General features: G+C 48.6%; 2 protein-coding genes and 1 long non-coding RNA gene across 3 annotated transcripts; 2 read left to right on the top strand and 1 right to left on the bottom strand.

Moving 5' to 3' along the window:
- The first annotated feature begins 2,914 nt into the window (after window positions 1-2,914).
- On the top strand, window positions 2,915-6,481 carry LOC142839563 (diamine oxidase [copper-containing]-like). Its single transcript, XM_075955786.1, has 4 exons — window positions 2,915-4,448; window positions 5,255-5,534; window positions 5,969-6,101; window positions 6,359-6,481. Exons 1-4 carry the CDS (start codon window positions 2,915-2,917, stop codon window positions 6,479-6,481), a joined length of 2,070 nt encoding a protein of 689 aa, XP_075811901.1.
- A 28,517-nt stretch (window positions 6,482-34,998) lies between these two features.
- Window positions 34,999-39,085, top strand: LOC142839255 (diamine oxidase [copper-containing]-like). Its single transcript, XM_075955247.1, has 4 exons — window positions 34,999-36,568; window positions 37,295-37,568; window positions 37,852-37,984; window positions 38,891-39,085. The coding sequence occupies exons 1-4, from the start codon at window positions 35,011-35,013 to the stop codon at window positions 39,083-39,085; spliced, it is 2,160 nt and encodes a 719-aa protein (XP_075811362.1). The 5' UTR covers window positions 34,999-35,010.
- A 22,004-nt stretch (window positions 39,086-61,089) lies between these two features.
- Window positions 61,090-65,403, bottom strand: LOC142839540 (uncharacterized). Its single transcript, XR_012908779.1, has 3 exons — window positions 65,301-65,403; window positions 65,013-65,119; window positions 61,090-61,450 (listed from the first exon to the last, which is right to left on the bottom strand). It is a non-coding gene; the product is annotated as an uncharacterized LOC142839540 (long non-coding RNA).
- Between the last annotated feature and the right edge of the window lie 5,913 nt (window positions 65,404-71,316).

Genomic DNA, 71,316 nt, shown 5'->3' with positions numbered 1-71,316 from the left:
GCTATTGCACCAACAAGGGTACCAGGTCTAGGTTGCATCCTGTGGTGTAAGACTGCATCTCCTCCCCTCAAGGCTAAGAGATCATTGCAGAGCAGGGCGGGCAATAGGGTAAGAGCCCCAGAGGCAGTGAATGAGGGAAACAATGTCCTCCAGACACAATGAGTCAATGAGTCAGCTGCACCTAGGAACTCAACAGTGATCGTTACAGTGTACAAAGGGTCCAGGAAATCTCAAGCCAAACCAAATCCCAGCACTGGGGTGGCAGTGGCCTCAAGTCCTACCCCCTAACTGAGGAGCTATTGGCAACTGATCACATCTGGGAAAGAGAGAGTCCATTTCTTTTAAAGAGTATCTCCACTGGTAGGTCACCCCACACAGTAGTGGGCAGTCACCCATGAGTATATGGGCAGCGGAGATTGGACTTTATGGGGAAAGACAGACAGAGGACACAAATCTGGGTGGGTAGGAAAGAGGATATGGATCTGGGGGGTAGTGGGGAAGGGGTGAGCACAGTCAAAACTCACTGTAGACGTTCTCAACAAACTAACAAAAAGAAAAAGGGAGGTTAACAAGGTGTGTGTGGACTTTTCCTAAGCCAGGCCTGCAGACAGAGAAAAATAGAAAAGCAAACAGATGAGGAACCCATTCCTTGGGTTCCAACACTATGACTCCTAGGCCAAGCAGAGCTGTCGCTCTTGGCAACCCTTAAATCCAGGATGCCCAACAAAGAACCAGGAGCAGAAGAAGCGGTCACGAGAGCTGAGAGGCAGCCAAGTCCAGAGGTTCAACAAAACTAATCCAAGGATTCTTCCTCCACAAGGAAAGCTCTGATTGGTTTAGACAAGCATTCTAGGGGAGCTAAATGGGCTAGAAATGAGAGGACAAGTATTTTTGCAAGCATCTCCTGCAGAGGGGTGTGTGTGTGTGCCTGTGTGTGTGTGTGTGTGTGTGTGTGCGCGCGCGCGCCTGTGTGTGTGTGCGCGCCTGTGTGTGTGTGCGCGCCTGTGTGTGTGTGTGTGTGTGTGTGTGTGTGTGTGTGTGTGTGTGTGTGTGCGCGTGCGTGCGTGTGCCTGTGTGTGTGTGACTGATGGTAGCATTGGGACTAAAAGCCTCCCCTCACTTTCTTCTCTGCCACCAGGCTGTCTGATCCCACTGAGCATGCAGGTGGGGCTCAGTTCTACCATTTGACTAGGAGCAGAAGGTCTATATGTGTCTGGCATGGAAGCGGTGTGGCCAAAAAGACATGCCTTAGAGCAGGAGACCAGCAAGTGTGAAAACCCAGAGCAAGTGACAGAAGACTTCTCAAAGGCACACATATTGGTTTCGAGGTGGTAATGGGAGTATCCCTATTGCCCAGCAGTTGTCACCTATAAAGAGCGCAGCTGGAAAGTCAATGGGACACTTGAGTGCACTCCACAGTCACATGAAGCCTTCTGGCAACAGTGGCAGGTGCGAGGCAGAAACCTGGAAAGGGCTTCCTCCAGGGACCCGCAGCATTAGCGTCAGGTTAGGATCTGGAGAACTCAGAGCTTGTGACAGTGACAACTTCTAGCACATGTGCAAGGGAAGAGGTCTGCCTGTGACTCTATACAGAAAGGCCTGTCAGCTCCACCGCCAGGTACAGGCCAGGACAGAGCAACAGCCATCCAGTTCTTCCAGCGCTGCAAGCAAACCCAACTTCCGTGAGTACAGAGTGTTGTGCTGTAGTTTGGACAGAGAATTAGAAGGTGGAAAATCCAACTGTGCCTTCCACCAAATGGAAAGGGAGAGGGGCATCCTGATTCACTATCTGAGATGGGCTGACAGGGTGCTCCCAAAAACTTACGGAAAGGAGACCCTGACTTGAGTACCATGCAGGGATGCTGGAGGAGGTGGGCAGGACAGGACTCTTCCCCAGCCTTCTTTCGCACCCAGGCTTGGTCTAAACAGTAACTGCCCAGAAACTCCAGTTTCAAACTGTATCATTGGAGCTCACTTTAAAATTGTGTAATTGTTATTTTATGTCTGTGAGTATATTTGTCTACATGTGTGTTTGTGCACCACATGCATGCGTGGTGACCACAGAGGCCAGAAGAGGATTGGATCCCCTGGATCTGGGGTTACAGATAGTTGTGAGCTGACCATATAGGTTCTAGGAATCAAACATGGGTTTTCTGAATGAGCAGCCAGTGTTCTTAACCACAGAGCTGGCTCTCTAGTCCCCATCGGGGTTCACCTGAAAGAGAAGCAAAACCAGTAATCCCTGTATTCCTGGAAGCCTGGGATTGTCCTAAACATTTTTACATTGCTGTCAGCCTCAGCTTGCTTGGCTCCACAGCTTTAGGGACCTGCATGCTGCTGCTGTCATTTCTATTTCACAGTGAGACAATGGGGGCCCAGAGAGTCCACACATGCTCAAAGTCACACAGAGAGTCCTCAGTGTTGTGACTTCTCAGGACTTGAACCCAGACAGCTTGAGCCCAGGGCCTGAATTTGAACATCTACACTAAATTTCAAAATATCTCTCTCGAAAAGGTAGTTTATTACATCGGAAAGGTAATTTTGCTGTCAGTACAGCTCTCTGCCCCAGGAGACACAAGAGCCTTGTAGCCCATGAGGGCTAAACCCTGTGCTGCCGTGACTCACGGTCCTCACAGCTGATGAATGTTCCCCCACTGAGATAACACTGAGAATAGAAAACAGAGGAGTTTCTCAAGATAAGGAAGACTATAAGAGATTTTCAGAGGAGGGAGGAAGATGCACACACCTGGACCAACCAGCACAGCGCTGAGATCTGTGAGCCACAACCCAGAGACTTCAGCTGAGTGCAGCTGGGGAGAGGGAAGAAGTCGGGTTAGTAGGAAAGGACGAGACTGAAGGGCTAGGCACTGTGGGGAGCAAGCTTGGAGCGGGAAATATTTAAATCTGCCCTCCTATGCTGTCTTCCAGAGCCACGAAGATGGCACAAAGGAACCCGACACTAGCCTGGGTGACTGCCGTCTGGCTGCTACAGGTGGCCATGGCAGAGCACCCCAGGTGGAGCTTGAAGGGCAAGCCCCAGGTCTTCATGGACCTGACCCCTTTTGAGATAAAGATGGTGCACAAGTTTCTGATGGACAAGGAGAATCTGGAGCTGCAGCCATCTGAAACACCCACTTTGGCCAAGAACTCGGTGTACCTCATGGAGATGCTACTGCCCAAAAAGAAGGATGTGCTGGATTTTCTGGACAGAGGAAAAAGGAGTCCTGTGAGGGAAGCCCGTGTGGTCATCTTCTTCGGTGCCCAGGAGCACCCTAATGTCACTGAGTTTGCTGTTGGGCCCCTGCCATTGCCCATCTACATGCGAGAAATAGCTCCCTTATCCGAGCACCATCCATCCTGGGTATCCAGACCTATCTCCAAAGCAGAGTACCGCCTTATCCACCAGACCCTGAAGAAGGCCACTGAGCCCCTGGATAAATTCTTCATTGACATCACAAACTACTCGCTAAAGGATTGTGATCAGAATTGTCTGACTTTCACATATATGGCCCCCCAGGGCATAAAACCTGGCCGGCGCAGTAGCTGGTTTATCTTGCAACGCTATATGGCAGGCCACTTCCTGAAGCCCACAGGCCTGCAGATCCTTCTGGATCACGGGAGCACAGATGCCCAGGACTGGAGAGTGGAGCGGGTCTGGTATAACGGTAAGCTCTACAGCAGTCCAGAGGAACTGGCTCAGAAATATGAGAATGGAGAAGTGGCTACTGTGGTCATTGTGGAGCCACTGGGCAAGGACACAGAGCAGCCCCGACTCTCCCCCATCAACGTGGCTGAGCAACACCTTCCTCCCTATAACATAGAGGACAACACAGTGTACTACAGAGACTGGGTCTTCTCCTTCCGTCTACGACCCTCTTCTGGCATGCAGGTCCTGAATGTGCACTTCCGGGGTGTGCGCATTGCGTATGAAGTCAGTGTGCAAGAGGCTGTGGCACAGTTGGGGGGACATTTACCTGCTGGCATTCAGCCCAAGTATATGGATGTGGGCTGGGGCCCAGACAGAGTCACTCACCAGTTAGTCCAGGGCGTTGATTGTCCAGACACAGCGACCTTCCTGGAAGTCATCCACCACTATGACACTGACGAGCCGGTCTCCTATCCGCAAGCTCTCTGTCTCTTTGAGATACCAGCAGGAATACCAATTACACGTCACTTTGACTCCGACTTGAACTCCAAATCCAGTGCCAGGATGAAGGAACGCAGACTGGTGCTGCGGACAACCTCAACAGTCCACCACTATGATTATACTTGGGACTTCATTTTCTACCCTGATGGGGCAATGGAAACACAGATGGAAGCCTCTGGCTTGGTCCAATCTACCTTCTACCAGCCCGAGGAAATGAACTACTTCTCTCAACCACGCACCCACCGATTCAGCAACATCCACACTCACCTTGTACATTACCGCATTGACCTGGATGTAGCAGGTAGGACCTGGGACCACACCAACTCAAACATTCAAATACTACCCATATATAACTTCACTCTATAGGTTGGGCTAAGGCTTTTTGGCATAATATCAGGAGACTGCTTCAACCACCTTCCACTCAAAGAGAAATACACATTCCTGGACACTGGTAGCAGTGAATGGTACCCTAGGGTTACCCTGATTGCCGAGTGTGGATCTGTTCTTATCGGGGCTGAGTGGAATGGTGCATAGGGGAGGAAAGGAGGAGTTCCATGGAGGTTTAGTGAAGTCTCTGCCTAGCTCTTTGAGATGGGTTCTAGTACTGTCTGAGGGTGCTCAGTTTGTTTCTTATCAATGTCACCCTAGAAGAATGGCAGAGATGTGATGTTTGACTCATATTCCATAGCCATGGAACAAGGCTACAAGAACCAGATAGGTGACTTCCACACGCTCATTCCCACAGGGCCCTCTGGTCAGGAGTACACACAAGGTCCTCAAGCCTCAGAAACAGGCATGGGCCTCCTGTTCTACATAGCTAAAATCACAGCAGACCGGTTGGAGCAAGCTCTCCAGAGAAGGGTGGGCCCACTCTTCTGCCACCCAACTGCCACGGTTGCCAGGAATGACCACGAGCTGTCCTCTAGCTCCCCTGGTTTCTGTTTTGCTTGGTCTGGTAGCCCATACTGCTAGCCCGGGGCCTGCCCCTAGCATAGTTTTTTTCTGGCAGTTGTCTGTGGATATTGTCTTGGTGGAGACCCTAGAGTAGAGGGAGGCAGTGTCTCTTTCAACAACCTGTTCTCACCGTTTCTCCCCTCCGGCCTCCAGGCATCAAGAACAGCTTCCAGTCACTGCAGATCATTGGGAAAAACATCACGAAAGGCCTGAGACACCTTGTAACCCGAGACACCGTAAAGCAAACTAATTACTCCCGGGGGCATCAGGCAGCCTTCCTCTTCGGAAAACCACTTCCCAATTACCTGCTCTTCAGCAACCTCCACAGGAGCCATCACGGCCACAGGAACAGCTACGAGCTGCAGATCTACTCCAAAGTCCATCGAGTGGAGCTGCCAGGCTGGAAGAAGAAACCAGGTCTCTCTTGGGCCAGGTGAGAAAATCTAGTGAGTTTGGGGAACATGGCCATGGGCTGCCCACAATGATTGTATGTTCTGTCTGAGCCGTCTGTCCTGAAAGGCTCCTGTCTGTGTTTGCATCTGGATGTGCACGCTTGTACACTCAAGGAAAGCGTGCAAGTGCTTGCCAGCTGGTGGTGGCGCACGCCTTTAATCTCAGGACCTGGGAGGCAGAGGCAGGAGGATCTCTGTGAGTTCGAGGCCAGCCTGGTCTACAAGAGCTAGTTCCAGGAAGTGCTTGCAGAGATCCTGGCCCTGAGATGGCAATGGGCAATTTTCCAGCCCTCTCAGGTATAAGCACTCATTACGGAGAAGGACCACATTCTCCATCCCTGACACTGGGGATGCTCCCTGGGAAGAGACCAGATGCAACCCCAGTGCCCAGAGATACCTTCTTCTCAACCTGTAGGTACCCGTTGGCTGTGACCAAATACCGATATTCTGAGAGGTGCAGTAGCAGCATCTACAACCAATATAACCCCTGGAATCCCCCGGTAGCCTTCAAGAACTTCATCCGGAACAATACTAACATTGAAGATAAGGTAATGCCCCAGTACCCTCTGCCCACCTGAGGCCTGTCGCCAACCACTCCCTAGACCTGTCACTGGTCCCAGGAGGTGTACTTACTGGCTGGTACATGAGTTCAGGAGTGATGGAAGATGGGTGTGCTTTATTCAGTGGGACTGAGGACATCTCAGGGTGTGGGCAGGCACACGTAAACACAGCCCAAGCTGGAGAAACCTCGGGTGGCCAGCACTCCTCACTGCCCTGTTCACTAAAGCCTTTGTCTTTCCAATAGGACTTGGTGACCTGGGTTACAGTGGGCTTCCACAACATAGCAGATTCTAAGGTCAACTTGACCACATCTGAGAACTCTGCAGGCTTCGTGCTCCGACCCTTTGACTTCTTCCATGGCTCCTAGAGACACCCAGGTATAACAGCTACAGCTACATCAGACCCTGCATCCATGAGGAGAGAGCCTACATGGTGCCTTCTTCCTTCAACCTCAATGGGACCTACAACCCTGTGTGTAGGGTCCTGCCCCAACTCCAACTTCTCAGTCCCAGAGCAGCACAAGTGTAGACAATAAACCCTTCAGCTTCCACCCTTGAATGCTGCTTATTAGTGGCAAGGGGAGGACACAGGAGGGCCACATCCAGATGCGTAGCCATGGTTACATTCAAGCTTGTCTACTGCCCCCAGAAGGACCTTAATGACAAGGGCAGGGGAAGCCCATGGGATACTGGAACTGACTACCAGATAGGGATTTCAACATCTGAGATTTTCAGCTCTCTGTCAGGAAGGCTGTGGGGAAATATTCCACCTCGATGACAGCCATACAGAGTGAGGAAGGGGAATACTATGGAGATACCTAAAAAGATTATCAACTCTTTTATCCTGTGGCCATTGCCCCCTGACAGTCGGCATGGAACTGTCACTCATGAAAAGTCTTAGAGTCAGGACCCCAGCAAGAAGCCCAGAGTAGAAGAGACAGTCATGAAAGCTCAGAGGTTCAATAAAACTGATCCCATCTTTCTTCTCCTCCACAAGAAAGGAAGGCTCTGACTGACTGGCTCATAGGAGTTCATAAAGGGTACGTTAGAAACCAGAGGGCAGGTCCCTTCTGTGGACCTTTCTCTCTCTCTCTCTCTCTCTCTCTCTCTCTCTCTCTCTCTCTCTCTCTCTCTCTCTCCCTCTGTGTGTGTGTGAGAGAGACAGAGACAGAGAGACTGTTGCCACTCTTATGAAGCTAAGGTTAACTTGAGAACTAAAAAACTCCCTTCAACTTGGTTTCTGTCTTTCCCTAGCTGTCTGACCTTACTGGGTGTGCAGTGGGGGCCTGGTTGTTCCACCTGAGTGGGACCAGAGGCATCCATAGCAGAGCTCACGGTGTGCTCTGATTGGACACCAATGATGGTGGTCAGGAGAGCAAGGAGCCATGATGACTCTGAAGCTGGGAAGTGCAAAAGCTGAGCGAGAGGTAGAAGGGCCACTCTGGAATCCTCTGAGGTGATAGAGGAGGACTCTGAGAAGAGGTAGGCTTCAGGCATGCCTCCAGTCTGCAGCAGGGAACCATCACTGATTACCAAGTTCTCTCTTGAGCTGGGTGGCACACCACCATCATTCTGCAGCTCTCCGTAGGTTATGCAGGAAAAGAGGGCACCAAACCATGCTTCCACATCTCCTTCCTTGTAAACAAAGCTGAAAGACATTTGGAGATGAGAAATTGTAAAGTAGGAGGGCAGCCATGAAGGGCACGGAAGCACTGGACATGCACCCTGTCTTCTGGGAGTCCAGTACCACTTTCTAGAAAAAAACGGTGGTCGAGAAAGTGGGAGCTGCAGGGCAGGAGTAGAACAGGAATGAGGACATTAAGGGAAACAGGAACACTCCCCAGCAAGACAATGGCAGGTGCCTGTCCTTATACACTTGTCATGGGCCTCGGGATGCTCACTTACCAAACACAACCCCCGGGGCACACCATGGGCTATGGGTAGCAACAGAGTGTCTCTGTAGCTTAGCAGTGCCATGCTGATGAATGATGATATTGGAGGGCCGTCAGGGAGGGCCATCAGGGAAGTGAAGTATATGGCAGCATTCTCGTCCTCCTTCTCAGCTTTGCTATGAACCTAAAACTGCTCTCAAATACAAAATCCATGGCTCCATCAAACTTCCATTATGGAGTAGAGATCACCTCATAAGGCCCATCCTTCCATAAATAGCTTAGGTGGTTAAGAGTTGTTGGGAGTAGGGGAGTCGTACTCATCAATGGCCAAGAGTAAGTTACCTTTGTCAAACATGTTACCCCAAGAGTATTTCAGGGAAAGTGACCTGGTCAAATGTAGTTGGTTACAAAAATAAGGAAGGAAAAGAGAGACGAGAAGGAGAGGGAGGGAGGATTCCTGGCATGGACAGAGGAGGAGAGGACAAAGCCCCACCCCTAGCTGATGAGTTATTGGCTGCTGGGAGGAAGAGAGGCAGTTCTCTCAACCACACTCCAGAAGGCTACGTATCAAGAGCATATGGGGAAACAAATTGTGCTTGATTTAAAAAAGAAAGCCGGGATACAAAGCTGGGTAGGCAGGGAAGGAGAGTGGATCTGGATGGAGTTGGGGAGATGTGAAAATGATAAAAATGCATTGTATGAAATGCCCATAGAACTAACAAAAATAATAAATGTTATAACACTAAAAAAAATCCTGGATTCTCGATCTGTTCATTTCCTGTCATGGAAGGGGAGGGGCTCAGGCTGGTGTACCCCTCCCTGAGGCTTCATACCTTATTACTAGTTGATGAGGGATGGAAAAACATTTTCTTTCATGGTATAGCCTCTAGGAAGTTGCCCATGCTCATGAATGCAAATCCTCACTCGGGTTCCTCTAAGCAACTATAATGAAACTCACTGAGTCCCCAGCACACAGGAAAACAGAGGGAGCTTTCTGAAAGAGGAAGGGGTGGGCAGGACTCACTTTTTCATGAGAGGGGGAAAGAGGAGGGTATGATTTAAAAGCATTATGTTTATGGCTGAAAACATCACAAGGAAACATAGCATTACATATGTGCGCATTAAAACATCTATGAAAACCTGAAACCTAGGGGATGCACAGACAGTTCAGTCACTAAAGTGCTGGCCTTGGAAACACATTACATTAACTTGATCCCAGAATTTACAGGGGAAAAAGTTGCTTGTGATGGTTCACATTTGGAATCCCAGAGCTGGGGAGACAGAAGCAGACTACAAGGGGCACCCTGACTAGCCAGATTCCCTGCTGGGAGACCTCCAGGTCAATGAGACAACTAATCTCAAGGTGGAACAAAGGAAAATCCAGATGTGGTGATATGGGAAAGTGGGGGATGGATGGTCAGAAGCTCAGCACCATCCTCTGCTATGTAGACCAGCCACAAAAGGCCTAGGAGAAGTGGCTACAGAATGAGAAATTGTGGAGAGTAGCCATCAATAACACAAAGGTGTGGAAAAGCATGGAGTCTGCTGGGGCTTCCAGCCTCACCATCTGGGAAGATAGTAAAAGGTCTGTAATTGGCAGAGGTTGAAGTGTTGGTAGAGAGGATTAGGGCACAGCTGGAACACACCCTGGCACTGCAGGTGTTTGTGTCAGTCACCACACACTTACCATGTTCCCCAGGCTGCATGCCAAGCATGAACCCTGCCATGGACCACAGGCTCTAGGTGACAGTGGGTTTGTTCCTATGACTCAGAAGTTGCCACACATGGGCCATGCTGATAGACGCTAATCGTGAAGGTGGCAGAGGTACGGGGCTGCACTCCATAACCACTGTTTGGTTTCTTTATGAAGATAAAGCTCCTATAAAAGTCAAGCCATGGACCATCAACATTCCATCATGGATGAGAGAAGGGTTCATAAGGCCCACTTTCTTGAGGGCCATAGGCAGTTAATGTTTGCTTGCTGGGGCAAGTCATATTCTTCAGTGATGTGGCAAATTGTAAGTGGTCAAAAAATGTAAATAAATACCATGCACAGGTAAGAAGGTGGTGGGGAGAGAGAGATTGAGAAGAGAATGCTTGGCCAAAGTGGAAGGGAAATAAAAGTATATTTTATACATAAGTATAAAATTATAATAGTCAATACATTTTTAAGCTTTAAAAAATCGTGAAGTCTAGGTATACACAATATTAGGTTCATCAATACCCTGTTAAGGAAGGAGTAGAGACTCATATGGCCCAACCCTCCCAGAGGATTTAAACACAATTAAGGTTGATGGGCTACATCAGAGTGGGTTCATGGAGTATAGCACAAATTCTAATTGGTATTGATATTCAAAACCCAGAGTCAGATATAGCAGTTGATTCTGAAGATCAGAGAAGCAGAGCGGCCAGCCACTAGAGAGTTCTTACCTCTACTAATGCTCAGACCAAAGCGATGATCCTGTCTCTACAAATCCTCAGATGGCATCTCCTGATTACATCCTTCTGGAAAGGAGTTTCCTCTATGATGGCAGGAAACAACTGAACCTAATTTGGCATGGGGCCTGTGAGAGGCTTCCCAACCACAAAAGGTTGCCTTGTTGATCTACATTCATTAGTCCTATGCCTGCCTTTGCCACAGCTCCTGCATAATCCAGAAGGGAGGGGGATTATGTTTGAATTATACTTAGAAAAAGCATAATTCTAGGAACATCCTGTTTACAATCCCTTTTAAGGAGACCTTGTTTGCCACAACTGAAACACTTGACATTTTGATTTTTTTTCAAACCTCTAGAAATCACTTCTTCTATTCAAACATCATCATTGTCATGATACTCAATACTGATTGAATCTTGGATCCATTCCTCCAAGGGTGCTGATCTTGTCTTTAAAGGCCTAATTATCCTTTTGAATTGAGAATTAGCATTTTCAAAAGCCAGAGATTCAATTATTATTTGTCTAGCTTCTGAGTTTTGTATCATTCTATTTACTGCTGATGTCAATTTTTGTAAGAAATCTGTGGGGTTTTTTTGGGCCCTGTATGACTTTAGTAAATGACTCAATCTTCTTTCCTGCTTCTTCAATTTTGTCTCAAGTGTTCAAATCTGCTGCATGACATAAATCCAGCATGTGGCCAACATATATGGATTACCTTTATATAGTAGCATAATGTCCTTCTCCAAGAAGTTGATCTTGGGAGATTTCCACACCTCTATATCTACTCTGTTATTCAATGGTATTAATCTTTTTTATTTTTACCAAGTCTTCCATTGCAATTGTGGACCAGGCTCCAAGACTGCTGTAACCAAGTCTCTTTAGTCTTGAGGGATAATTCTGTTACAAGTTGACTACAAGTTTAATATCTGCTTCACAAATGGTAAATATATACCATATAGCTTCCTTGAATCTCCTTAAATCTAACATTTTCAGAGGAGTCCATTCAGCTCTTACACAGTTTTTGGGATATCTTTCATTTGGCAATTCCTGTAATGGTACTAGATATATTAAGTTTCTATATATGTTGTTTAAAAACCTGAGGCTGTTCCACTCTGACCTTATAATGCAATACTAAAATTAGTTCTTCTTTAAATTCCTCTGTCTGGATTTGAATAGCTCTATGATCTGCTTTGTTAAATTTTTCTAAGGCCTATATCTTGCACTCATACCAAACAACTTTTTAGAGATAAACCAAGAATTATCAAGATGATAATTAACATTATGTCAATCCCAGTTAAATTGATAATCCCGTTATTTAGTTGCTCCATTTTTAAATCATGTACTGTGTGATCATACAGCAACATAACTTTATCATAATTGTATTTCTCATTTTAAGGTGGGAGAAAAACTCCCTCTTTTAATTCCTACTTTAAAGAATTCCCAATTGTCTCACCAAATCTGCCATCAAATGACAATAAAGTATGAAGCTGACTGCTGCTGCATAGAACAGTAGAAGCCTGAGCGGTTTCCAAGGCAGCTACCTAATTTGGGAGCAGCCCCAGAAGGGGCTCCCAGGAAAGTCCACCAGGGAAGAACAAAGGAAAACCTAGTCAGCAGGGCAGTGACTCTGGCCACGTGTAGCTCTGGCCTATGCCTGTGGCTACAAAGTTACAGGCAAAGAGCTTTTTTGTGAATTCATACCCCAAAAGTTGGGCACCATATGTCACATGAATTCTAATTGGTTTTAATAATAAAAACCTGGAGTCAGCTTCAGGGACAAAAGCTGAAAGATCAGAGCAGCAGAGCAGCCAGCCACTAGTTCTGATCTCAATGAAATCCTCAGACCAAAGGGGTGATCCTGTCCCTACAAAACCTCGGACCTCATCTGAGCTCCTGTCTCCGTCTGCCTTATATTCCTCTTTCTGCCCAACCATATCACTCCTGTCTCCACCTCCCTAGTGCTGGGATTAAAGGTGTGTATGATCCAAGTGCTAGGATCACCTTTGTGTGAGCTCTAATTTTCTTGTAGACAGAGTCAGTCTCATGTAGCCCAGGGTGGCCTTGAACTCACAGAGATCCACCTGCCTCTGTCTCCTGAGTGCTGTGATTTAAAGGTATGTGCCACCACTATGGCTAACTAGTGACTTAGCTCTGCACTCTGATCTTCAGGCAAGCTTTATTTGTGATAGCATAAACAAAATATCACTACACTAGAATTATCTGAAAATGAAAATATAACAAAATCTATGGACCACAGTGAAGGCAATCCTAATGGAAAATTTGTAACAGTAAGTGCCTGCATCAAAATACTGACGAGATTGCATATTAATAACTTAATGATGCACAACCCTCACATGGCCTCCCTAAGGCACTTTTCTGCACACACAACTGCATGGCAGCATCCACACACACCTAGTGCGTTACTGCATTGACCTGGATGGGATGTGGCAAGTGATGCACCACATTAACTTTCCTATGCTTGGCTGCTTCTCATTAACTACCTCACTACACAGAGATGGGGGATAGGGCTCTCTATTCTTTCAACCTGCTGCCTAGCAACATGGAATAGCACTTTGCCCTAGGGTAACTGTGTATGTGGGATATGCATCTGTCCTAGTCTGTGGCTTGGCGTGTACATGATGGAGAAGCTGTCAGCACCTGTGAGGATAAGATCCTGCTACCTAACACACTTAGATAGCTTCCAATAACATCAATGTGTTGCTTGGGTAAATGATGTCGCCACAGAAGAATGGCATGACTCTGATTCTTGACATCAAACCCACTAACAGAACAAAGCCACCAAGACCATGTGGGTGGTTTCCAACTAGAATCCTTAGGACTGTGAAAACATGGCTGCTCCTTCTCCAAGTTTAAAAACAGCCAACAGACTAGAGTGCAGCTCTCTAGCAAATAACCAGGGTTTACCCTAAAACACCCAGTCTCCAGGACTGACCCATACGCTGTCTCCAGCTCTTGTTGGGGTTCTGTTGAGCCTTCTGGCCCACACTGCTAATGCAGCCCCAGCAGTGCGTCTTCCTGGCCACTGACTGCGCTATGGTCTATGTTGGAGATGCTGGGGAACAGAGAAAAGGCTTCTGCTCCACCACTTGACTCCCACCCTCCTTCTCCCATCGTGCCTCTACAGCTTCCAGACACTGAAGTTCAGGCAGATCACCACCAACCCCAGGAGCCCAAGTAACCTCACGTAACACACAGTAGAGCAGATCCAGTCCTCCTAGGAACACCAGGTGGTTTTCCACGTCAGACAGACTCTTACCGAGTATCTGATCTTTAGCAGCTCCAAAGGGAAGCCCTAGAGCCATAGGAGCAACTGCTGCCTAAAGAACAGAACCATAGCTAGGCAGGTGCTGCTCCAAGGCTGGAAGGAGGGAGCATCACCCAGACCAGGTGCGCAGGCCCAAAGGTTCTCCCGCTACTGTAGTGTCTGTGTGACCTCCATCCTCCAGGATCTACGTCTGTATGTCCATCTGAATGTGTGTCACCGTGTACTCAAGGATGGAGGGAAAGCACTCGTGACCCTTGGATGGCAGAGTGTGATGAGACACCTTCCAGACTCCTGGTAGTTCATCACTCATTCTGGGCTGGAGCACTAATAATAAAAACTGAGAGATGGAAATTGGGGTTCAACCTGAAAACCAGAAAAGCAAAACAGCCAAGTCACTAGAGAAGTCTTACCTCTATACCAAGGCTGGGTGGCCACAAACTAAGCAGCTTAAGCCTCTCTCTTCTCCCATTTTATATTCTCTCTAGTGCTGGGGTTAAAGGTGTAGGCCCTCACCACCTGCGTTTGTTTCTGCATTGATATGCATAGCCCAGGTTGGCCTTGAACTCACAGAGACCTGTCTGCCTCTGTCTTCCAAGTCCTGGGATTAAAGGACTGTGTCACCATTCCCTGACCTCTAATGGCTTTAGCTTTGCCTCTGGTCTTCAGGCAAGATTTATTTATTAAAATATAAATAATATACCACTATACTGGGCAGAGGCAACTTTCACATCCTTGATCCACAATATGTTTCCTGAAGATGCTAACTGGCAGTCTCATTACCAGAGCCACTCGGCTTCTTCTCTTCTAAGCAGATACTCACTGGCATTGGCAAATATTAGGAATTCAACAGCAATGGCACCTCCAATCAAGACAATCCCAGGGATGCCTCCATATCCATCCTTGACTGATCACCAGGGCCAGGAGACACACAAAAGAAGAGCTGAGGCTCCCAGCAGCCCACCAGCTCACCACATGAGCAGGCGTGATGCGCATCTTTCACTATTGTCAAGCTATGCTCCTTCCTCTACAGACTCAATAATAAAGTGCTGGGGGCAGACAGTGAATGGAAGTGAACAGAGTTAAATTCAGGTCCAAGACAGACAGGTTCTTGCATCTGTATCACACCCCTGCTCCCAAGGCTCGGGGCTCACTGTGAAGGAGAGGGCAGAAAAAGTGTAAGAACCTAAACAAGGAAACGGTGTCTTCTGAACACAGCAGGGCAGCCGCACAGGTGAACTCACAGTGACTGAGACAGTGTGCACAGCCCTGTGCAAGTTCCAGGCAGAGCAAATTCCAGCATGGAGGGGACAGGCAAGCGGGAAATTCTACTCCTAGCCGAGGAACTGTTTGTTGGTAACTGATAGCCTCTGGGAGGGAAGGGTTTTTTAATGCTAGTGTTGCCAGTCTCTTGCTGGTACCAACAGCTGTTTGATTGGACGCAAGGTTCACTATCAGGGAGAGGAATCATGCCTGGTACTAGATGCCTAACCAGCTTCTGGGTGCTAAGAGGACACGGTCCTTAGCAAAGAATTGTCTTCTTTTCTTCACTCTGCCAGACTGGCATAATCCCTGACTATAGTCTAAATCTTATCCTTATAATCTAAATCTTCTCCTATAATCTAAATCTTCTCCTATAATCTAAATCTTCTCCTGTAACCTAAATCTTCTCCTATAATTTAAATCTTCTCCTATAATCTCAATCGTCTCCTTATCCCCATCAGAGAAGCCTGTCTTTTTATTTATTTATTTATTTATTTATTGAAAAAATTTGCGCCTCCTCCCCGCCTCCCATTTCCCTCCCCCTCCCCCCACTCCATTCCCCCTCCCTCTCCAGTCTGAAGAGCAGTCCGGATTCCCTGCCCTGTGGGAAGTCCAAGGTCCTCCCCCCTCCATCCAGGTCCAGGAAGGTGAGCATCCAAACTGGCTAGGCTCCCACAAAGCTAGTTCATGCAGTAGGATCAAAACCCCGTGCCATTGTCCTTGGCTTCTCATCAGCCCTCATTGTCCGCCATGTTCAGAGAGTCCGGTTTTATCCCATGCTTTTTCAGTCCCAGTCTAGCTGGCCTTGGTGAGCTCCCAATAGATCAGCCCCACTGTCACAGTGGGTGGGTGCACCCCTCGTGGTCCTGACTTCCATGCTCATGTTCTCCCTCCTTCTGTTCCTCATTTGGACCTTGGGAGCTCAGTCCGGTGCCCCAATGTGGGTGTCTATCTCTATTTCCATCCATCACCAGATGAAGGTTCTATGGTGATATGCAAGATATTCATCAATATGGCTATAGGATAGGGTCATTTCAGGTTTCCTTTCCTCAGTTGCCCAAGGAACTAGCTGGGGACATCTCCCTGGACACCTGCGAGCCCCTCTAGAGTCAAATCTCTTGCCAACCCTAAGATGGCTCCCTTAATTAGGATATATACTTCCCTGCTCCCATATCCACCCTTCCTTTATCCCAACCATCCTATTCCCCCAAGCTCCCCCCATCCTCCCCTTCTCACTTTTCTCTTCCCCATTTCCCCTTACCCCCATCCCACCCCACCCCCAAGTTCCCAGTTTTTGCTCGGCAATTTTGTCTACTTCCCATATCTAGGCGGATGACTATATGTTTTTCTTTGGGTTCACCTCAGAGAAGCCTGTCTTTACAGTGAATGGAGACCATCACAGAAAACCCTAACTGACACCGTGCCGAGATCAACGGCTCATGAGAGCCCAACCCCAACAGATACAGCCACATCACAGCTCCTGCATGTACAGCTCAAGGAACAGCACAGAAGAGGGAACAGAAAGATTTTAAGACCCAAAATACTAGGAAGTCTGCTGTAAAGGAGTTTCTTCTAGAAGTGGGCGATAAACAAGACCAGAACAATAGTAACATCAGTGGATGTGCTAACTTGGAAGAGGGGAAATTTCCTGGGTCCACCCCTAGACAAAGAACTACAGGCAACTAAGGACTGCTGGGAGAGAGAATTAGCCTCTCCCAGGGACGAGCCCCTTATTGGTTGTCCAATTCACAGTGGTCAGCCTTGAGACTATATGTGTGTGTCAAAATATTTAAGAGTGTGTGTGTGTGTGATGTGTACATTTATAAAACAAAAACGGACCCAGAAAGTTGTATTTATATATATTTCTGCATACACACATATCTATGTAACAAATATAAGGAAAGGAAAAGGCTATCAACTCGAGAGTGGGGGCGACGTGGGAGGTGCTCTAGGAAGGGTGGCTGAAGGACTGAGGGAGGAAAAAGAGGGAGAAGTGATGTAACTCCATTTAAATGAAAAGCATTGTCTAAAAAAGTATTGTCACTGGCAAGTTGATCATGCTCCAGTGGAAGGCCATACATCCAATATCTAGGCAGCACAACGTGGATTTGATGGGTCAGGAGAAAGAAGGGACAAAGTTGGATGGATAGGGTAGGAGTGTGGATCTGGAAGTTGAGGGGAAGGATTGACATGACCAAAACTTATTGTCGAAAAAGAAATAAAGGCAAAAAAAAAAAGAAATAAAGGCCAAAACTTAAAAGGGAAGCCTTGTTGGGGCTGGTATTAGCTGATTTTGAACAAGGACATAAGATGTACACTTGGTAGAGAGAGCAAAGTGGGAAAGATTCTCGAGAGGGAGGAATCCAGACGGAAAACAGACTCTTCTGTGAGTAAGTACATGAGGGTGAGCTACGTTACACAAACCCCATCTACAAACAGAGCAGACACGAAGCATTCTGAGGCTCAGGCTCTGTGGTCTGGTTCCTCCCTCATCTACTTGATGAGCACCCACGCCTCCCTTGGCTTAATTCTTGCTCTGAAAGCTACTATAAGGTGACTTGCAAGCAAGCACACAGCTTTGTCCCCATCTGGGAGGTGAATGACACACAACAGGCAGACCTCTGAGCCCTCTCTTTATCCCTCTCAACAAGAGAAAGAGTGTTGTCCAGAATTCTCCTGAGGGTTCCATTAGGAGAGCCAAAGGTAATTAATTCCCTAAGACAGCAAGGACCCCACAGACTCCTTCCACCCTCTCACAGGTTTAGGACTTAAGTGAGACCTCTGGACCCCACCTATCCTTCAGCTGTGAAGAGTTGAGCTAGAGATACAAAGAGATACTTGAGTGAAATTCCAAAGTCCAATGGAACCTTCTAGTATCAGTCTTGGGAAAAAGACCTCTCCTTTGTCCAGGAATGACATACTGAGAGGCTTTCCTAGAGGGCCCAGAATCCTCCAGTTCAGGTTAAGATCTAGAGAAACCAGGACTTAAAGACAGTGGCAGCATCCAGCATGTGTGCTTGGGCTGAAATCACTTGGCAATTGTACACTGCAGGGTCCACCACACTGCGGTCCAACCACAGGGACAGAGATGAGTAGAGAAGCAACTACCAGGGTCTCTGAACATCACACTCAACTGCACCATGCATACATGCATGCACAATGCATATCTCTGAACATCACACTCAACTGCACCATGCGTGTATGCATGCACAATGTATATCTCTGAACATCACACTCAACTGCACCATGCATGTATGCATGCACAATGTATATCTCTGAACATCACACTCAACTGCACCATGCATGTATGCACACTATGAATACCTGGTAGCTTGAGGAAGGAGATAGATGGTGAAAACCCTGATTGCATTCCTTCAGTCTGGAAAGGAGGAAGGCCAGACCTATATGACACCTGAGCTCATGTAGCCTTGGTAAAAAAGTGACCCCAACCTGGGTGCACTGTTGGATGGCCAGAGAAGGCTGGCAGGGCAAGGACTCTCCACATCCTTGCTTCAAGCCTAGACATAGTTAAGCCAGTTTCCAGTCCTCAAAATATCTGGTGTGCTGTGGTCCAGACAGGATCATTGGGGTTCACTTTAAAAAGAAGTGAGGCCAACAGCATTGTCCTGAGCTATATTTACTGCCGCCTTATTTCTCTCCACACCACCACAGATATGTGTGCTGCTGCCGTTGTTTCTGTGTAACTGTTGAGATAATAGAGACCCTAGGAGTTTAAAACAGCCAGAATGACACGGGCTGCCCTTAGTGGTGTGAGTTCCCAGGATTTGAACCCGGGCAGTTGAACCCCAGAGCCTGAAATAGAGCTTATTCACTGACTTCCTAAACATGTCCCCTACAGGGTAATTTGTTGTATCAGAAAGGCAGTTGTATCAGAAAGTCCAGCCCCCTCTCTCACCAGGACAAGGTCACTTTGAAGCCCTAGATGACTAAGTGTTGGGCTGCTGTGACTGCCCCTGACTGAAGGATGTTCCCCCACTGAGCCACTGAGATGACATCAAAAGTGGGGAAATTGGGGAGTTTATCTAAATTGTAAAAACTGAGATTCATAGATGGGAGAAAATAAGTGGGCACTTACACAGGTAACTAGATAACACCGGGAGCCATGAGTGAGGACCCAGGGAATCGCGAGTGAGGACCCAGGGACTCCAGACCCAGCTGGGGCCAGGCGTGAAAGCTAAAACAGCAGAGAAAGCAGACAAAGCTTAGGGACAAGCTACTCTGATGGCCTGGAGAGGGAAATACTTGGGTCTTCTACTCTGTCCTACTGAGTTCTGCAGCCATGGGGCTGACCTGAGGAAACCAGGCACAGGGTTAAGTGGCTGACTTCTTGATGTCACAGGTTGCCATGGCAATGCCCCAGGTGGACTTCCTAATGACAATGCCTAAGTGTTGTGGAACAGAATATTCGTTTAACTATGTAGAGATGTGTTCCTGGTTTACCTTGCCTGCCTAAGGCACCTGATTGGTCTAATAAAAAGATGGATGACCTATAGCTAAGCAGAGTAGGAATAGGCAGGGCTGGCGGGTACAGAGCAAAGAGGAGCCAACCAACCAACCTGCCAGTGGGGTGGGGGGACCAGGCAGGCACCAAGGAAGCAGGAAATCAGGATGGACAGTAAGTAGATGAGGTAAACAAGCCTCTGGCCAGCACACAGATTAAAAGAAATGGGTTAATTTAGGTTAAAAGAAAAAGAGCTAGCTAGAAACAAGCCAAGCAAAAAATGTGCATCCATAATTCATAATAAGTCTCCATGTCATGATTTTGGGGCTGACAGTCCAAGAAAGCCTGCTACACCTGAGTGTTCTGGGTCCTGGGTGTCTGTGGGCTAAAGGTTGTAAAGCTTGCTGGAAAACATGAAGGAACTGGAGCCATCCATGACACCAACTTTGCCCACAAACTCCACGTTCTTCACTGAGATGCTGTTGCCCTAAACAAGGGATCGCTGAATGTTCAGGCTAAAGAAAAAGCTCATTCAACACAAGGAACTCGATGTCCTCATCTTTGGTGGCCGGGATCACTCGAATGTCCGTTTGCTATCAGGCCGCTGCCATAACCCCTTTACCTGAGAGCCCTGTCCTCTTACCAGGATCACACCAGTCCTGGGCTTCCAGACTCTTCAGGAAGAGTACCGTCTCTTCTATGACATGCTGGAGGAGGCCACCGAGGCCCTGAATGACTTTTAGCTTGAAACTACCAGATTCTCTCACTCCCCGACTGTGTCATCCGATGTCTGGCCTTCAAGCATGAGGCCCCTGTAGCAGAGCCAGGAAATACTCAACTGGTTTATCTTGCAGAACTACATAGAAGGCCACTTACTGCCCCCTACTGGGCTGAAGAACTCGGGAATCGAGGCAGCACAGATGCTCAGCACTAGAGAGTGGAGCTGCCCTTGTGCAAACGCAGTTTCTACAGCGACACAGAGGGATCGGCTTAGAAACGTGAGGCTGGAAAGTGAATAGTGCGACCCTCAAGGAGCCACTGCCCAAGAGCAAAGAACAGCCGCAACTCTTATCCCCAGGCAAGCCCTAGAGGAAATCCCCAGGCCAATCACCGCGGCTTCCCCCATGTCCAGTCCCATCTGACATCCTTGGTGGTCATGAGACACCAGCTTTGATACCCAACTGGAGTCCAGAAAAAGCTAAGTGGGACTAGAGTCTGACCATCCTGGAGTCATAGACTAGACAGTCCAGACAGTCTGTGTGGCTCGAATTCTCCAAAGCACCGGAGTCCAGACTGTATCCGCAGGTTCACTTTAAAGAGCTATGTGTCTGGAGTGTGCTCCTGGGAGGCTGGCATTGTCCCGCACACTATCTCCCATTTCCTCCCAGAACCTTAGAAAACGGCATGTTGCTCCTATCATTCCCATCCCACAGTTGAGATGAAGGAGGCCTAGAGACTTTAAATAGCATGTTCAAGCTCACACAAGTAGGCCTCAGTGTTGTGATATACCAGGAAATGAACTCGGGCAGCTGAACCCTAAAAACTATACCTTGAACATACACCCTAAATTTAAAAATGCATGCTCCTACAAAGTAATTTACACTGTAAAATGATGGTGCATTTCGGTACAGCCATCTGTCCCACCAGGACATAAACCCCTCGCTGCCCTGGTCGACCAAGCCTTGGGCTGCTGAATCATGGTAGGCCATACTAAGAAATCTCCCCAGTGAGATAACAGCAAGAGAAGGGGAGACATGAGAGTGATCTAGATAAGAAAGACTTTAAGAGGTTTTCACACGAGGAAGGAAATGGGTGGATGTACCCAAGGGCCTAGACAGCACTGTGAACTGTGGGTGAGGCCCCGAGGACTTCAGCGCTTTCTTCAGCTGGGTAAGGGAGAAAGCATGGTCAGGGGGAGAAAGACAGGAAGACAGGCCTTACAGACAATGTACTCTGAGTGCTGGCTTGGAGAGGGACCTACCTACATCCTCTTATCTTTGGCTAAGTTCCAGAGCCATGAGGCTGGCACAAAGGAGTTTGGCACTGGACTGGGTAACCACCGTCTTCATCCTTCAGATGGCCGTGGCAGAACACCCATCTGGACATTAAATGTTGGCAGGCCTGAGCGCCCAGGAGATAGAAGCCATGCGTGGCTTCCTGATGTGCAGGCCAGAGCTGGAGTGCAGACATCCTGCACAGACTTTAGGCAAGAACTCTGCGTTCCTCAGTGAAGCCCTGCTGCCCAAGAAGGATATGATGGAATTTCTGAATAAAGGAAAAATGCATCCTGTGTTCGGAGAAGCATGTGCTGTCTCGTGTGTGTGTGTGTGTGTGTGTGTGCGCGAGCACCCAAAAGGCATTGAGTTTGCGCTCATGAGCACCCAAAAGGCATTGAGTTTGCTGTGAGGCCCCTGTCAAGACCCATCTACATAAGAGAATTGTTACCCAGGCCAGAGAATCATTAATCCTGGGCATCTAGACCTATGTGCATAGCAGAGTATAGTCTCCTCTGCATCAATGAATCCACTGAAGCAAGGAAGCCACTGAGCCTGTGTGGGAGTTTTCCCTCGGCACTACTGGCATCTCTACAGGGCTGTAATGGCCAGTGTCCGACCTTCATGGACATGGTACACCAAGGTGTGGAGTCTAGATGTTGTCTGCTGCAGCACATTGTGGAAGGCACATTTTGCACCCTACTGGGCTGGAGATCCTCGTATATCACGGCAGCACAGATGCCCAACTCTGGAATGCGGAACATGCCTGGTATAATGGCAGGTTCTATAAGAGTCCAGAGAAACTGCCTCAGGAATATGAGGATGGATGTGTGAATGTAGTCGTCCCAGGGAACCCACTGCCTATGAGCAGGGAACAGCCACCAGCTTCTACAGCACCACGTGTCCTTCAGTGAGGTTGACCCCACGTTGGTCCATCCCGGTGGGGTCTATACACTCTATAAGGAAACACTGCGTTCTATGGAGACGGGAGCTCATTCTTCTAGTTGCGACCCTCGTCTAGGATGCAGATCTTTAATGTGTGATTTGAGGATGAGCCTATTGTCCATGAGGTCAGCAAGCAAACAGCCCTTGCACTGCATGGAAAACATACATACGGCATAACAGGCACAGAGACCAGATACATGGAGGTAAGCTGGGGACTAGCCATGTCAGACACAAAGTAACTCCTGCCATTGACTGTGCCAACACAGCCACCATCTTGGATGTCCCCCAATACTATGACAATGACAGACCTATACATTACCCAAGACCCCTCCTCCTCTTTGAGATGTCCACAGAGACGCCTGTTAGACCCAAGTTTAACAGCAACTTTACACGCAGCTTCAGCTCCTCTGAGAGCTAAATGGACCCAAGCTGGTGCTGCAGATGACCTCATCAGTCTAGGATTTTATCTTCTATCCTAAGGGAATGATGAAGACCAAGATACACTCCACCAGCTGCTTCCACAGAACCTTCTACACCCCTGAAGGACACGGTTCCATGGCACTCCCCAGCTCACCTGCCTACATGGCATTATTTCCACCCAGAGATGGCATTACCAAACTGACCCGGATGTGGCAGGTAAGGCTTGAGATCAACCCTCACTGTCACCAAAATACATTTATTCATTCCACAAGAAATGGGGCTGGAATAAAATCAGGAATAGTTACTTGTTCAGCCTTCTTTCCCACCAAATCCACACTATGCTCATCAGGAAAATGACAGTAGTGAATTTTATCCTAGGGTAACCCTGAATGTGAGGTGTGCACCTACCATTGTTGGGGTTCAGTAGAATGATGCATAGGGTGGGGGATGGGGAAGAGCCATGGAGGGCAAGAAATATCATTCCTAACACTCTGGCGTGGGTTACGGCGCCATTTGTGGATGTTCTGTGTGCTTCTTGGCTACATGACGTCACCACAGAGGAAGGGCATGGTTGACAACAAATCCAACAGCAGAACAAGGCCACCGGGACCAAATGGGTGACTTCTACCCAATCAGTCCCACTTCCTTCACTGGACCAGACTCCAATGGCCTGCAGGAACATGGTGAAAACCAAAGTAAGCTGACTGTTTCAAAGTTCTGTAGAAAACACCCTGAGGGTCACCCTGAAACTGCCACTGTTGCTGTGACTGACCCATGGGCTGTCCTCGGATTCTGGGGTCTCTTAGCCTTCTGCTGGTACCCAGGGCCTTTTCCCAGCACACCTCTTTTCCATCCAGCAACTGACTGTCAACTTGGTCAATGTTGAGGCTCCTGAGCAGAGCAAGGAAGCTCTGTTCGAAAGATGGATTAATGAATTGACCCTTTTCTCCCCATGCTTACGGGCACCAAGAACAGTTTCTAGAAGCCACAGACCAGACAGGAATGCATCACTAACCCTGGGAACACAAGACACCTTTGGGTCGAATCCACTGAGCAGACACAGTACTCTCGGGAGCGTCAAGCCACCTTCCACTTTGGACAGACTCAGCCTCAGAAGCTGCTCTTTACAGCCCAAAAAAGACCTCGAGGGTCACATCCACAGCTACTGCCCACAGACCTGCCCAGGCTCAGAAGATGTTACCACCAGAATGGGATGGCTGTGCTCTCACCTGGGCCAAGTAAGGTGTCCCAGGGAATCTAAGGAGAAAGATCCAGTGACCAGCTGTGTCTGTCCATGCTTCCTGCCTGGGTTCTCAACCTGTGGGCACCTAAGGAGGGAGTGGAGGGACTCACAGGGCTGCTGGACCTTGGGTGGTGATGGGCAGGCTTTCAGACTTGAGGAAACAACTTTCTTTCTGAGGAAGTAACATCTTATTCACTTCCTGTCTGGCTGTAGGCTCTGCCTGGCAGTGACCAAATATAGGGAGTCCAAGAAGTCCATCCCCGAACTATACAACCAGAACCACCCAGGGAGCCCCCTGGGAGTTTCCTTGAGAACAACATTGAAGATGAGGTACTAACCCAGGTCCCCTTGCCCACCCCTGACCTTGTCACCAGCCTCTACCTGGACCTGGTCCTGCTTCTCAGAGTGTGGTTTGCCTGATGGTGGGCAAGTTCAGAGGTTGTGAAATATGGGTCTACCCCTTTTTAATGGGGCTGGAAATGTCTCAGGAAGTTCGTAGACACATCTAAAAATTCCCCAGCCAGAGTATTCACAAGGGTTCAGCACTCAGTACTTACCTACCCACTGAAGCCTGTGCCTCTCCCACACAGGATCACAGTGGCCTTCCTGCACAGCCCTGGTTATGAAGATGTCCCCAACATGGCTACACCTGGAAACTCTGTAGGCTCCTCGCTCCACCCCTCAACTTTTCCTATAGCATTCCAAGAAACCTGTGAACAATGGCCACAACTGTCAGACAATGGACGCCCAAAAGCCTCCTTTCAGCTATGATGAGACCTGCAATCCGTGTGAAGAGCCCAGTCTCAGACCCTGGCTAATAGCCCCAGAGCCCCGCAGAGTCAAACAAAATCCCTTCTAGTTTCCATCCTCGTACACTGCTTCTTTTTATATATTTATTTATTATGTATACAATATTCTGTCTGTATGTCTGCACCAGACCTCATTACAGATGGTTGTGAGCCACCATGTGGTTGCCGGGAATTGAACTCAGGACCTTTGGAAGAGTAGGCAATGCTCTTAACCACTGAGCCATCTCTCCAGCCCCCTCGTACACTGCTTCTTAGATGCTGGTGGAGGACACGGGCCACACAGATGGGTGGCCTTGGGCTTCATTCTTGTTTGTGTACAGAGCCCCCTGCCCAGAGAACACATGACCAAGGCCAAGGAAGTCCACTGGGATAGTAGACATCAGTAGGGTTTTCTGTGTCTGAGGGTTTTGGCTCCTTCTCATGGAGGTTACAGAACTGTCTGACATGAATGGTGTGAAGGAAGAGACTATGGGGAAAATAGCAAAAGTACCAACACTGTTAGCCAAAGCACCTAACAGATGTCTCTAAGACCTCTCAAACCGTACGGAAGCTGTGTGTGTGATGCTGCATTGCCCTGTTGTCTGGAACCTTCTTTCCTTCTACGGGGATAAGCGATTCGCTGAGCTGGGACATGGCTTCTCTCGGTGCTGGGTGATGGGAAACTGAGTCAGGAAAGCCTGTAGATGATAAGGAAAGCCCAGAGCCGGATATTAAGTGGGAGGAGGAAAAATGACATGAATAGTAAGCTGACTTTTATGTAAGGATGAGGAAGGAATAAAAAGCCATCATTCCATGAAGAGGAGGTAGAAGGGCATTTAGGAACCCTGGAAAAGCAGAAGGAAACAGACTTTTCCATCATGGCTTCCTCTGAAACACAGCCCTGAAGAACCCCAGAGCTGGGCCTAAGACACTCAGTACCATGCTTGCCACACCATCAAGACCTGAGTTCAGATCCCAAACGTCCTTGTGGTGCTTATCCGTAACCCTTTCACTGGGTTACAGTGCGGTCAAAGGAGAGAAGCAGATGCCTTGTTCTCACTGGCCAGTCTAGAAGAGTCGGTGAGTCAAAACAATGAGGTAGATAGTCAGTGAGAACACACCCAGTGTCTGCTTCCGACCTCCACAGGATGCACATACATTTATGGATACCCACTCTTGCATGCGCGCGCTGTGTGTGCATGCATGCACGTGCGCACCCACGTGCACACACACACATCCACCACACCCACAAAACAAACAGAAATTCCAAACTGAAGAAGTGTTACCCCAAGGCATGTAGAGCAACCTAAAAAACTAAATGGGTGAATGCAGACATTCCTACCCTGGTGCTGTGGACAGAAGAAAACAGGCAAACAAATAAGGAAGCCTGCACTTCTCTCCAAAGCTATGCTTCTCAGATTATACGGAGATCTCACCATGACAACCCACAAATCCATCACTAAGGAAGGTTTCCCAGGACTTAACCCAGACACCTCCATCCAGGAGACTGACTTGGGAAGTCTACACTAAATTTCAAAACACATCCCCCAAAGGGTAATCACATCAAACTTTAGTTCTGAGAACCCTACGGGCTTCTTTCTCTCTGCATGTTGACCATGAGTCTCTGCCAGTTACCATCTTCTACAAGGAGAAGCTTCACTAATGAGAATTGAGATGTGTTCTGATCTACGGGTGTAATACTGTCATGGGGAGTATAGCTGAGTGATGTCTTGGGTTGTCCTCTAGGGCCTATGACCTATTTAGTCACACATTCTTGGCCCCTTTAACAGTCGCAGGTATGGCTTCCATCACACTGGAGAAGACCTTCAATCCAATGAGATAATGCTTGGTGACGCCCATAACATCTGTGTCACTAAGAGGGGTGAATGTGTTCAAAATGCACTTCATGAAATTCTCAGAGACCCAATTTGTAAAGTTTCAAGGTAGGTCTGCTTCCACCATTGCCCTCCGCCCTATTAAGACTGGAACATCTGTTAGCCCTTGACCATCAGGCGGTTGTGAGTCATGAACACCTGGAGCTGAAGAATGTTCCCCCACTTAGATAACTCAACAGGGGGGATGTGTAAGTTACCTAAATAGGAAGGATCTAAGAGATTTTCAAGAAAGGGAGGAAATGACACACACAGGGTCCCAGACAGCTCTGGAACCGGTGAATAAGAACCTGAGGCTACAGCTCTGGCTTCAGCTGGGGCTAGGAAGCTCAGTTGGAAAGATGATGGAAGAAGATAAGCCCTTGCTCTTCTCTGCTGTGTTCCAGAGCTATGTGGATGCTGAGCAGCAGCTTGACACTGAGATGGGTGATTGCCACCTTGGTGTTTAGGGGACCCCAGTGAACTCTGAATGGTAGGCACAGACTTGAGTTGTCACAGATTAGGATCTGTGAACACCTTCAAGATAAGCCAAGAGGACCAGGAATTAGGGCGACCCAAGACATTTTCTTTGGGTAAGAACTTCATGTACCTTGGGAGATGCTGCTGCTTGGTAAAGATTGCTGAATAATGTGGATAAAGAAAAAACACATCCTGTGCAGAAACCCTGTGCCATCGTCCTCTTTATTGACCGGCACTTAAAGAGTGTGACCAAGATCGCACAGGTCACATGGTGTTGTCATGTCCCAGGGCTTGAATCCAGGCAGCTCGACTCAGGGCTCTGCACTTGAGTGACTTAACTGAACTTCAAAATGCACCCCTCAGAAAGGCTATCTGGTACATCAAAGGGTGATTGCGCTGTTAACGCCATCTTCCGTCCCATCAGGACGTAAGTGTTACCACATATAGGTCTTGATTGGGGACACTTTCTTTGTTAATTAAAGAATTAAAATGTAGGGTAGATTCCAGACACAGCAGGCAACAACAGATACAAACTGTTAGAAGTGAAGAGACACAGAGAGATAGAAAGGCAGAGAGATGAAGAGATACAGAGAGGCAGATAGAGAGAGACAGAGGGAGACCCAGAGACAGAGAGAGAAGCAGAGAGACAGAGAAAGTGACTGAAAAGCACTGTGGGAACTACAATTTATATTTTGCATGAAAGATGGGGCTTCTAAGTGGTTACGGTGGCCAGGAATGGGTCCCCTTCTAATGCTGGGTTGGTCAGTTTAAACAAAGAAAGGGTAGCTGCCAAACCTATAACTTCAGGTATATGAGTTCAGGACCAGCCTTGGGCATATTTGACCAGCCTGGGGAGGTCAGCTGAGAGGGGGGAACTGCTGGAGGGAGTAAAAGCCTTCAAGACCTTTGTCTGGGGTCAGAGGTGAGGATGAAGCTGGATGCTTGCCTTCCTCTTTACCTGTCTGTGGCCCCTTCCCTATCTGTCTATCTGCCTGGGATCTGTCTAGCTCCTAGTGCCTTGGGCCACATTGCAGCCCTAGAGGACACAATCTTGGGCCTCTGTGAGTCACAGTATGCCTGACAAGGAAATGGTCCCCCACTGAAACACTCAGAAGTTTCTTCAGATAAGAAATAGCATAAGAGATTAGCAGGTGAGACAGGAACTAAGCAGATGATGATAGGACCTGGGTGATTGAGAAGGACGATGTCATAGCCTCCAGTTCCAGCTTCAGTTGTAGCATCAGGAAGAAACTTGGTGGATAGGAACAGGATGAGGCTTAGGGACAAGGGACTTTGAGGGAAATACCCAAGTCCTCTCCTCTTCCAGACCATGGATGTAGCGCAACAAAGTCCTGGTACTGTGGTAGACTACCACCATCTTGGAGCCACAAAGCACCATAGAAGAGGGCCCTGCAGGAAGTGGGCCTTAAATGGCAAGGAATAGGTGTTCTTTGAACTCAGTGCCCATGAGCTGAATGTCCCACACACCTCCCTGATGAACAAGATGCAGCTGGAGCTGCAGCCGTCCAGCATACTGACTTTGGCCAAGAACTCTGCATTCCTCAGTGAGATGCTGGCACACAAGAAGAATGACATCTTGGATTCTCTGGATAAGGGAACAAGACATCCTGCATGGGAGCCCATGTCCTTTTGGGGATCCAGGAACATGCCACCGTCACTGAGATTACTGTGGGACTCTTGCCACAAACAGTCTACATGCCCTAGCCTAGAGCACCAGACTGGGCCTTCGGACTCATCTCCAAGGCAGAGTGTGGCCTCCTCTACAATACACTGAAAGAGGCCACCAAGCATTTAATCAGTTTTCTCTTAACATCATCGCTCCTCCCTCCAGGTCTGTAACAGCAAGTGCCCGGCTGTTACAGGCAGGCATGTGGGCCCAGCACGGCATCTAATCCAACCTGTGCACGGTGGTTCGTCATGCAGCCGCTGTTTCTGAAATGTCTCTGAAGTTTGAGGGTGGAGAAGTGGAAACAATGGTCTTGGTGGGCTGGCTGCCCAAGAACACAGAGCAGCCCCCACTCTTCTCTTACTACAAATCCCATGGGAGTTTGTCTAGATAGCTGGCCCCCTCATGGACCACTCCCACTGTCTAAACCTAAAAGACAGCAAGTGTTTTGTGGAAAATGGGGCTTCCCCTTCCAGCCGTGTTCTTCCTCTGGCTGCATATCATTAATGTGCACTTTAGGGTTTAGCATAAAGCCTAGAAGGGCATGTAACTATGGCACCACCTGTACACATTCAGACAAGGTAGGTGGGTATGAGCTTAGGCCTTGGCAATGTCACTCGTGAGTTAGGCCTTCACATTGACACAGCCACCTTCCTGAATGCCATTCACCACTATGACAATGACCGCTCTGTCTCCTATACATGAGCCCTGTAGATCCCTGAGATGCCAACGTCAGTGCCCCTTCCATGCTTCTTTAGCTCCAACTTTCAAGGGGCCTTCATCTTCTATGTGGAGATGGACTCTCTTCATGCTGATGTTGCAAGCAATCATGGCCGTCTACAGCTTCAATTAAATCTGGAATCGTATCTTCTACCCTAACAGGATGATAAAGGCCAAGATGCATAGCACGAGTTATGCCCATGCCATACCTCGGAACGACCTGACCACAGCACTCACCTGCACATACATGTCCTTGACAAAACCCGCACCTTCCTATACATTAGCATGTTGATTTGGACATGCTAGTTAGGACTCAGTAACATATCCTCCCAGTCATTCAACTGTTTTCCAACATAGCTTCACTCCACAGGAGATGGAGCCAGGGATCTCTAGTATCAACTCAAGGCTACTTGTTAGTACTTATTCCTCTAAAGGGTGGACAACAGGCGGCACCTCAAAAAAATGGTGGCCATGAATGGTATCCTAGAGTTTCTCAGAATATGGGGTGTCCAGCTGCTTTGGGAGGACAGAATTGAATGGTGTGGAGTGACACGGAAGAGGAAGTGCCATAGAGGAGGATAAATGCCACTGCACCGCACTTGGAAATGGGTTACTGTGCCATCCAAGCATGTTCCATGTGCTTCTTGGATAAACGATGTCACCACAATGAAATGGCATGGCAGCGGCTCTTACCATCAAACCTTCTAACAGAACAAGACTGTCAAGACCAGGTGGATGGCTTCTACCCACTTATCCCCCACTTCCCCTCTCAGCCCACTGTACAATGGCGGGCCTCAGCTCTGCAAACACATGGACTGCCCCTCCTCAAAAGTTAAAAACAGAGCTAGGCAGCAGTGGCTCACACCTTTAATCCCAGCGCTTGGGAGGCTGAGGGGGAGGCGGGTGGATCTTGGTGAGTTTGAGGCTAGCCTGGTGTACAGAGTGCGTTCAAGAACAGCCAGAAGTATAAAGAAACCCTATCTAGAAAAACCAAAAGTTAAAAGCAGTGGGGGAGGGGAATGCCTTACAGCTCTCCAGAGAACAGCCTACAGTCACAGAAACTGCCACAGTTGGCATGACTGACCCATGCTAGTCTGTCCCTTAGCCTCTCTGATATTGGTCTGCTTGGCCTCCCTGCCCACACTGCTAGCCTGGTGTCTGCACCCAGTACTGCTTCTTCATGATGAGCGATTGTGGATGTAGTCTACGTTTTAGATCCCATGAGAGAGGTTCCAACATTAGCACAGGTTCTCACCATCCTTCTCCTCCTTCAGGCACAAAAACAACCTCCAGACTCTGATGATCAGTAGGAAAAAAACCTTCACCCACCCTTGAGGAGACATAGACATCACCTAGTGCAGCTCACAGTTGAGCAGACCCAACACTCCATGGAGGGCCAAGCCACCATCTACCACAGAAAGACTCTTCTGAAGAACTTCATCTTTAGCCTTCCTCAAAATTACCTTTGGAGCCAAAGACACAGGTATAGCCTCAGATCTACCTCAAGATCAAGCTGGTGCTGCCCCTGGCTTGTCAGGAGCAGAGCGGTATCGCTGGAGTAGCTGTTAGCTTTTCGATTGCTATGATGGAACACCACGGCCAAAGCAATTTATATGAAGAAGTGTTTATTTAGGTGTATGGTTTTCCAGAGGGTTGAATCTGCCTTGGCAAGGAATCATGGCAGCAAGTGGCAGGCCTGGTGACAGGGGGGGAATCTTTAGCTATAAGCACCAAGTAGAGAGAGCAAACTGAAAGTAGGGTGAGCTTGGGTTCTCAGAACCCACTCCTGGGGATGCACTTCCTCCAGCAAGGCCACACCTCTTAAATGTCACCCAAATAGCACCACCAACAGTGCACTAAGTCTTCAAATGACCAAGACTGTGGGAGATATTGCTCATTCAAGCCACCGCACAAAGTAGGGAGATCCAGGGAGTGTGGAGAGGAGGGTTAGGGACTCGCCTAGGCGATCGCGTGAGTCTGTCTATGCTTCAGTCCTTGAGGTTCCGTGTCTGTGTTTGCATTTGGTTATGCATCCTTGTGTACTCTAAGGGGGGGGAGGGGGGTAGTGGGGCTCGTGGGGCTCTTGGCCCGCAGACGGCAATAGAGTCTTACAGACTCCCAGGATGCAAGGCTCACTGTAGGGAAACAGCAACTTCTCCATTCTTGGGCCTGAGGGTGTTCCCTGGGAAGAGTTCAGAGTCAACTCCAGAGCCCTCCTGGATTCTTTTCAACCTGAAGGACCATGATGGCCATGATCAAGCACAAGGAGTCAGAGTGGTACTACGGCTGCTTCTGTAATCAGAGCAACCTCAGAATTCCCTTGTGCTATATGAGGACTTCTTTCAAAGCCATGAGAAAATAAAAAACAAGGTACGGGTCCAGGGCCCCCCATAACTCTCTGACCTTGTCACTGGCCTCTCCCTGGATCTTTTCCTGATCCCAAGATTGTTGGTGGTGCTTAGATGTCATGACAGATGGGTCTATGTCTTTTAAAAGAGGCTGAGTTCCTCTCAGGAAGTTTAGGCACATGTAAAAATCCCCAAAACCAGAGTGGCCTCAGGCAGCCTGTATTAGCATTTCCCGTGGTCCCTGAAGTCCACGTCTTCTGCCACAGGATGTGTTAGCCTAGGTCACAATGGGCTCCTGCATATCTCCCATTCTGAAGATATCCTAAACAAAGCCACATCTGGGAACTCTGTGAGCCTGTTGCTCTGACCCCATAATTTCCATCATGGTACCTCACAGAAAACTATGACAACAGCTACAACCATTTAAGGATTTTTCATCCTGAGGAGAGAGCCTGCTTGAGAGAGCCTCCTCCTTTCAGGCACAATGAGACAGACCTACCATCTTGCATGAAGAGTCTGGCCCAAGGCCCTGTCTAATAATCCCAGAGCTCCATAAATACACACAGCAAATCCTTCCATTTCCACCACTGCGTGCTGCTTTTTGGACCTGGAGAGTATGTGGACCACATACTCAGATCAGTGGCCATGGGCTCCATCCATGTTTGTCCACCACACACCAAAGAGACTTCCCTGACCAGATAACCACAGTATGTCACAAGGGAAAGGTCTAAACATCTCTTCTCTACCCCTTCCTTCTAAGTGAATCTGAAAGAGATGTTGGGGGAGAGAGACTGTACTGTAGGAGGCCAACTAGAAAGGACGTGAACTAGAAATGCATGCTTATCTACTAAAGGATTATACTCGAGCCTTCTGAAAAGACGGTGAACGCTCAGTGGCTGGTAGCGGTAGAAGTCCAGGCATCAGGAGTAACATGGAGACTGTTGATGATTTGGGGAAAGGTAAGAACATTCCCCATCACTGCAGTGCCGTTGCCTGTCATTCCATACTTTCCATAATCCCCAGGATGCTCGCCCAGCCTTCGCACTCATCACAGATTTGGGGGAGCAATGAGGTAGCCATGTCACTTAACAGTTACCACACATGGCCCACGCTGATGGATGCTGACAGTGGCGGCGGCTCTGGATCCTCGGGAAGGATGGCCTGGATTTTCCAGATAAAGAAAAAAGACATTCTTTCAAGAATCCTGTGTTGTCATCTTGGTAATCAGGATCAATATCTTGAAGTTTGCTGTGGGGGTCCCGCTGCCGCATCCTGTCTGCGTGGAACAACTGCCCCCTGTGCCAAGGAACATCTCATCTGGGCACCTCACCTTCTGTCCAAAACACAGTAAGCCATGGTAAACGTCAGGACAGGAGATGAGTCTTCCGTCCTGTTACCCTAGCTGGTCTGTTGGTTTGTGCAGTTTAAATCTTCCCTGCATTGAGACCAGGCTAAGCACTACTCTGATGCTCTGCATTGTGCGAAACAGCGGTTTTACAGGGTGGGCCTTGTCCTAAGAAATTCCGCTTCACAAGAAACTTTGACTTCATTCTGAGGGAAAAGGACGATTGCAGCCCCTGAGTTGACCCAGAAACTTCACCCTCTGTGAGGCTGGTCAATTACTTACTCTTGGGGGTAGAAAGAGAACTACCCAGTCAATTCGCTGGGGGGAACTGAGACATGAATACATGAGCAATGAAAAGCATATCAGAGAAACTAGACCCGGGGAATTTATTGAACACATCAAATCAAGGAAAGGGTTTAGAGCCCTCCCCTGAACCCTCTTACAGTGATGGAATCCTAGACCTGTGACGGTGTGGCCCCACACCAATCCGTCACCTGACTCCTGGGGAGTGCCTCAAGGATCAACAATAGGACTTCTCACTATCCTTGGAATTTGGATCCGCTTAGCCCCCTTCCGTTGACACAGCCTGCTCAACTGCCTGTCTATTAACTCACCTGAAACTGGACCTGAACCTGAACCCGGCATTTCCTGCCCTTGACCCACAGCTTGACCTTTCCCCTTGCGGTTAGCTCATCTTCTCTCAGAGCCTGACTCCAGCACCGCAGGCAGCTGTCCCTCCCGGCACAGGGTTTGGCTCCTTGTCTTATCGATCCAGACTCCTCAGCTCACGTCTTGAACTCTGTTTCAGTCTCTTTAACTTGTATTCATTTTGTAAGCCATATATGTTAATACAGATATACATACTTATTTATTGTGTGATATGAGAGTTGATACTGGTAATTAAGACTGGGGCAAAAGAACCTGCGTTTGCCTTGGCTGGGTTTCTAAAGCAAGCAGGGTCATATGACAAACTGCTGTTATTGACAGTATGAATTTATTGTTCTTCCATAAATGCTGATACTATACAAAGACACAAACATGTTCCTCTTCAGATAGCTCCTTGGGGGGGGAGGGGAGTCACGTTAACCTGGTGTGGTGTAATTCCATTTAAGTGTGTCTGTGTGTGTCTGTGTCACTGTGTAGGGTAGTGTGGTTTTCAGTAAGCTTATAAAATGTTTCCTTGTGGTTTTTTAAACATTATTATCATTCCATTCCACCTATATTTCTCTCTTGTATCACCACCCCCTTCCTGTACTATAAACATTTAACCTAAATTTCAACATACAGCGCCCTAAATGATCATTTGTTGGATCAGGAAGGGAATTTCACTATCGCTACAGCCCTCTGGGCCACTAAAACACAGGCCATTAGGAGCCCTTGAGGACCAAGCTTTGGGCTGCGGTGACTCACCGTGCACCCTGCTGAAGAATGTTCCCCACTGTTATAACATCATAAAAAGTGGGGAGGGGGAAAAATGGGAGATGTCCAGATAAGAAAGAATATAAGAGATTTTCAGACGATGGAGGAAAGAGGAGGATGCACACAGGGGCCTGAACAGCACTGTGAACTGAGCCAGGACCCAGAGACCCCCAACGCCGGCTTCAGCTGGGTAAAGGAGGAAGCACAGTTGGGGGACGGGGCTTAGAGACAGTGAGCTGAGTGCTGGCATAGAGAAAGAAATACCCACGTTCTCTCCTCTCTTCTGCTGAGTTCCTGAGCCATGGGGCTGGCACAAAGGAGCTTGCCACTGGGCTGCATGGCCATCATCTTGGTTCTAGAGATGGCCATGGCGGAGAACCCTATCTGGATGCTGAATGACAAGGCCCAGGTGTTTGCAGACCTGAGCACCCAGGAGATAGAAGCTGTGCACGGCTTCCTGATGAGCAGGCCGGAGCTGGAGCTGCAGCCATCGGGCACACAGGCCTTAGACAAGAACTCTGTGTTCCTCATTGAAGCGCTGCTGCCCAAGAAGAAGGATGTCCTAGAGTTTCTGGATGAAGGAACAAAACTTCCAGTGCGGGAAGCCCGTGTCGTCATTTTCTTCAGTGCCCAAGAGCACCCCAATGTCACCGAGTTTGCTGTGGGGCCCCTGCCACAGCCCATCTACTTGAGAGAGCTGTCCCCTAGGCCAGCAAAACATGGATCCTGGGCATCTAGACCCATGTCCAAAGTAGAGGAAAGCCTTCTCTACCGCAAAATCAAGAGTGCCACCACACCCTTAGAGAAGTTTTTCCTGGACACCACCGGCTTCTCACTAGAGGACTGCAATGGGCGTTGCCTGACCTTCACCCATGTGGCCCCCCAGAGTGTAGAGTCTAGACATCGGGCCACCTGGTTTCTCTTGCAGCGCATTGTGAAAAACCGACTGCAGCCGACGGGGTTGGAGATCCTTGTGGATCATGGGAGCACAGATGTCCAGGACTGGAGAGTGACCCAGGTCTGGTATAATGACAAGCTCTATAGCAGCCCAGAGGAACTGGCTCAGAAATACGCAGATGGAGAAGTAGACACAGTGGTTCTCAAGGGCCCACTGCCTGAGAACACAGAGCAGCCACAGATCTTTAACAAGCCTAGTGGAGAATTCCCACTGCCCCTCAGCAAGTCTGGCCCCCATGTGGAAAAAGGCGATGGTCCCAGCTACAGCCTAGAGGGCAACACTGTGACCTACAAAGGCTGGAGCTTCTCTTTCCAGCTTCGACCCTCTTCTGGGCTGCAGCTACTGAATGTGCGCTTTAGGAATGAGCCTATAGCCTATGAGGTCAGCGTGCAGACAGCTATGGCTGTGCATAGAGAAAGCACACCCGCAGGAGATCTGAACAAGACCATGGATCTAGGCTGGAGCATGGGCAGTGTGACTCATGAATTAGTCCCTGGCATCAACTGCCCAGAGACAGCCACCTTCCTAGACGCCATCCACTACTATGACAGTGATGGACCTGTCCGTTATCCACGAGCCCTTTGCATCTTTGAGATCCCCACAGGGGTGCCTGTTGGGCCCATCTTTAACTCTGACTTTCCAGGCAAAATCAACTTCTTTTCAGATGTGATGGGACACAAGCTGGTGCTACGGGCAACCTCAGCCATCTACAATTTTGATTACATCTGGGACTTCATCTTCTATACTAACGGCATGATCTTAGCCAAGATGCATGCCACAGGCTATACCCACACCACCATATACACCCCTGAGGGGTTGGGCAAAGCTCATCTGCTAACTCACCAACTTGTCAACAGTCACACCCACCTTGTGCACTACCGTGTTGACCTGGATGTGGCAGGTAAGACTTGAAATCAGAGCTTCCCTGTCACCCAGTTGCTTCCCATGATGCATATTTGAGAAATAGTGGCTGTGAATGGTGCCCTAGTGTTATCCAGAATATTAGGTGTGTGTGTGCTTTGCGTCTGAATTCAGGGGTGCAGAGCAGAGGGGAGGAAGAAGTGCAATGGGAGAGAGGAATGGAATGCTATTGCCTAGCCCTCGAAGATGGTCTGTAGTGCCATCAGGGGGAGCTTTGTGTGTTTCCTGGGTATATAATGTCACCACAGAGGAGTGTCATACCTATGATGCTTGACATCAAAGCCAACAACAGAACAAGGCCACCAGGATCAGATGGGTATCCGTAATTCATGAATTCCACTTGTCCTTATGGCCCAGAATATATACATTGCCAGTTCTCAGGCCTTCATTAGCACAGGCTATCCCTTCTCCAGGGTTAAAACCATGGCAAACAGGCTGTATCACAGTTCACCTGAAAACAGCCTGAGGAACACTGAAAGTCTCGCCACAGCTGCCAGGGCTGAGCCCTGAGCTGTCCTTCAGCTCCTCTGCTTTGGGGTTCACTTAGTTTCATTGCTCATTCGGCTAGCCCAGCTGCTGCTCCAGAACCGCTTCTTGCTGGCAGCTGGCTGCGGATATGGTCTATGTTGGAGATCCGGGTGGGGAGGGGGGAGGAAGCGTCCAAGCTAAGATGGTTCTCAACCTCCTCCTCCCGTCTTGGTTTCAGGCACCAACAACAGCTTCCACACACAGCAGACCAGGCAGAAAAACACCACCAGCCGGCACCACCTGGTCCAAGGCACATCACTGAATACGCAGTACTCCCAGGAGCGCCAGGCCACCTTCCCCTTTGGACAGACTCTGCCTCCATTCCTGCTCTTTAGCAGCCCCAAAAAGGATGTCTTGGGACGCAGGCGCGGCTACCGCCTACAGATCTACTCCACATCTCAGCAGAAGCTGAGCCCTGAATCCCAGGAGGACTTAGCTTTCACCTGGGCCAGGTAAGGAGTCCAGGGAAGGGGGGGGGGAGGTTCCGTTCTCCAGGCTCTGAGCCACATGTGGGTCTGGGTGTGTGTCCTCACGAACTTGGGGTGGGAGGAGAGGTGCTCATGGGGATCTTGACACTCAGGTGGCTTTGGGCACTCTTGCAAAGTCCCGGGAGATGACCGCACATTGTGAGGAAGCACTAACTTCCGTGTCTGAAGCTCCGAGGATGTCCTGAGCCCTAGTTGAGTCTCAGAGGCAGCCCCAGTGCTCAGAGCCACCCGGCTTCTCAATCTTCAGGTACTCCTTGGCGGTGACCAAATATTGGGAGTCTGAACGGTGCAGCACCAGCATCTACAATCAGAACCACCCCTGGGATCCCCCCGTGGTCTTTGAGGATTTCCTTCAGAATGATGAGCGTATTGAAGACCAGGTACTGGACTAGTCCTTCCCCTCCTCCTCTGGCCTTGTTACTACCCTCTAACTGGACCTGTTGCTGGTCCTAGGAGTGTGGCTTGCAGGTGAAGGGCAAGCTCAGCAGTCATGAAAGATGAGCCAGCCTCTTTTCTTTTTTTTATGAACCAATCTCAGTTCCAAATTTATTTTTTTGTTTGTTTTTTTATTGATATTTATTGAGCTCTACATTTTCTCTGCTCCCCTCCTTGCCTCTCCCCTCCCCCCTTCAACCCTCTTCCAAGGTCCCCATGCTCCCAATTTACTCAGGAGATCTTGTCTTTTTCTACTTTCTACTTCCCATGTAGAGAGCCAGCCTCTCTTCAATGGGGCTGAGGCTATCTGAAGGAAGTTTGTAGACACATTTTAAAATGACCATGCCCTACTACAAAAAACAAAAAATAAAAAAAAAACATAGACTCAACTAAACTGGAATCATAGGGGCTGACAAATCAAACAGCCAATCAGAGAGCTTGTATGTGGCTGATGTACACCCTCTGCACACATGATACAGCTGTGTCATTTTGTGGGGCTCCTAACAGTGGAGGCGGAGGTTGTCTCTAACTCTGTTACCTGCTTTGGGGACCCTTTTCCTCCTACTGGGTTGCCTCGTTCAGCTTCAGTAGGAAGTCTTACTGAAACTTGATATGCCATGGCTAGCTGATATACATGGAAGGCCTGCCCTTTTCTGAATAGAAAGGAAGAGAGAGTGGATGGGTGGGGAAAGGGGGGAGGTTGGAGGAAAGGACTGGAGGGGGAGGGAGAAAGGGAGGGAAAACTGTGATCAGGCTGGTAATAATGAAAATAAATTTTAAAAAAAAATGACCCAGTCCTTCCAGGGTCCACAGTACCTCCTTGCCCACAAAAGCCTTTTTCTCTCCCTCAGGACTTAGTGGCCTGGGTGACAGTGGGCTTCTCTCATGAGCCCCATTCTGAAAGTGTCCCCAGGATGGCCGCAGCTAGGAGCTTTGTGGGCTTCTCGCTCCAGCCTTTCAACTTCTTCTATACCGCTAGAAGACACCTAGATACAACTGCCAAAGATACATCAAACACTAAGCCGCTGGAGACAAGGTCTGCCTGACGCCTCCTCCTTCAGCCTCAATGGGACCTACAACCCTGTGTCAAGAGTCCAGCCTCAGCTCCAGCTCAACAGTCCCAGAGCCCCCACAAGGACGCTCAATAAACCTTTGGCATTTGACCCTTCTGTGTTGCTTCTAGAACTGTAGAGGATATGGGCCATTTACTCAGATATGCGGGCATGGGCTCCATATATCTAACCTACAGTATGCCTAAAAGACCTCCACGGCCAGGACAAAGATACTGGGTTTCTCTATCTGATGGGTTTTTCAGTATCTGAGACTTTCCTGTCTCTCTTAGGGCAACTTTATGGGAATTGCTCCACCTCAAAACTGGGCATGCAGGAGAAAGCTCTTAAGGGGAAATCTACAAGATTACCAGCATCTCACTCTGTTGCTGTTGTTTTAGCATCTAAAGTTTTGCCCCCAAGATCCTTTTATCAACAAACAAACAAATATGTGTATGCTGATTCACAGTAGAACTGTCTGCAGCAAGCAAAGTCTGGAGACAACGGACTCTGCACCTGCAGAACAGAACAGTTCAATCAACTAAGGCACAGCCCCACTGTGGCAACAGATGACAGGGAAAGTGTATGAGCCAGGACTATAAGGAAACACCTACAAGGTGTGCTTCACAGCAGAAGAAAATGGCAGACAGTCATGCGCACAGTGTGCCAGCTTCTGTGTATGAGTAGGAGGAAACTAAGGACCCCGTACAGGAATCAAAGGTGAAAGGTATATCACTGCCTTCAAACAGTTGAAGGGGACAAGGAAACAGAATTTTTCCAAAGTGCCTCTGTCAGGAACACAGTCTTTAACAACCCTAGAGCTGGAGCTAGACTGATAGCTTAATTCTTGCCCTGCAGGTATGAGAAGCTGCAGTCAGATGTCCAACATCCTCAGAAGAGGGGGGAAGCATGGTGGCCCATGTCCTTTTCTGCAGCAACGGAGACAGGCAGATCCTTAGAGTTCCCTGGCCAGCCAGTCTAGCAGAATCAGTGAGCTCCAGGTTCAGTGAGAGACCTTGCCTCAAAATGAAAAGGAGAAAGTCAGGCAACAGACTTTATTCACCAGGAAGCCAAACACAGGAGCATGGGCAAGCACACAGACATGGAAAGATACACAAAAGAGGAGGAAGAGTCAGCTGTGGTGGTACATGCCTTCAATTTCAGCAGAAAAACAAAGGCAGATCTCCATGAGTTCAAGGCCAGCCTGGTCTACATAACAAGTTCTAGGCCAGCCAGTGCTATACAATGAAATCCTGACTCAAACGGAGAGAGGGAGAAAGAGGGGGAAGTAGGTAAGTGGGGATGGAATAAAGAGCTCCTACGCCAGGAACATGTTACTCAGGGCAGGGGGACATTGTTTAGAGCAACCCAGAGAACTGAAGAGGTAGATGTGGACCATTCTAACCTATAACCATTCTAACCAGGATAGAAAGAATGGACTTCTTTCTATCCTGGGCAACTAACTAATCACCCATGAGACAGTAAGGTCCTCTGAGAGTCTTCCCACGCATTCGCAGTCCAAGCCATAAGTCAAGTCTCTGGATCTCACCCTCACCTAAAGGTGTAAGACGTGGAGCTGGACACCGGAGAAACCCTTGAGTAAAATGCCACTGTTGCAAAGAGGCTTTAGGCCCCAGGTACAGGTTTAAGGAGGTCCCTCTGCAGAGAAATGAAGCATCAAAGGACTTCCTGCTGAGGCCCTGTGTGTCAGGAAAAGTCAGGCCTGGTGAGTGTGACAGCAGCCAGGATGTACCCAAGAGCCCAGGTCATCAGGGAACTCACTGCACAGGAAAGCCTGGCAGGCAGCCCCACTCCCAGGTACGAAGGAGGGTGGAGAGACACCGCCGAGATGGCCAGCATCCCTGCCCTGGTGTATAGACAGTAGTTTCCTGGTAGCTTAGATCACAATTAGGAGGCAAATACCCTGGCTATGCTGTCTCCCAGATAGGAAAGAGGGAAAGCATCTCCCTGAGTCACTGGCTGGAATGTTTCTATAGCCTAGCCTACCCTAGCCAAGCTGATTTATCTTTTCATGCTATGTGGAAGGCCACTTTTCTTAACCCTATGGGGCTGGAGACCCTTGTGGATCACAGGAGCACAGATGTCCAGGACTAGAGAGTGGAGTAGTTCTGGTATAACGGTAAGCTCTACAACAGCCCAGAGGAACTGGCTCAGAAATGTGCGGATGGAGAAGTGGACCTGGTGGCCCTCCAGGACTCACTGCCCAAGAACACAATGGAGCCAACACTCTTCCCTTCTTACATGGCCTCAGGGGCTTCCCTAGCCATTACTGCCTCTGGATCCCAAGTGGTCCAGGTCTTCTTTCTCTATACAGCCTGGAAGGCAACACTGTGCCCTAAGGAGGCTGGAGCTTCCCCTTCCAGCTGTGAGCTATGAGCCTTTTCTGGGCTGCACATCTTGAACATGCACTCTGAGAATGAGTGCATAATATACAATGTGCAAGAGGCGATGGCACCACAGGAAGGACACACATCCACCGGAAGGCATGCAAGTCATAAACATGGACACAGGCTGCAGCTTGAGCAGCATCCCTCATGAGTCAGCCCTTGGCACCAACTGTTCCCCCAGAGCTACATTCCTGAATGCCATCCCCTACTACAACAGTGATGGCATCCTCCCTGGGTACCCTCCCTCTTTTGAGATACCCACAAGGGTGTCCCACAATGGCACTTTAACTGAAATCTTAGCGACAGCTTCAACTCCAACATGGAGCTGAAGGGGGACACACGCTGCTTCTGGGGACAACTTCGACAATTTCCGTTATATCTGGGACTTCATCTTCTGCAGTGACAAGGTGGCAGAGGCCAAGATGCACTCCACGGCTCTGTTCAAACCACCTCTTATACCTCCAGGGGTCTGGGCCATGGCCCTCACTTACACATTCACCTTAACTTGGCAGTATCCATACCCACCCAGCACAGCAGTGTGCTGACTTCCATGTGGCAGGTGGGGCTCAGCATCAGACCCTCCTAGTCACTCAACTGCACCCCACCAGAGACAGCACTGAGACTCTGTGGCATAAAAGCAGTCTTGCTTGAGACTGAGATGATGGTGTGCGTGAGTTGTTTCTTAGTCCAGAAAGCTAAGAACGGTCACTGTCTATCTCTTCTACATTGAGTACAATGCCATGTGGGGATGCCCAGTGTGTTTCTTGGATAAATGTTTCCACATAAGAAATGCAAATTTAGAAGCCCTGTAACGGAGTAAGACCATTGGGACCAGATGGGCGGTTCACCCCGTCAGCCCCACTTAACCCCATCCCAGACGACACAGACTTCCCAAGTTTGCTGAAACATGACCGTCTATGCTCCGGGGATAAAACCACAGCAAACAGACACAGAGAGCTGCCTGGGTCACACTGAAACTGCCACCGCTGCCAGCACTGACCCGTGAGCTGTCCTCTAGCTCTGGTTTTGGTCTCCCTTCTATCCACACTGCGAGCCCGGTGTCTGCCCCTTGCTGTGCTTCTTGCTGGCAGCTGGCTGCCTGCAGGCCCCAAGAACAGCTCCTAGATTCCAGATAGGGTTGAAAAACCACCAGCTCCCAGAGCCCAAGACTAAGCCTGGTCAACCCCACCCTCAGACAGACGCAGTATTCCTTCTGCTTCAGACTCTGCCCAAAGACCTGCTCTTCATCAGCCCCAGGGAGAATTGCTGGGGCTGCAAGCACAGTTCAACCTCGGAGAGACTCTGAGGCACTGCTGCCCCTATGCTAACAGAAGGAGCGGGCTGTCACCTCAGCCTGCTAAGGAGACCCAGCGCAGTTGGGGGACAAAGGCAAAAACTTCCCTCAGTGATTGTGTGTGCCTGCCTGTGCTTCTGCCATCCAGGTTCTGTACCTGTGTATCCGTGTTGTGCGCATCCTCGTGCACTTAGGGAGGGAGGAGAGACACTAACAGGCTTCGTCCTGGTCCTCTGATACTGAGGATCAGTCTTGCAGACTCCAAGGAAATAATCGTAACTCTGGGGACACGGTGACTTTGCCATCTTTGGTCCTAAGGCTGTTCCCTGGAAAGGACTGTGAGTCAACCCCGGTGACCAGAAGTACCTGGCGTCTTCTCAGCATGCAGGTACTCCCTGGCAGTGACCGAGAAGTCTGGGCACCGTGGCGGCGGCATCTCCAAACATAACAATCTCTTAGATAGCTGGTTCCCCACTGACCTGCCTGCTGCATCCTCTCTCCCCCATAGGACTTGATAGCCTGGATGACAATGGGAACATCCTGAGGATCCCAGTGTGACCACAGCTCCAGTCCTTTAACTTCCTTCCAGAGTACCTGCCTCCGGCCTCCAGAAACCAAAGTAACAGCCACGTCCGGCACTGGATCGCTGAGTTCAGGGACTACCTGATGCCTCCTTCTTTCAGTACAATGGGACTTGAAATCCTGTGTGAGGTACCCAACTCCAAACCCCACCCAACAGCCCCAGAGATTCGCATGGGCAAATAATGAGCCCATCAGATTCCTGTACCGTCTGCTGCTACTGGCAGATCGTGGAGGGTGCGCACCAGGTATGTGGATGGATGGCCGTGGGCCCCACTCGTGATTATCTAATGCATCACGAAAGACTTCCATGACCGGGAATTGTAGAGTCCTGTCTTTCCAGCAGAACTGTCACGTTCAGGGAAGTAACTGGTGCTCCTTGCAGGAAACCCTTGAGATCAGGCACGTTACTTATTGATAGTTCTGCAGAGGAGAAGGGAGTAGGCGGGGTCCCTGGGCTCTCACCTGAGATGCCAGCCACTCCTGCCCGCACCCTCCAGCTAGTTATGTATAATTCTTCCTTATAATTACACCTGGCCCTACGACCTCAGGGAGTGCTAGTGTATAGTGTGTTGGGAAGGTTAGGAGAAGGTGGGGACTCCATCTATGGAACTATGGGGAAGAGGCCACCCATGCTAGGGTGAGGCTGCTTTGCTGTTATTCACATCACTGGATGACTACAGTACAAGGCCAGTTTAGGCACCCTCTCCACTATCGCTTAAGGTCTTAGATGGGGTCATCCTTGTGGATTCCTGGGAAGTTCCCTAGTGCCAGGTGATTCTAACATGCACTGGGAGAGGCAGGGACAACAAGCACCTTCTGAGGATGATGCAGAAGAGCATCCAGAGACGACTGAGGGATACTAGTGGGGAGCAGAGGCAGTAGGGAGAACTCTGTACCCTTGGGATTGGGTGGGGCGGGTTGCGTGGCTGGAGGCACAAGGACTGTTTCAGGTGGTCTGATGCTTTTTCTCCTAGGAGGTCCTCTCCTCCTTTCCCTCCCTGCGTGGTCAGATGCACAGCCTTGTACACTTTAGGCAAGCCCTCTGTCACTGAGCTACAACCCAATATTCATAAGGAATAAAATCCCACAGTGCTGGAGGCATCTGGTGTATTGAGAAAGTCTTCTTTGATCAGACTGGGGATAGCTGAGGCGGAGAACGGTGGGTGAGATTGAGAAGACCAGATGGGTGATGGGGGGGGGGGATCCCTAAAGAAACAGCAGATCTGAGTTAGTGGAGCTCACTGACTCTGGATTGACACAGGCCCAAACTAGGCCCTCTGAATGTGGGTGACCATTGTGTGGCTGAGGAAGTCTGTGTGGGGGCCACTGGCAGTAGATCAGGATTCATCCCTAGTGCTCAAGCTGGCTTTTTGGAGCCCATTCTCACTGAAGGGATACCATGCTCATCCTAGATATGGCAGGGGGTGGGGGGAGGGAACAAGCCTTGGTCCCACCTCAAAGCGATATGCCAGACTTTGCTGACTCCCCCTAGGAAGCCTTACTCTCTCTGAGGAGTGGATGGGGGTGAGATGGGTGAAAAGTGGGGGGAATGGGAAGAGGGGGAGGAAGGGGAACTGGGATTTGGTGTGTAAAATGAGAAAATATTGTTTTAAAAAAATAAATATAAAAAAGAAAAAAAAAGAATCACCTGCTAGCTATTGTTTGTAAAGACAGGCTTCCAGTGTCCAGGCGCCACCAAAGATCATGGCAGCAGACTGCCTGAGAGTGTGTCCTAATGTGTGTGTGAGAGTGAGCTCTTTAGGTCACTCTACTGAGAAAGGAGCTGGGTTTATAATGAGAAAGGAGCATTTAACATTACGAAAATATTATTCAAAAATATTCATTTCTCTGAGTCCAGAACAGTAGTGACCATAGGCTATCAATACTTGGGTTTCAGAGTAACCCTTAACAGTAAAATGATGGTAGGTGTTTAAGCTCCTAAAACAATCCACCAAACTTAGACTCTTGGTGCCTGACAAACGGCTGGTGTTTGTCCTTCTCTGTATCACCATGAGAAGGCTTTCCTCTGGGGTAGGGGCTGCCCGCACAGCGTCTCACAGGCTTGCTACATGGCTTCGTGTGCTGGTCCAGTAGATACAGGCCTTGACCAGCACCCTGATGTTACCCAGGTCGTCTCTAAGATGGAAAACGAACTAGAGGAAGAAGGTGTAAAGTGATGAGGAGAGCGAAGTGTGGGAGGGCAGTGAAACATCCTGGGCTCCCTGGAGCTCCTCTGTCCATAAACTCACACATGGTTTCCCCTGCAGGCTTCAGAGTCACATGGCTCTCCATCTTCTTGTTCACATAGCGATCTTGCCCTGGTACCTCTACATGACCCCTCTTATTTCGGGATACGACCTACGCCGATCCTGTATATCCAGATCTTAACTCATTCTGGACCCTATTTCCAGATAAGACCACATTCACTGGAAGAGGGGGTTAAGACTTCAATAGGTTTTGGAGATCACAATCCAACTCACAGCACAAACCCTCCCCGCATCTCTATCTTTCAGGGGACAGGTGGGGGAGGATTGCACACAGGCTCCCAGACCTCAGCTCACAAACTGCGATGCATCAGACATTCCTTTAGCCTCAGCCCACTTCCCTTCCAATGTGGTTCTCTGGATAGCAGAGGCCGGGAAATGAAAGCTCCAACTTCCAAGATTCCTTTATAGCCAAAAATAATTTCTAATTCCATTTTTAAAGCCGTCGGGATGAATAAGACATTTAGGAATAATTTAACAAGAAAAACATTTAGGAATAATTTAACAAGAAAAGAACACAATGTATATTCTGAAAATTCCACAACTTTGGTGGGGGAGATCAAAAGATTCTTAAATCAGAGGAGAGACGCCGTGTTCATGAGTCAGAGACATAACATTGTTGAGATGGCAAGATATGCAATACTGATGACCAGATTCAGTGCCAGGCATGGTGGCGCATGTCTTGAATCCCAGCACAAGGGAGGTAGAGGCAGGTGGATCTCTGAGTTCAAGACCAGCCTGGTCTACATAGTGAGTCCCAAAACATCTGGGACTACATAGTGAAACCCTGTCTCACAAACAAGAACAAATAATTAAAAATCAATATAACTTCTACCAAAAGCATCAAGTATAAGGCCTTCATGGTGATGCATGCCTAAAATCCTAGTACTCTTTAGGCTGAGGCAAGAAGATTATGAGTTCAAGGCCAGCCTGGGATATACAGCAGGTTCTGGTAATAGAATAAATAAAAGCCTCTGTCAGATTGTTGGTAGAAATTCATATGGAAACTCAAGGGATCCAGAGAAACCAAAGCAATTTTGACAAAGAGCAAAGCCGAAGCATCAGTACCTCCTGATTCTAAAATTTGCTACAGGCGCGAGACAACATGTCAAAGAGCAGACACACCGATCAATGAAGCAGAGCAGGGTCCAGAAATAAAGCTCCCACTTTCAGCCAATTGATATTTACAGTGGTCCCAAAATAACTCAGTCGAGAACGGACAGCGTTTTCATCAGGCGGCACTGTGACAACCAGACATTCACATGTCAAAGGACGGAACTGGAATCCTGCCATATAAAAACCAACCTCAAAATGGATCAAAGACCTAATGGTAGCAGCTAAACTAAGAATTAAATGAAAGCTTAAGTCTTCACAGCCTAGGACTTGACAATGATCTCTGAGATAGAACATCCAAGCACAAAATATTAAAAAACAGATACATTGAATTCCACCAAAATGATTAAAACCTTTAAGGTTCAAGGGACATTTTCAAGAAAATATTCCCAGCCTAGTGCTGTAGGCCTATAATCCAGCTATAGAGAGGCAAAGGCAGGCCAATCACAAGTTCAAGGCCAGCCTGAGCCACAGGGTCCTTGAGAGCAGCCTGTGTGATTTAAGGAGAGCCTGGGTCAAAATAAAAGAGGGAAAGAGGAATATAGCTTGGTGGTAGAAAGATCGCTGAGCAGGTGTGAGGCTCTGGGTTCAATCCCCATTTCAGAAACAGAGACAGTACCACAGGAAAAAAGAATACTTTCAATCACACATCTGATAAAAGTTTGCATCCAGAATATATAAAGAACCCTTACAACCTACCAATACAAAGGCCAATAGCTCAATTTAAGAGTCACAAATTTCCTGAATAAATATTTCTCCGAGAAAGGTATAAAAGTATCCAACAGTACATGAGAGGTTGTTTGGTGTCATTAATCATAAAGGAAATATAAACCACAAGGAGATGTGACCTCATGCCCACCGTGATGACCATAATTTTAAAAAATTGATAAAACATTGTAATAATGGTAGGAAATTATGGATTATGTGCATGGTAGGGATACGGAATGTTAAGGTGGGGGTGGTGCGATGGCTCAACAGTTAAAAGCACAGGGGACCTGGGTTCAGTGCCTAGCACCCATGTATGCTCACAGAGCTGTCTGTAACTCATCCCTGAGGATCTGGTACCCTCATCTGGCTGCCACAGGCACTGCATATACATGTGCACATATATGTAAGCAAAACACCCATACACATAAAATAAAACAAACAACTCTTTAGAAAAATAATGAACATTTTTTAAAACATTAAGGCTTATTTGGTGACCAGTTCAGCGGTTCTTCAGAGGTTGAACACAGCTATCCCACCATACAGGAATTCCACATTTAACCATGTACAAAATCCATAAAAACATACATCCACACATGAACTTTTACATGCAAATTCATAGGAGCAATATCCACAAGAGTCAAGAATGCTAACAACTAGGATATGAAGAATGACTGGATTCAGGCAATGAATACAAGTTATAAAAGATATAAAGTTACCTGCCTTTCTACTTCTAACTCTGTCACAGATTTTTCATAACAGGGTAATGAATAAGTGCAACAAAATATACTCAGTAGTGAAAGTGTAAAATCCAATGTGAAGCTCCACAACCTTTATTCCAAATGGCTACTCTAACTGTATAAAAGTTCATTGAGTTGTATGGTCTTTGGGCTCAATTAATTTCATGTGTGATATCTTTTTATTAAAATACTTTTATAATAAAGTTTAAAATATTTTAAATGGAAACAACCAAATAAGAACTGATGAATGAACCATAAAAAGATGGTATTTTGTAAGCTTTAATATTTTATAATCATTTATTCAGATATTGCCTTTGTACTCTTGAAAAGGCTTATCACAAGATAGCAATTCTAATATGGAAAAATAAAATTAGTAGTAAAGAAATGCCAAAGGGACAAACAGACTTAAGAGGTGCATGAACCAATTACAAGGTACAAACCTTATTAACAGTAAGTGAAGAGAACCATATTTATGAGATGGTTGTAAAACTTTACTAATAGACATTTGGTGTTATTCAAGATTTTTATTTTTTGAGAAAAAACAGTGTTTGGTTACATTTTTTTATGAATTCTTCATTTTTCATAAATAGATGCTAGTATATTTATTGTTAAAACATTTTCATTTACTTCAGATTAAGATCAGATTAATCTACATCAGATTAAGATGTAGAAGATTTTCTAGACTGTAGATAGAATAGCATAGCCATATGCTGTCAGAGGTTTCCTGTCCTGCCTGGTTCCCACAATTGTTAAGTCCCAAAGAAATCACACAGAGGTCTGCATTAATCATAAATGGATTGGCCCATTAGCTCAGGCTTCGTATTAACTCTTAAAACTTATATAGCCCATTATTAACCATTATTCTTATCTGTGTTAGCCATGTGGCTCAGTACCTTATTCAGCCTGGCAGTCACATCTTGCCTCTTGTGAGGCTGGGTCAGGACTCCCGAGAAATGGACTTCCTTCTTCCCAGAATTCTCCTGCTCTCCTTGACCTGCCTCTGCTTCCTGTGTGGTTATCCTACCTATACTTCCTGCCTGACTACTGGTCAATCAGCATTTATTTAAAATATAATTGACAGAATACAGACCAACGTTCCACACCAGCCATGGGTTATCAAGCTGATGACAGATTTAAGAGCTCTCTTTTACTATAAATTGGGATAGGCCTAATGTATCTTTATAAACAAAATAAGAGATCAAGATACAGCACACATGTAGTTAACAACACATTCTCAAGGATAAGAGCAAAAAATAAACCAACAGCATGGTTGAATTTACTATGGAACTCTCAGACACTGCCAGGCATTATAAAAATGTAAGCAGTGATGCAGGTTATCTGAATGGCATTTAATAAATACAAACTGACATATTGAGCCTATATCTTTAGCAGATTAAGAATGCATGCATACAGAGAGTATGTATTCAGTAAACTGATCAAATAATATTATAAAGGAAGTCTCAAATTCTCAAGTTTTGAGAACACACAGAGCATGTTCTGTCAAAGTCATTGACCATGAAAAGATGTAATGCAAAGAGAACCATGTTCTTTGGTGGAATGGTCTAGCACTTGCTGTAAAGGTTTCTAACCCCAGTCTAGTCCTTAACTACAGTAGTTAATGGCTTTTGTTGAGTTCATTCTAAGATGTACGAAGAGATCAGACGCACACATGGTAAAATGGAACTTGTCCTATAGAATACTACACTGTACAATAAAGCCATAGAATTGTCTAAAAACCATGGTGTTGGCTCGAACATGGACCAACAGAACAATGGAAGCAAAGAGAGACATCAGACTCTAAACCGTAACTATGAAAGAACAACAGCTAGGCATCTGATGGAACCTAATGAGAAATGTTCCCGCAGTCTGGCAGAGAACAAAGCAATGGACTCCAGACAGAGTGAAGGCCTTTCATGAGAAGCCAGTCCAAAGATGGAGAAAAACATTTCCCTGATCTGACAACAGAAGTTTTCCTAAACAAAACACCTAAGTCCCAAGTAAACAAAGGGAGGGGTTAGAACTTGTGTTCTAAAGAGAACAGGCTCAGTGGTTAAGGGCACTTGTTGCTCTTGCAGAAAAGTGGGATTTGGGTCCCAGTGCCTACATGGTGGCTCACAACGGTCCTTAACTCTGGTCCTAGGAGATCCAACTCCCTCTCCGGACTCCACAGACATGCATGCCCATACGTTCATGCAACTAAAACACCTATGCATATTCGTACATGCAAGAAGAACACTTGAATACATGGGGGGGACTAAAAACATTTTTAAGACTACAAACTTCGTTCAACAAAACAAAATCATGAAGTTGATGAACTAAGAAGAAGTGCTTTTAGTACCTCAAATTAACAAAGGACTGGGGATTAAGCTATACAAAGAATGTCTGCAAAATCAATAAGAAAAAGCCAGCAACTCACTATATAAATGATAAAGTACTTAAGTGATCTATAGGGAAGCCCACAGTGATAGCAAATATATCAAGCAAGACTCAGAGTCAGACAGGTGCTGTCAAATAAAAGCGAGGTACAGGGAGACAGGCAGAAGTAGGTCAGAGACGAGTGCCAATACAGACTGATGCAGACCTTTTAGAACACAACCTGAATGTACATTACGAACTTGAACATGTCTACATCCCATAAAACGCAGGAATCACATTTCAGGGAAAGGCTGATTGAAGAAAATTCCCACTCAGGACTAGGAGATGAGAGGGCTGTTCATCACAGTGTGTGTCTTGGTGTGGGCGTTGGAGGCAATTCAGATCCATCACCAGAGAACAGATGAGTCAAATGTACTGAGTACGTACCATGAAGTACCAGGAAGTTCTCCAGAAAGCAGACACTGAGATGCCGCGATGGAGTTAGATTTGCTAAGGAGCTAAGACCTGGAAAATTAAAGAGAAAGAAACCAAGTTTGGCCTGGGGAACCAGATGACTTGACTCTACCTACCAAGTCTCTTCCAGTGCCCAGAAGAATTCAAGGACAAAGATGGCCTGATGGGGAGAAGCAGAGGGTAGAGAGGGCCTGGTCCCTGGTCCTCAGTCATAGCTTGGGTTGTGTAGAAGACAGAAGGGCCTCATTCAGAAACCAATGCAGACTCCAAAGAGACCAGAAGTGAGAAGCATTCTCTGAAACACACCACACAACTGTAAAATGCAAATTAAAGCCTTATGAGATTCCAAAGCACATCAATTAGAATAGTTAACCTAAAAATTGCAACAGTGAGCTAAGGAAATGGCTCAGCAGGTAAGAGTACTTGGTGTATAAGCATGAGGACCTGAGTTCAGATCCCCAGTGCCCACGTAAAATGTAGGGCATGGCCACAGGAGTTCCTAGGGTGTCAGCTGCAGGGAACAGAGATAGGTGGATCACTGGGACCCACTGGCTGTTGGTGAGAGACTCCATCTCAAAGGAATATGGCAGAGAGGAACAGCACAGGACACCTGACATCCTCTTACACTCAATCACACGCATGTACCACAACATACACCACACACGTGAAAAATAATGATAGCATCAACTGAGGAGGAGGAGTCTGAGGAACTCAGTTCGCTGCATCTCACTTCCTCTGAACAGAAAGAACCTGACAGTCCTGTATGACTAAATGCTCACTTATCATATGGTTCTACAACCACATTTTGGGCATTTGTCCCAGAGAAATGAAAACGCATGTTCACAGAAAGTCTTATGATCAGAGATCGTAGCAGCTTTACTGGTGCAGCAGATGAGAAGTGACGTGGTGGACAGCGGGTTGAACACACCAAACTGCTACTACTGGGCAGTAAGGAATCGCTGACAGACGGGCATCACCAAGTGTCAGTAGTCAGAAAACACTCACAGGACGTTATTCAGACAGCATTCTCCCGAGAGCTGCAGAGAAGGGGTGGAGCTTAACTGGTTTGAAGATGGACAGAGGTGTGAATGAAGGAGGCCGCTGGACAGAGCTCTTTCTCCATGGTGGAGCAGGTTAGCATCTTAACTGAAATGAGGGTTAAGCCAATCTACGGGGGAGGCAATAGCGCCTAAAACTGGTGGAGGAGACAGAGCAAGGGAGTGAGAAAACAAGAGAGGTGGGGGAAGGAGGGACAGATAGAGAGGACAGGAGGGAGGGAGTTGGTGAAAGCTGAATGAGTTTTGAAGTCTGTACTAATAATGTCTATCTTCTGGTTTTGACATTGAACCCCAGCTATATCCCACATCAGTTGTGATAATCTTATTGTCACCCTGACAGGCCTTCCTGGGTGGGTCTGTTGAGGACATTTCCAGAAAGGAGTAGCTGAGGAGCAAAGACCTTCATTCATCATGGACGGCACATTCCAACATGAGGAGACCGGAGGAAAGTAGTAGCTTCGCCGGTGAGGGCGTCTCCCTGCGGCCACTGTCCTTTATTCCGGTGGGACTCCAGTCCCCTCACCTTCCAACACAGCCTGAAACCCAGCAATGCTCCGAGAAACTTCCAGGCCTTCAGCCCCGAGTTGGAACTACCAAAGCATCCAACTTCACCAGTGAGCAGGCACTGGGTCCACTGCACGCGGCAATTGCTGGCTGCTGCGGTGATTCGAATGACAAACACCCCAGAGTCTCAGGCATCTGAATACTTGGTCCCAGTTGTTGGAGCTGTTTGAGGGATTCAGGAGATCTGACCTTGGTGGAGGAAATATGTCACTGGGGGCGGGCTTTGAGAGCTTGAAACCTCACCTACTGCCTATTCACGCTCTCTGCTTTGGATTTGCAGTTCAAGGTGTGAGCCCTCAGCTTCCTGTTCCTGCTCCCTGCTGCCATTATAGAGTCTAATCCTCTGGACCTTAACCCGAATAAACTCCTCTTCCAAACATTGCCTCAGCCACCCTATTTTATCACAGCAACTGAAGAGGAAATAATCCAGCGGCTCAGCTCCTTTAGTGCAAGCCAGTATTAGAAACCCCCCTTTCCAACATACGTGAGTGCTGTCTGCTCCATTCCTATAGAGCGCCCTCTCTAACACACTGAGTGACTCCTAACAGCAGGGATACATTTGTTCCTCACAGTTGTGGGAGCTAGAAGGCCAAGGCCAGGGCACCAGTAGATTCCGAGTCTGGGAACAGCCTGTGTCCTGGTTCACACACTCTGTCTTCCTTCTGACTGTGTCTTTGTGTGGCAGAAATGACAAGAAAGCACTCCAGGGTCTGGTTTATAAGGACACTAATCCCACTTGTGAAGACCCCCTCATGACCTGATCCCCCTCACAAAGGTCTCCCATCCCATTGTCATCCCTGTAGCAGCGATGATGTCTGGATGTGAATTTTAGAGAGGTATAATCTTTCCTTCACTGCAGCTGTCGCTGTTGGAGGAATAAAGTGAAGGGCACACAGAATTGGGTGGGTATCACATCGTCTGCTTTTTTTTTTCAGTTCCCCCTTGAGTTTATTGTCTCAAAGCTAGAAGTCTTTTTTTTATGCATACACAATTCCCAAGCACAGTCACCTTTTCAAATGTGCGGTGTCCTTTGCTGTAAGCTGTTGGAAGTGACTGATCACTGTGGTGACCATGTTGCACCAACTCTTTGCTCCCTTCATTTCAGAGCCAGCAGACTTCTGAAAGCCCTGCACTGGAGAGGTAGAGGCAGGAGGATTGCAGCAAGGTCAAGGTCAGCCTAAGGTATATAGTAAGCTCTAGACAAGCAGGGCTACATCACAAGACCCTGCCTCCACAAAAGAAAAATCCAAGCAGCCCAGAAATTACTACTTTATTAAAAATAACAAAGACCGTGTAGACAGAGATGGGTGAAGCAGCATTTTAAATATAAAGCTCTACACTCATCTGTAAATACATATCAGACATGGTTCGTATTATTTTGCCAGTCTGCATTTGTGTGTGCATACATGTGTGTGAGCATACATGTGGAAGTCGGAAGCTAACCTCAGGGGCTGGTCCTCATCTTCTGCCCTGTACCCCTGGGCACACCAGGCTAGCTGGCCCGTCAGCTTCCAGGGATGGCCCATCTTGTCGCAAGAGCGCTGGGATTACAGACGTGCACCACTGTGTGTGTTCTGGAGACCCAAGCTCACCTCTTCACAATTGCGTGGCAAGCGTTTTTACCCACTAAACTATCTTCCCAGCCCGACACCGTTTTTAAATCCAAATCTTACATCAATCTACAAACGCAAACCAGATAAGCATGCTATCTATATATTCATGTGCTATTTGTCCATAAATTCAGGGGTTCTGTGTTGTCTCTTAAGATGAAAGTAAACCAGAGGCTTCTGTTCTCACTGCCGCCCATTTTCACCCTGAACCAGGCTCCACCTTGAGTATGCCTTTCGCGCACCAACGTCAACTGGACAGTAGGTGGAGCCCGTGCACCCCTACTGCTATAGCTCCTGCCAGAAACAAAACCTCAAACTTAAGGCCCAGACAGGAAGGACGCTGGGAAGAAGCCAAAGCTAAAAACTGAACAGTCTCCTGCCTGCCCTTCTGCATCCTGTGTCTCCACTGAAGGTCCCACAGGGACATCTTATTTTGCCCAGGTCCTTCTCCCCAGTCCCGAACTTAGGAATCATCATGTCCAACCCTCTCTAAATGCATTAGTTAATCTCTTTCTACATCTAGATGCTGTGGGGCCCGGGTTCAATTCTGAGTCAAAAGAACAAGAAAATACAAACATGTGTCTTATAGCAAGGACAAGCACTGATTTGAATTTGTAAGTTGTTTTAATTTTAAGTTCATTTCCTCTTATCTTGTCCTTGTTAGAAACATCTGAAACCGGTTTAAAGGATTGGTGTGGTGGGGAGGGGGGCATCAAAGATAGGCAGGTGGGAAGCATGGGCTTGCAGACACAATTCAATCTGCAGTCGCTGTGCGTGAGACATACAGGGCAAGCCGCTCTCTGGAGTCCCCAGCGTTGGCCAGGGGACCAGCCTTATCACTCAACGGGGTAGCGTTAGGCTGACCTCCCTGCCTGGCTCTCTCCAGTGGATTCAAACTTCTGACAAGACGTAAACTCCCGTTCTCAAGTTCATGTAAGTTTCATGACCATGCAAGTTCCAAGGTACCGGCTCTTCCTCATCCCTACTGCAGGTAGACACACGTAAGCTCCCAGAGTCATTCCCACAGGACCCTCGCTAGCTAGCCATGGAGAGAGGAGCTGGGGCACACTCCCCCACTCACTGACCTCTTCCTTCACATCAGTGAACATCTCCCTACTCCAAGAGACTGGAGGCAGTGATCCCAGGCTACCTCAGCATAGCCTGAGAGCTGAGACTGCTCCTGTTTAGAACGCATGTGTTCAGGCAGCCCCCATCTCACCCCATTAGTGAGGACAGGATCCCCAGCACAAGAGAGCCAAACACACAGCAACCGCCCTCAGTCACATCTCCTAAAAGCTCTGGGGTAGGGCTATGGGGGTGGGGATGCACCGTGGAACAGAGTGAGCCAGCAACGCTGGGACGAAATAGGTGGGCAGTGGCGAGAGCGCGGCCAGTCTCACTGGTTCCCACAAGAGGTCATGGCGGCTCCTCTGAATGGTTTCATAGACAAGGTGAATGAGTCAGACCTGAAGACCCAATGCTGGCAGGGGATCTCGGTGGGCGGAGTCTCCACAGAGTGGGCTCACATCTGGAGACAGACCCAAGTTCACCATTACAGTTCAGAGGGTGAAAGATGCTGGATGCTCTTGACTTTGGGCTTTAGGAAAAGGAAAGAAAAAAAAAAAAACCCAGACTCTGGAGAAAGCTCCATTCCCCGGTCTGTTGCCTTTTTCTCATTCTTCTTTTTAATGAGCTTCCCTAACAGCAAGAATCCGGGACTCTGTTTGGGCTTGTGAAGCCTGAATCTGCCTATAAATCGCCTGGCCTGCCAGATGGGGCCTCTGTGGGCCACCCACGACTGCAGTAACTCCCTCTGGCTTGCCTTCTCCTTTCTTCGTCTCTTCTTTCTTTTCCCCTCCCTCCCTCTCTTCCTCCCTCCTTTCCTTCAGTAGGGAAGAACAAAGAGAGACACATATACAAAAGAAGTCCACGGTCTGGAAAGAGGACTCAGCAGTTAAGAGCCCTGATTACTCTTCCAGAGGACCCAGGTTCAATTCCCAGCACCCACAAAGCAGCTCACACCTGTCTGTAACTACAGGAGCCAACACCCTCACACAGACACACATGCAGGAAAAGCATCAATGCACACAAAATAAAAAATAAGAAGTTAAAAAACAAACAAACAAAAAGTCCACATAAAGAAAAGGGCTTGGGGTGATGAGTAGTTAAGATCACTCATTGCTCTTGCAGAGGCCCCGGTTACCATTCCCAGCATCCACAGGGCTCCCAAATGCCCATAACTCAAGTTCCAAGGGATCCAATGCCCACTTTTGACCACCGATGACACCAGGCAAAAGTATGTTTAACGATGGAGACAGCCAAGTGCGGTGCCATGTGCCCTATGATCCCAACACTCAGAGAAAGCTGAGGTTGGAAGATCACAAATTTAAGCCCAACACGAGCTACATACTGAGGCCCTATCTGAAAGGAAGATAACATAAAAGTGAACATGGACACAGAGGTCAGAGCAATGCTGCCATGGAACGCTGGCCTTCTGGGGGTCAGCAAGCACAAGGAAGGCTCTTCCCCTAAAAGTTCTGTTAAGAGCACGGCCCTGCCAACACTTAGATCTCAAATGCCAGCCTCTTGGACCCTGAGAGAATAAACTCCTGTTATTACAAGGCACCCAGTTTGGGCACCTTGTAATGTTGGCCACAGGTGTCTAGAATGATATTCCTAATATGTTAGGTCATGTTTGTGGTTTAGTGGGCATAGAGGTTCCATAGGTAGGGACTGCAGAGTAGATGGCAGGAAGCAGGTATCAAAGTCCGTGGGCACTAGGAAGCTCCAGGTTCCATGATGTCCTGGAAGGAACTCAAGTAAAACAATGGAACCTTACTAGTATATCTTCCAAGCAGAGCCTGAGGGCTGTGTGAGGCAGGAGTTACCTCCTCCAAAGCCAGTTGTCCTCCAAACTCAGGGGCACTGTCAGGTGAAGGCATAGCCCTCGAACCTGGGGTCAGGCTGACCTGAGAAACCTAGAAAAACTGAAGTGGATGTCAGATGAGCGTTCTCTGTGAGCTTGACAGGTTCATAGACAAAAAGGTAGGGAGAGGAGCCGGGGAGATGGCCGGGTAGGTAGGGGCAATTGCTGCGCAAGTCCGAGGACCTGAGTTCTAGCCCCCGGGCATCAAAATAGAAATCTGGGAGGCCACTTATGTCTGCAACTTCTTTACTGTGTGGGATAGAGAGGAGGACTGGGTGGCTGGTGTTCAATGACTGTCACTCTAGCTCTAGGTTCTGAGAGAGACCTTATCCCAAGTGAATGAAGCAGACCGCAGCAGAGCAAGAACTCAAGATCCGTCTCTGGTGTGCATGCGTGCGTGGATCTGGAGAAAAGAAGCTGTCGAGTGTTAAATGCAGAGCTGTGACCTTAGGGAACTGGTAACTCAGGGCAGAAAGGGGCCAAGGACAAATGGGCCAGGCGTTCCAGAATTGACATCACAGCTGAGGAATAGCGAGGGACAGAAACGGAGGAGGTGTCCCCGAGGCCAGGGATGGGTTACCCCAAGAAGTTGGAACCTCTGAGGTCTTGTTTGTAAATGCTAGAAAGGAACAGGAGGAATCAACAACGTCCACCCCGCTGTAGTCTCCCACCAGCCTCCCAAGGACGGGAAAACAAAGACATGGCCTGCAGGAGTCTGGAAGGACTGGGGAGGGTTCCGGAGTCTTAGAGGCCTGAAGGTAGTCAGACACACCACACGTGACTGGGAGTCACAGGATGGCTAACTCAGTGCCCAGCAACGAAGACAGACCGAAAGTCCTTTTCTCGGACTGCCCTGGACAGTGTAAACAAAAAAGAAAAACCAATCACTTACTACAGTTGAAGAAAGGTTCACTCCTGTCAGGGAAATGCACCCCCCCCCTTGTAAAGAAAAGCCCCAGACAGAGGGTCTGTGAGCCACAAGCTGGTTCAGCCCCCTCTCTCCGGGGAGTACTCTGTACACACAGACTCTTAATAAATCTACACTTCGCTGCTACTCTGGGTCTCACTCAAGACCTTGTTCCGGACACAAAGGACCTGGACACTGTGTCGCAGAAGACCCCTGAGGCCCCTCCAGGATCATTTTGGTAAACAGACCCAGACCTATTATCACAGGTGGAAGGCAGGGAAAGGTGACATCTCTGTCCCCTCCTGACCCCATAGTCCCAGGATCATCTGCCTCAGGATCCAGGGCTAACTGAGCTCGGACAGGCAGGCAACCTTAGCCTGGAAACAAAGTCATGCCCGTGGGTGTTGTTTCTGGAGGAGGATTCCTGGCAACACCTTTTGGGGTAACAGATGGTAAGTAAGGATCTTGGTTTGATGATTTGCCTCCCGTGGCCTCAGATGACCCTGGACATTTGACAGCTCACAGGCCCCAGAATGTGGGCAGGGACAGGGACACCTCTCTGTATATGTTTGGTTTCTATCCCGAAAGACATTCCCAGGAGGGAGAGCCTTGTTCAACAGACAGCCACCCACCTATGCCTCACCCAGGAACAGAGACATTCTCCCCCGGGACAGACAGGCTGGCAGGAGTACCACAGGCAAGGGAACAGAAGCTGAAGGAAACAGGGGGCCGGCTCTGAGAAGAGATTCCTCTGCCACGCCCTGAGCCATCTCTGGGAAGATCCACAGCCAGCCCAGCCAGCAGAGGGAGAACTGTGGACATAAACAAGGCACGTCCTGCACACCTGTCTCCCCGGGAGCCCGGTCTCCTCTCAGCCCCATGTAAAACAGAATGTGATTTTGCGTGTGGTTCCTCCACTGCCAGGTGGAGATGCAAATAGGAAAAGCTGTTGGAGAACTAAACTGTTTTACTTAAGGAAGAGGAAGCCATGTGGGCACGGAACCTGTTGCTTTCGAGGCCTTTGGGAGAGGGAAGGGAAGGAGGCCCTGACCACCTGTCCTGCATTAGCGAACAGACAGAAATCCTGGCTCAGCAGGGATCAGGACTCTCTGAAGGAGTTCCAGCCCAGCCTATCTCAAAACCCAAAACAAGCAAACGAACAAAAACTTGGTTATTTAAAGTACAAAACATGATAAAGCATTTTGATACAGGGGGCCTCTTTTGGGGTGGAAATCTGGTGCCACCTAGCCCTGTAGGTTCACAGAGGAATCGCATGACCTCTGAGATCCCAATTTCTCTAGCAGGAAAATGTCTAGCTGACTTTCAAGTCCCCTCGTTCCCAGGCCTGAAGAGTACACTGCCTAAGTGGCAAGTAGTTCTTTGTGCTCCTGGCTTGGCTTCTCGGTGTCAGCTGAGACCGTGACCCTGTGGCCACTCCGTCTTTCATCCACATGGCCAGGCTGCCCACCTCACCTGCTTCATTGACCCCAGCATGGCAAACCATAGGCACGTCAGTCTCAGAACAGCCCTTCCCACAGATCCGTGCCTTCCTCCCACCCCCACCCCCACCCTCGGGAGCAGCCTGCACACCCCTGAATGGGGGGGGGGGGGGCCGACACGACTCAAGTTTCTGCTCCAGACTAAAAGATAAGCAGTTGTCTCCTTGCTGCTTTCGCCTGTGCTTTCTCCAAGGACCTCTGCCATCCCGTCTCTGTTGCTTGGAGCCACGCTTAGTCCAAAGGCTGGTGGACTCGCAGCAGCAAGTGGCTCCATTAACAAAGGGTCCCCTAGGGAGCAGATAGCCCACCACTTGCAGTGACCGGTGTGGGTGGCAGCCTGTGTGGCCCCACCCACAGTCTCTCTACCAACCTCAGGAATTTCTAAACCTTGAAGAATGCTCATGGGAGCCATTATTGGTCATTTCAGAATTTATTTGGAAGGTTTTTGTTTTGTTTTTTGCTTGTTTTATTCTTGAGTTTAGGCTGACCTGGGACTCATAGCAATCCTCCTGCCTCAGCTTCCTGAGAGTTGAGATTACAGGCCTGAGGCACCATACCCAGCACCATTTTAGGTTGTACCCAAAGTCAGCAGAAGGAAGTATTAATAAGCTCAGCTACTTTAAAGCCACTCCACCCACGGGCTCAAACCACCGCCAATCAATTCTGTATGGGCTGCTGCCTGGTCAGGCTCCCAGGGTGCTAATTTCCTGCTCCGGAGTATCGGTGAGTCATCTGCCTCCCTCCCCTACACTTTAACTGTAGCTCTGAGACCAGAGTCTGCAGAAGGGAGGTCACATGGCGTCTTTATTTAGTAGCCAGTTCTCAACTGGCAGGAGGGGAAAGGATAGCCAGACACTTCCTAGAAGCAGTCCCCCCGCCTCAATTTCCGGAGCCCACATGAGCTAAGAAGCTTGATAGTGTCTTAAATTCCTGTAGTCCATGCCAAGTGCTGATGCTCAAGGTTTGGGATGCTGACTCAAGGATAAGCCGGGGCCGGGATTCAAATGGCTGGGAAACAGACTTCCAGCCGGCCACCTCCGGGTAGTGCCATGTGCTGTGTGGCCACCAGGTGGCACTCAACACTTCAAACTGCCAACAAGGCCAAGCCAGTCTGGAGCCCTGTTAATCTCGCACAGATTAATGCTGAGGCGAAAATGCCCCCAGGTGTGAGGCAGAAGTGTGACCAAATGCCACAGAATTATCGTGGATTCATTTAGACCAAGTTCATCTGAATGTCACAGAAAGCTACATGAAAAGCCTCCTTCCTCACAGCCTCCCAGACTAAGGTGATGTCTGGAACTGGGAACAGCGTGTCCAAGAGGACAAAGGACAGCAAGGTCCCCCTTCAAGATTTACAAGCGCTTCTTGGGAAGGTGTCACATCCCTATAATCTCAGCATTTGGAAGGCTGAGGCAGGAGGACCACCACACATTCAAGGTCAGCCAAGGCTACGTAATGAGACCCTGTTCCGAAGCCATGCAAAGAAGTTCACAGACATAAGCTGTATGCACAAATCATTAATTGTAACTCTTAGCCATATGGGGCCTGTGGGACCTGGATTCCTCTGCACAGACATGACCACCCTCAAGTAATTTCAGGGTTCAGTTGGGGGAGGAATGTGAGAAGGCAGCCAACATCGGCCTCATCGTTGAGGCCACCGAAGAGTCCCCGTGCCAGTCCACCAGGTTTCCCGAGCCCTGTAGCGCCCACGCCTGAGGCCCTGCTCCCCTATGTCTGTTGGTGATGGTGATTCTCTGTGTCCCATGAGGATCCCACCCAATGTGTCTAAGGCAGCTCTCACTCACTTTCCAGTTCCTCTGTTCCCCGGATGGGGAAGTCACCTTTATTTCTGTTTTAGTTTTGCTTCATGTTGTTGTAATTTGAAAAAAAAAAAAAAAAGCAAAACAATTTAGGGGGAAAGGGGCTTAATTCAGCTCCCAATTCCAGGCTACAGCCCACTGTGGCAGGAAGGTCAAGGTGCAAAAACTTGAGACATCTAGTCACAAGCACAGCCAAGAGCAGAACAAGGGTAAAGCGTATGCAGGCCTTGCTCAACTTGCTTCCCGCAGAGATCCCGTTCAGAACCTCCTGCTTGGGGAATGTTGCCACCCATGTTATTAGGCAGGTCTTCTTGCATCAATTAATGTAATCAAGATAATTCCCCCAAAAAACGTGCCTACGGGCCAACCTACTCAAGATAATCCCTCATTAAAACATTCTTCCCAAAGGATTCGAGGTTGCATCACGTGGGCAAAACTTGACCACCGATGTGTCCCCATCACCCAAGCATAGGCCCAAAAGCCAACCTGGCCACCCCTTCCTCCCACCCTAGTCCTCTCCTGTGCACCTTCACTTTTCAGGAGTTAAGAAGCGCACTGTGAGAAGCTATGAAACAACGGCACTGAAGACAGAAGTGCAGGCTGCACAGTTGGGCATATGCTTTCCCGCATGCAGAGACGCCGTGTCCACGTGGGAGGGTGATGGGCAGCGTGCATCACGCATGTGCACACCTCAGAAATAATTACCTACTCAAAACCCCAGAGCTGTGGGAGAATCCACCCCCATTGCTTAGCAATGTCCGCCTGAGTTAAGAGTTTCTGGGGTCTGTCATCTTTCCTTTCCCACAACGGCCAGCCTCCTGCTCCTCCTTCCAGGCCTGAAGACTTTGCACAGGCTCACCTCCCAGTTTTGATTGCAGAGTTAGCAATCCATGCCACCCGCTAACAAAAGCCCTATGGCTCCCCACCATCCTCAGTGGGCAACAAAATCCAGACTCCTTACCAGGACTTATCAAGATCTTCAGGATAGGACTTGTCCTTACATGCTCCTAAAAAGCCTTGCTGCATAGGCACTGCCTCCCACATGACCCTCAAAAGCCACAGCCCCATTAGCCTACCGCAGCCTGTGGCAGCGGCTGATGCTTGGGGCTTTTAGTGCACATTCACGATCCTTCATCATAAAATCGAGCACCCCCGTGATGTTGAGCTTGATCACGTGCTTTCACCACCAGAATGGGGAGGGAGGGGGAGCAGAACACAGGCGAAATATCTGATTCTTGTATGCTTACATCTCTGCCCATTCTCCACAAACCCAGAGAGCTGTTGGCCTGTGCCCACAGCTGCTGCAGGTTCTTCTGAAGCTCTGCTTTTTAAAGCCACAGTCCTGAGACCCATGAGTATAAAATCCGTTCTGGTTCTGCAACAGAACCTGGTCGCAACGGCTGCTGCCTGCGTCAGTCACTGGTGCGCATGGCCTGATGCCACTGCCTGGTTCTCCCTGCCTGGCCTTTTCAGGAGCTCATTTGCCCCATCAGGGTCTATATTCGGGCCAGTGAGATGGCTCAATAAAGACGCGTGCGGCCAATCCTGAAGACCTGGGTCCAATCCCTGAGCTCACGGGAGTTGTTCTCTGACCTCGCACATGTGCCCTGGGTTGTTTATCTCACGGGGTGGCGCACGCGGAGTCAGAAGACAACCAACTGCGTCAGTTCTCTCCTTCCGCCACGGGGACCAGGGGATAAAACTCAAGGCCTCAGCCTTCACAGCACCTTTACTGGCTGAGCCGTCTTCCCAGCCCAGCGTGGTTTCTATAATCCACGGGTTAGTTCTGTTTGCACCACTGTGGTTTCAGAGGGCTCGGTCCTCAGTTGCCCCGTGTAGAACATCACATGGCAAAGGTTCAACTAGGTGACCAATAGGAAGCAGAGAGAAAGACCCATCCCTGTGACCTTTCTCTGCTATCTAGGCCCCGCCTCCCCAGAGCCCGAAGCCTTCTGAAACAACACTTCTAGCGGGAAAGCCAAGGCCAAAGAATGAACCTGGGGGGGGGGGGCGACATTTCAGATTCCAAACATAGCACTCTGCCCCTCACCCCCAAAAGGTCAAGGGCCACCTCACAATATCCGGTACATTCTGTGCTATTCAAGAATCCCCAAATACTACAAGTTCCTGCCTCCTGTGGCTTCAATGTGTAGTACCCCCCATAGGCTCCTAGGTTTGAACGCTTGGTCACTGTTGGTGTCGCTATTTCAGGGACATCGTGGAGGGAAGACTGGAAACCTGTGGCCTCTGGTTTTGTCGTGTGATAAAATGGAGTGCCTGCACACACAGAGGGGGCTACTAAGTAAATGACCCCTCAGAGGCCCCTCTGATCTCTTGGACCTGGTCCTGGTCCCACTCTGAACCACCTCAGAGCTCATTTTCCTAAGCTATCCCCTTTCCTGCTGCTTCCCGTCTGTCTCCGTCCCATGCACGTTCAGGGGCAGGAGAACTGGGAGCTCTCAGTCCGGGCCCTCCAGTCTCAGACCTGCGCAATGGCAGAAGGAGCACATGGCAAGATATGCCTGCAGAGCAGAGAGTGGAAAGCCGATGGGGTCTGGCGGCTGGGGCTGAACCAGGGTTTGGGGACAGCCCTCAAAGCATCATCCCCTGCTTTTGCCAGCTGAGGACCCCCTTTTAAAAGTCCTATGGCCTCCCAAATCAGCTTCATCAGTCTGGGAGCAAAGATCTCATTCAAGAGCCTGTGGGGGACATGGAAGCCAAAGCACGCAGCTGTCACCTGTCTTTCTCCACAAAGTCCTCACCAAAAGGCCAGAACCATTCACATCTTCATTTCCACCATCTCAAATTCTCTAAGTCACAAACATTTTTCTCAGTCCCTGTGTGTCTCCCCGAGGCTGAGTGTAGCTCTGTGGGGGGGGGGGGGGCTCTGTGATTCTTGTAACCCTCCTGGGCATGCCGGCTTCTCTCTTCTTTTCCAAGGCTATCCTGTCCACTCCAACCTCCAGACTGCAATCTCTGCGCTGGGATTCATTTTGGTTTCCCAGTGTCTCATCCTCCATTCCTGGACACAGAAATCCCAGAGGAACGGCTGGCTTCCTATCCTGCTCCTGTGTCCCGGAGTCATTTTGGACAGAGAGGGTGCCCCTGGCTCTAAGACTCCACCAGCTGAGGGATCTCGGGTTTAGAGACACTTGGAACTCTGTGACAGTTACAAGGCCAGGGACATGCAGCAGAGGTTACATCTTGGAGGGTGTCCCTGGGCCCCTTTTACCTAAAGCCTCATTTACTCCCTGCTCACCTGAGGCTCGGTAACTCTGTTACTTGGTAGCTTTTGGTGGATGTGATTGAAAAAGCAGCCTGAGTAAGGTTATGAAACAAGAGCTGGGAGGAAGACTTGAGGGCATGACCCAGTGACAAAGGATCAGACCCCAGGACCCTGCCAAAGGGCTAGGGTCCAATGGGACATAGGCAGGGCTGGGGCGGAGCTTCTCAGGAGGGGCGGGGCCTCCACCCACCTTCAGCCGGAGCAGATTGGTTTCATCTGCATCTGGGTATAGGATCTATCTCCTTGCTAGGAGCATCCAAGACACTGCAGCTCACAGCCCAAAGAGAGGGACTCTGGCCTGGAAGGCCCTGTGGCTCACCTAGGTCCTAGGATCCTGGACCATGGGACAGTGGATGGGATGAATCTGTAAGGATGCCAGCTTCATGTTTGAATCCCATGACTGAGCAGGAAGGTTGAGTCCGGACACTGCAGCAGGCACAGAGCGGAGGCTGCAGTCAAGGCCTCTCCCCATAGCTATTCGCCTCCCTTCTCCCTCTTCCCCCTGACCCTGCCCCACCCTCTCTACTCGTTATCTCTCTGTGGGTATTTAGGTGTCTCTCATCTGTTTCTATTTCCCCATGTGCCCTTCTTCTCTGCCTTTCTCTACCTTGACTCTGGTGTCTGCCTCTCTGCCTTCTCCCTTCCCATCTGTCTCACCGTCTCATCTCGATCTCTACCAAACCCTGTCTTTGTCACAGACTTGCCGTCTCTCTAGCTCTCCATCCCTGCTTCTCTTCTTCTACTCTTCCTCTGTGCTGTGGCTCCCTCTTCCACTCACCCCCCTACTTTCTCAGCCGGCTTCCCTTTGGTTCTGTGGCCTTCACATACTGGCCATATTTTGTTCCACTGTGGCACTTAAGATCCCCATGGCTACCCGTGCCCAGAAATAAACAGAACACTGATCCCGAGGGACCAGGCTTGTGCCAGACACACAGGCCCGTTTAGGGGCACACATTTCTACCACCACAGTCAGACACTTGGCAGCCTTGTCCCTGATGAGTCACGCTGAGATTTTTGTTACTATAAAACTTAAAGATGTATGAAAGTAATACATTCATTGCAGGAAAATTTGGAAACACAGAAAAATGATAAAAGAGACCTTTAAAAAAAAACTTTACTAAGAATCCCCATCTTCATTTATCTCCCTTCAGTCTCTCATTTTCCAAGCTTTAAAACATGTTAAAATAAATGTTGGCTTCATCCGCATATAACGTTCTCTTCGCCCCTCGCCTGAGCACCTCTTGTGGCCTTAGAGACTCTGAGGAAGGCCTGCCTTCCCGCACTGCTGAGGACACAGCTGACAGTTACTGCCCTGCCATGTGCTTGTTCTGCGGGTTGTGTCACTTAACCCACAGGTGGCTTCCCTGGGGACCGCCACTTTCCATGTTTTGCAGATAAGGAAGGGCATCAAGGATTAAGGATATCAGATAATTTATTCATGGTCATACAGCTAGTAGGGCACAGGTCCCATTCAAACTCCAAAACATTGCGAATGCTCCCTACCTGCCACCCTCCAACGTGCACAGGTGTGCCACAGGTAAGCCTAGGTGGCAGCCTAGCCACGGAGCAACGCCATAGTACAGAGGCGCCGTTTCTATCTGCCTTGACTGACCTTCCTAAATGGTAGAAGGAGCTTCCTATAATGACCTCTTTGCTAAACATCAGTGTTTGGGGCTACAATGCTGTTCCAGTATTGAAGTACCTGCTCCCTGTGGGCTGGGGCCTGGGAGAAGGGCAGCCCTTCCCAGCACAGAGAACAACAGAATAACTCAGCCCTTGTCCCCACTACTCTGGACGTCTCACAACTGTGAGAGCCCATGTCAGAATAAAAAAATGAAAACCACAATTGGCAGCATTTGGACTTCAAGTGTAGCTTAGCGGTGGAATTCATGCTCAGCATGTGTGAAACCCTGGGTTCCAGCCTCAGCACCAAAAGTAATTAAAAGATTGGCAACATAATAAAGATGCCTACGAGCATTGCCGCTACATAGCAAAGAGTCAGAGATGGGTGATGTAGGTGGGTCTTCTTTCTATCTGTTGCTTTCATTGGTTAATTAATAAAGAAAACTGCATGGCCTGATAGGCCAGAACATAGGTAGGCGGGGAAGACAGAACAGAATGCTGGGAAGAAGGAAAGCGAGGCAGTCACCATAACTCTCCTCTCCAAGATGGATGCAGGTTAAGATCCTTCCCGCCAGGCACACACATTAGATATGGGTTAAAGCAAGATGTGAGAATTAGCCAATAAGAGGCTGAAACTAATGGGCCAGGCAGTGTTTAAAAGAATACAGTTTCCGTGTAATTATTCTGGGGCTAAGCTAGCCGTGCAGGAGCTAGGTGAGACGAAAAGCAGGCCTGTCCACAGCTCCTTCTACAGATGGGGGTCAACATTACACAGCAAGAAAAAGAAATTAGAGGTCTAGGAATTCAAGGCAAGGGATTTAAACTGTCACGTGTGGACAACGTGGAAATCTGCACAGAAATTTGAACTAATAGAATTCACAAGAAGGTGGCTGCGTATATGTAACATCGACTTATAAAATCAGAGCACTTTCTCCTCGCACACTAGCCATTCGTAACTCTAAAGAGAGAGGGAGAATGCCAGACATTACGGGCACTTGCAGCCTTTGCAGAGGACCTGGGTTCCATTCCCAGCACTCACATGGAGGCTCTCAGCCATCCTAACTCTAGTTCCAGAAGATTCCACACCCTCTTCTGGCCTTCACAGGGCCCAGGCATGCACATGGTGTATATACATGCATGCAGACAAAACACTCATACATATTAAACATAAACAGTTCAAGAGAGATGTCTTAGCAGTTAAGGGCACTTGCAGTTCTCACGGGAGACCCAGGTTCAGTTCCCAGCACCCACATGTTGGCCCACAGCTGTCTATAACTCCAGTTCCAGTGAAACCAATATCCTCCTCTGACCTCTATGGGTATCAACCACATATATGGTACACAGACATAAAAGCAGGCAAAACATATGTGTTATGTGTGTGTGTGTTCTCAAATAATAAAAATAAATGTTTTTAAAAGATATAATTCTTAATGGCAGCAAATAATAAGATAGAGCCAGTGTTTATGAAAGATCCTATTACCCTCTATTAACAGTGATAAAGAACTCTAAAGGAATTGAGGAATGCTGTTATACAGGGCCGTTATAAAAATATCATTTCCAACTAGGCCTAGTGGCACATGTGTATAATCCTGGCACTGGAAGGCAGAAGCAGAAGAATCTGGAACTTGGTAAATGTATTTATTCCCAAATTTGTAAAGATGAATGAAAGTTTCCACATGACTACCTTGATTATCAGAGAGAGAAAGAAGAACTTTTCTCATCGGAACATCAGAGACTCCCAGAGTCCCAGTCACAAGAGCCTACATCGCTGGCACCACAGGTCAGCACAGAGAGCTTGGACATAAGGCCTGTGCGTGTCCAGGAACATGGATTCCAACAGGAAAAGCCTCATAAGTCAGTCTAGGAGGACAAAATGTATAACAAATGGTTGCTGGGGAATCTATGCTCTTCATGTGGGAAGAAGGGAGTTAGGTACACCACATGCGCTGGCGGGGTCCAGGAGAGTTAAGGACCTCTGTGCGAAAGAAAACCATTCAGCAGACAGGAACATAGAACGACCTATCTGATTCATGGAGCTGAATTTGGGTGAGATTCCATGAACAAGACTTACAAGGCTCAAATGTTTGCACTTTATCACAATTCACATTTTCAGTTCCGTGTCAGGTGTGGAGCACACATCTGTGATACCATCGTTCATGAGGCTGAGGCAGGAGAGTTTAAGAGTTTAAGACTAGTCTGGCCTATTGTCTACCATCTATCATCCCTGACTAGGCATCGACAGAACACAAAGAAAAGAAAAAGGAGGAAAGAGAGGGTGAAGGACAGGGCACGCCACAGGAAAAGAGGCCAGGGAGACAAGGGCCCACAAAGCTGCTCAAACAAGCACACTACCCAGAAAACTAAAACTACATTAAAGTTCTTGAATGCCCTTAGATAGATAAGCATGTGTAATAGACAGCTGTCATTAAAGGCTCCTCCACAAATCTTTCACACATAGCTTCACAGCTGTCCCATCTTTTTTTGTTTTGTTTTGTTTTGTTTGTTTGTTTGTTTGTTTGTTTTTCGAGGCAGGGTTTCTCTGTAACTTTGGTGCCTGTCCCGAAACTAGCTCTTGTAGACCAGGCTGGCCTCGAACTCCCAGAGACCCCAGAGATGCTTCTGCCTCCCGAGTGCTGGGATTAAAGGCATACGCCACCACCGCCCGGCTTGTCCCATCTTATATATGACAGCTTTACCCCTCCAAAATTCAAGCAGAAAGTTGACAGACACTATGAAGGTTTGGGGGGTGGGGAGGGGCTTTAGGAAACCACTGGGACCTGCTTGCTGTAGTGAGTGAGTTGCTGCTCTCAAAGGGCTGGGTTTGTCTCCAGGAGAGAGACAGCTGGAAAATGCTCTTTTCCCTTTGGTGCCACCCACTCAGCTTCCTACCACAGCTGCAGCAGCGTGAGGTCTCAGCAGAAGCTAATCCGATGTCTGTGCTGTGCTCTTTGACTTCCCAGCCTCCAGAACCGTGAGCCCAAATACTTCTGCTCACTGTAAATCACCCAGTCTCTGGTATAACGTTTCAGCCACAGAGTCTAGACCCAGACAGTGGTATGAATATTGCCTTTCCAATAACCAAATGGTGGCGGAGACCATTGCCAAGCCTCGTCACTACAGAACAGGCACCGGATTCCGGCTCTGCTCCAGGTACACCCTCACAATACCTAGGTTTGGACTCGAGTTCCTTGGGGAAGAAGAAAAGTACAAAGCTGCCAGAGTGGATGGTAACAGGCTCAGCACACCTTTGGTGATAGAACAGACTGAGCACACCTTTGCAGCCTATGACTGTGTTAGCAAACTCCTGGCTGCAGCAGAAGCTAGAGCCAGCTATGCTGGCAGACATTTCTGGAAGCTGCAGCTTGAATCTGCTTCTTTCCAGCTTCCTGACTCTGCAATCTATGCGATTCCCTGAATAAATCATTTTTCCCTTTATCTTGGTTGGAGATACTCTGCGACTAACAGCCTTGACCTGCACGTTTGCTCCTGCTGCACACGGGAAGGATCTGCTGAGTCAGGAGCTAACTATTGGGACCTACTAGAAACACAAAATTCCTGTCAACTAAGAGAAGACTTAGTTTGTAGAAACAGACAATAAAGAAATGAATACAGTAGAAAGAGGGGCGGCTGGTATAGACCTGGAGGTAAAGGTTTAGAGACTTCCATAGCTCAGTTAAGTGGTGGTAGAGGCCAAGGGGAAATGCTGAGGGTAAACACATGGGCTGCTCCTTTGTGTAGGTGGGTCCTGGGGTCTAATTTAACCAGGGGACCTGCAGGAAGAGCAGCCTCAGAGCACTGAGTCCTGGGGTGAGTGGACATTTGCTCTTTTCAAATAGTGTAGAGGCCCATACAGTTAGAAAAAAGAGCCATGGCAATCCGATGCTTACCCTCAGGAAAACCCTGCACATGTGAGTGTGTGTGTGTACATGTGGGCACATATGGGCACGCACATACTGCCATGTGCCATGGGGTAAGGCATGTATCCTCACAAAGATGTCTTGGAGTCATGCAAGTAACCAAGCTAATTAAACTAGAGACAGAACCACCCTCAACATGGGTGAACCTGGAGGGAACCACCCTGCAGAAGGAGAAATGAGAACCCACAAGGGAGGCTGACAGCAGGGTTCAGAGAAGGGAATGTCGCCCTAGAGGCCCACGGAGGCTCTAATTTTATGGGTGTAGCTGGGAATGTCAAGGGCAGAAGGATACAAGTAGCGATAACGTTTGGGAAAGAGAGGGGACAGAATTGTTGGGAACAATGGAGGAGGGCTGGCCTGGAGGTCAAGCAGGCTCCCCTAGTAAGGGAGATTGAACGGGGAGCAGGCTGGCCTTCACTGCCTAGGGAAATGGAAGAATTTGCCTTTCAAAAGGACAGTGTGTCATGCACCAGAGGATGTGGGAAAATTTAGTCAACCTTCCCTTTCTTCTTGTGGGGGAGGGCTGGCATGCAGGTACCTCAGGGAAACTTCAAAGTGGTGAGCTGGCAGTGTTCTCAGGCATGGGCTAATTAAATGTTGATTCTCACCTGTCCATACATGGCTTTTGAAACTCATCACTAAGAGAACCTGGTCCCCCAAGGCTTAGGATGTCCTGCTCCCAAAAGATACTTAATGTGGTTTGGTCCCAGTGACAGAACAAGACACAGGATGTTCTTTGTTCTGCAGGCTCCCATTGTTGCTGCGGAGAACTTTACAGCCGGCTCCCTCACAGCCTCTCTGCTGGAGAGCCAAGGGAGCAGCGACAGTGCCCCTAATGAGGACAGAGACATTGAAATCCATTGTTCTCACTGCCAATCAAGTTAGGTAGAAAGAAGGGGCACAGCTAACATACCCCAAAAGAGCACAGAAGAGTCTGTGTGACACCAGTTTCCCACAGGCAACACCTCTGTGATGCTGGGGGCAGGGCGGGGACTGGCCAGAGCGGCTCAGCTTTCCAGAACATTCTCTACAGGGAGGTGGATGTCTGGAAGAGCACTTGTGGAAGTCCGGTACATACAGCTT

This window comes from Microtus pennsylvanicus, chromosome 21, assembly GCF_037038515.1.
Source record: "Microtus pennsylvanicus isolate mMicPen1 chromosome 21, mMicPen1.hap1, whole genome shotgun sequence".
Lineage (NCBI taxonomy): Eukaryota > Metazoa > Chordata > Mammalia > Rodentia > Cricetidae > Microtus > Microtus pennsylvanicus.
This window is presented reverse-complemented; position numbering and strand designations above follow the sequence as displayed.

Bases quoted from the DNA above. Each gene is read 5' to 3' on its own strand.
- LOC142839563 (XM_075955786.1), top strand. From the start codon at position 2,915: ATGCTGTCTTCCAGAGCCACGAAGATGGCACAAAGGAACCCGACACTA. The intron at 4,449-5,254 runs GTAGGACCTGGG...TCCGGCCTCCAG, and splicing joins CATTGACCTGGATGTAGCAG to GCATCAAGAACAGCTTCCAG. The intron at 6,102-6,358 runs GTAATGCCCCAG...TCTTTCCAATAG, and splicing joins ATACTAACATTGAAGATAAG to GACTTGGTGACCTGGGTTAC.
- LOC142839255 (XM_075955247.1), top strand. From the start codon at position 35,011: ATGGGGCTGGCACAAAGGAGCTTGCCACTGGGCTGCATGGCCATCATC. The intron at 36,569-37,294 runs GTAAGACTTGAA...TCTTGGTTTCAG, and splicing joins TGTTGACCTGGATGTGGCAG to GCACCAACAACAGCTTCCAC. The intron at 37,569-37,851 runs GTAAGGAGTCCA...CTCAATCTTCAG, and splicing joins TTAGCTTTCACCTGGGCCAG to GTACTCCTTGGCGGTGACCA.